Source organism: Glycine max, chromosome 13 (genome assembly GCF_000004515.6).
Source record: "Glycine max cultivar Williams 82 chromosome 13, Glycine_max_v4.0, whole genome shotgun sequence".
Taxonomy (NCBI): domain Eukaryota; kingdom Viridiplantae; phylum Streptophyta; class Magnoliopsida; order Fabales; family Fabaceae; genus Glycine; species Glycine max.
The window spans coordinates 23,393,365-23,453,981 of record NC_038249.2 but is presented as its reverse complement, the minus strand read 5'-3'; the positions used below and the strand labels follow the sequence as shown (position 1 = coordinate 23,453,981).

The 60,617-nt window shown below is 31.4% G+C and overlaps 6 protein-coding genes across 11 annotated transcripts; 3 read left to right on the top strand and 3 right to left on the bottom strand.

Moving 5' to 3' along the window:
- Nucleotides 1-5,612: 5,612 nt before the first annotated feature.
- On the bottom strand, nt 5,613-8,286 carry LOC100804386 (uncharacterized). 2 transcript variants are annotated; one of them, XM_006594011.4, is made up of 2 exons: nt 7,917-8,286; nt 5,613-7,510 (listed from the first exon to the last, which is right to left on the bottom strand). In XM_006594011.4, the coding sequence occupies exon 2, from the start codon at nt 7,374-7,376 to the stop codon at nt 5,865-5,867; it is 1,512 nt and encodes a 503-aa protein (XP_006594074.1). In that variant the 5' UTR covers nt 7,377-7,510; nt 7,917-8,286; the 3' UTR covers nt 5,613-5,864. The 2 variants fall into 2 exon arrangements, with proteins under 2 accessions (XP_006594074.1, XP_006594075.1); XM_006594012.4 differs by having other exon boundaries at nt 5,613-7,406; nt 7,917-8,163.
- A 22,430-nt stretch (nt 8,287-30,716) lies between these two features.
- LOC111605748 (uncharacterized) lies at nt 30,717-31,409 on the top strand. The gene has a single exon (NM_001359051.1). It carries the CDS (start codon nt 30,804-30,806, stop codon nt 31,077-31,079), a length of 276 nt encoding a protein of 91 aa, NP_001345980.1. The 5' UTR covers nt 30,717-30,803; the 3' UTR covers nt 31,080-31,409.
- Nucleotides 31,410-38,029: 6,620 nt separating this feature from the next.
- Nucleotides 38,030-42,315, top strand: LOC100802442 (26S proteasome regulatory subunit 4 homolog A). The gene is made up of 6 exons (XM_003542405.5): nt 38,030-38,622; nt 39,371-39,616; nt 39,756-39,925; nt 40,059-40,275; nt 40,835-40,975; nt 42,072-42,315. The coding sequence occupies exons 1-6, from the start codon at nt 38,149-38,151 to the stop codon at nt 42,153-42,155; spliced, it is 1,332 nt and encodes a 443-aa protein (XP_003542453.1). The 5' UTR covers nt 38,030-38,148; the 3' UTR covers nt 42,156-42,315.
- Nucleotides 42,316-43,067: 752 nt separating this feature from the next.
- LOC100789021 (ankyrin repeat-containing protein BDA1) lies at nt 43,068-45,832 on the bottom strand. The gene is made up of 2 exons (XM_003541339.5): nt 44,974-45,832; nt 43,068-44,178 (listed from the first exon to the last, which is right to left on the bottom strand). Exons 1-2 carry the CDS (start codon nt 45,580-45,582, stop codon nt 43,378-43,380), a joined length of 1,410 nt encoding a protein of 469 aa, XP_003541387.1. The 5' UTR covers nt 45,583-45,832; the 3' UTR covers nt 43,068-43,377.
- Nucleotides 45,833-46,578: 746 nt separating this feature from the next.
- LOC100801915 (zinc finger HIT domain-containing protein 3) lies at nt 46,579-49,470 on the top strand. Of its 2 annotated transcripts, none has more exons than XM_003542404.5 (8): nt 46,579-46,797; nt 46,935-47,027; nt 47,127-47,158; nt 47,481-47,522; nt 48,602-48,688; nt 48,803-48,891; nt 49,063-49,113; nt 49,250-49,470. In XM_003542404.5, the coding sequence occupies exons 2-8, from the start codon at nt 46,954-46,956 to the stop codon at nt 49,271-49,273; spliced, it is 399 nt and encodes a 132-aa protein (XP_003542452.1). In that variant the 5' UTR covers nt 46,579-46,797; nt 46,935-46,953; the 3' UTR covers nt 49,274-49,470. The 2 variants fall into 2 exon arrangements, with proteins under 2 accessions (XP_003542452.1, XP_006594072.2); XM_006594009.4 differs by having other exon boundaries at nt 46,599-46,797; nt 46,891-47,027.
- Nucleotides 49,471-52,463: 2,993 nt separating this feature from the next.
- LOC100788491 (transcription factor PIF1) lies at nt 52,464-58,085 on the bottom strand. 4 transcript variants are annotated; one of them, XR_417564.3, is made up of 10 exons: nt 57,815-58,085; nt 57,562-57,651; nt 56,759-57,494; nt 54,907-55,005; nt 54,754-54,819; nt 54,557-54,622; nt 53,735-54,130; nt 53,041-53,113; nt 52,800-52,912; nt 52,464-52,723 (listed from the first exon to the last, which is right to left on the bottom strand). XR_417564.3 is itself a non-coding variant. In XM_006594007.3 (9 exons), the coding sequence occupies exons 2-9, from the start codon at nt 57,642-57,644 to the stop codon at nt 52,902-52,904; spliced, it is 1,530 nt and encodes a 509-aa protein (XP_006594070.1). In that variant the 5' UTR covers nt 57,645-57,651; nt 57,815-58,082; the 3' UTR covers nt 52,464-52,901. The 4 variants fall into 4 exon arrangements, 2 of the variants coding, with proteins under 2 accessions (XP_006594070.1, XP_014620980.1); XR_417565.4 differs by having other exon boundaries at nt 52,836-52,912; nt 57,815-58,082; XM_006594007.3 differs by having other exon boundaries at nt 52,464-52,912; nt 57,815-58,082.
- Between the last annotated feature and the right edge of the window lie 2,532 nt (nt 58,086-60,617).

The following is a 60,617-nucleotide window of genomic DNA, read 5'->3' as shown; positions in this document are numbered from 1 at the left end:
GATATGAATTTTTTTCTCTCTTACCATACATATAGTTTATGATAGAAAGATATAAAAAAAATTACACTATTAGTATGTATCTTTTTCCTCTTATTGTATTAAGTTTAATGAATATTTAGTGTAAAAAAAAACAATCAATTAATTAAAAATAAGTTTTATATAATTTTTAAGATAATTATTATTAAAGTAAATAAATTTATCATATTTAACAATTTATTATTTAATAACAATAAAAAAAGCCTTCCAAAATCATTATATTCTTTTATTTTTATTGTAAAAGTCAATAAATTTATTATATTACTTGATAATTCATTATTAAATGATATTATTTTTTTTTATCACCATAATATTGATGTGAAATATTTATCAATTTGATTGATAATTAATTTTTGTCAAAAAATCTGACTGTACCTTTAATAGAATTTTTTTTCTAAATCATATTTTTATTTTCATTCATGAGACTTTGTTTAAGGAAAAATCTAGCACCACTCAAATTAATAACTTGTTTTTTTTTTGTAATATTAGTACATTAATTATTTTTTCATTCAAAATTAGTATTTAAACTGTAAGTTAAAAATGGTATTATAATCGCCCACATAATAAATATATAATAGTTGATCAAGTTTTAAAATACATGATCATTTAAATAATTATTAGATAATCTGAATACATAATAAAGTTTGTTTTGATTTGGAATGAATTAGTTTTAAACCTAATAATCTAATCTAATGATAAAAAAAGTGATTTTCAAATTTTCCGATGATTAATAACATGTTTGAGTGACCATTCCAACTCCAAGGCATCTAAACGTGCATTTGAGACAAAAAGTAACAAAACAGGTGTCTTATTTGAATGTGTGTTCATGCTCTGCCAAAGTTCACCCAAATGAGCACTAGTTTGTTTTGTTAAGTTAAAAATAGTTTGTATTCAATCGGATAAGCTGATTGGCACTCTTATATTAACTTATCTATCCATTAGGATCGATTTGAATTTGGTTTACTATGTATGAAGTTATGTATATCTTTTAGTTTTAATTAAGTTTTTTTTTTTTATATTTGGAATGTAAGTTGTTTTTAGATTATTATTTAATATTTTTTTTCAATCAAGTATTTGAAAAAAAAATAATTTTATTTTATTATTTTTCGTTAATCGTTTTCTGTTAAATGATGACGTGATATATAAATTGTCATATCATTGTGTCATTGTTATGTCAGCACCTTCAATAAATGATGTGATAATGATGTGTCAGTGCTGAAAAGTTTTTTAAGCATGATGATGCGATAATTTGTCTGTCTCGTCATCATTTAACGGTAGGGAAGTAACAATATGTAGTAGAATCATACTGAAAAGTTTTTCAGTAAATATTTCACAAAAAATGAATTTTTAGGTAGTAATATGAAAACGACTTATTTTTTCAAATATGAAAAACTTATTTAATCCAATTTAAAAAATATTTTTTTAGTCAAAAATGATAAGGAGGAGTTTTATTAAAGTAAGTAATTTAATTTCAGATAAAATGATAATTGATAAAATTTATTATTTTATTTAAAATAAAAATGAAAATGGTAATTATAAATTTCAGTTATGTTTAAAAGTAAATCTTATAAGTCAATAAGAAAAAATCGTTTCTCAAACACTTTTATTTGATCAAATATTTATAAGCTTGTCAAAAAATTAAAATTGAATTAAAATAACTTGATAAACATATATATAATTTACTTTTATATAGACTTAAAAAATTTTATCTTATTTATTTTTTAAGATAATTCCTCGTTCAAAATAAGAAATACATTAAATTAATAAGATATTTTTTATTGATAGGAATAAAAAAATATATTATTTAAAATTTATAATAACTCACCTATCAATTTATCATATTTGCATATGTACATTAATTATAGACCGTAAAACACCAATTATATATGGTTTAAATAAATTTTTCATGTCATATATTAAATAAATTTTTTCATACCTGAAAAATAGATCATTCTTAAATTACTACCTAAAAATTCATTTTTTGTCAAATACCTACTTGAAAAAAAAATTTAATCCTCCGGTTAAGTGATGACGTGACAGATTACCACATCATTACGTCCAATCACTGACACTAGTTGAAGGTGAAGGTGATGATGTATTAAAGAGATGTTTGTAATAAGACGTGATGACGTAACACTATAAATGTGACGTTATAATTTAACGGAAGGTGACTACGATAAATAATAAAATAAAATTGATTTTTTTTAAGTAATTAATTAAAAAAATAAATATTAAATAATAGTTAAAAACAGCTATCAAAAACTTAATTAAACCTATGTTTTAATATGAGTGCAATTAAGTGGTCAACGAGCATACTGCATATCAATTATTCGTAATCGTGGCTCGCTCACGCTGTGTAGGTGGTGCAGTGACGCTGCACACGGCACAGCCACAGACCCATTTTAATCCCACGCGTGATTTCTGTATGTTAAGCTACCCTTCTTATTCGACATTTCTACTTTGTCCTCCTCACTCTTGGAACTATGTCACATTCATTCATAGGTTGAATTTCATATCACAGCCACGCACAACTATGGTATACTCCGAAATATAAGACTGATTTAATGATAAAATAAAAAAAAGAAAGAGAAATTACAAATTTGAATTTTTTTACTAATAAAAAATTATTGATATTATTAGTTAACATTTGCCGAAAAAAATAACTATGGTATAATCATCTTTGATGTATATTTTTATCATGCTTTTCACTCTTCTTTTATTATTCATTCTTAGAAACCCTTAATGTATAGCCATCTCTGATGTATATTTTTATGGTGCTTATAATAATAATAATAATAATAATAATAATAATAATAATCACTTAATGGATCTTAATTGATACATACTAAAATTAAATATAAAAATATTTTAGGTAATAAATAAAAGAAGTGAAATTTAGATAATAGAATAAAAACAGACTATATTATAAATATGAAAAATATATTTAAATCTATATTAAAATATTCTTAATTAAAAGAGAGGTTGTAATAATAAAATAATTAGAAGAAAGAGAAATGAGTATCAATAACAATGATAATTTAGGAACAAAATTATAAATTTAAGATATATTTATTATTATCAACTAAATTAATGACTCTTTCAAAAATTAATTACACTTCATTCACCAAAAAGAAATCATTCGTTTTAATCTTCTTGAATTAAGTAATTAATTGAGTCTTATAAATTAAATGAGAGAGAGTATTTGAATTAAATCAATTAGCTAGATTTAAATAATTTAAACTATAAATTAGTTAAGTAACTTAATATCTTAATTGATTTAAAATAACATAAACTAAATTCAAATAAGAGAAAATTGTATTTTAGTTTTTTTAGTTCAAGGATATTTATGTCCTTTCAAAAATTAAATACACTTCTTTCTCTTCTATTTCCAAAATCTTAGACTCAAACCCTTTTAAGTTTTTTTTTTATTAATTTTGTTTTCAGTTTTAGTATTATTAGTTTACTACCTATATTTTGGAAATAGTTTTCTCCATTTACTTTTAAACTTTCTTTTTTACTTCATAATTTAAAGACACTTATTATTTACACCCTCATTTTTTTTCTAAGTACACCCCTATATTGTATTTAGTTTTGCTTTGTAATTAAGATGCATAATATATGAAGTTAGTGATAAACTACCTAAAATGCATAGTCACATGAAGAAAAATATAATATTGTATAATAATGATGAAAATGCAATACTATATCATGAATGTACGGTGAAAATAATTTAAAATTAAAGTTTAAAGAATAATAAAGAAAAGATAAAAATAAGACTAACAAACATGTATATGAGATAAATATTTATTATTATTTTTTAATTTCTCATCAATCATTATAATTCTTAAGTGATATTTTATTAAAAAATATATATCTATTCTAAAAGTATATCTCCGGAACCATGATTAGCATTTGTGAAATGTAATTCTTTTTTGATTGAGATGAAATCAAACCAAATATTTGACAATAAACTATATAATTAAAATAGTGATAACCCTATTTTACTTGTTTGTTTCGCTTCCGGCCGCTCACTTCGGTAGATTTGATTTATAAATAGTTAAATACGATTTGACATTTAGTGAATTATTCTTTCGACCTCAATTTTTCTTAATACAGTAAGCCCTACCAAGCAGGGTAAGTGGGTAGCTGAAAGGTTTGCTGGTCCCTTGGTGTTCCTTCATGTGGACATTGTGGTTCACAAGGAAAAAAAGAGAGAGAAAAGAAAGGGACCCTAAGAAACAAACAAAAATAGAAAGTAAATGAAAATCTTTAAAAAATAAAAATAAAAGAAAGTTTAGTACCTGAACTTTTTAGAAACTTTTAATTTGGTCTCTTAATTTTTTTTTAAATTATAATTGAGTTCTTGATCTTTAAAGTTTTCAAGATTGAATCCTTAGATTTAAGTTTGTTGTGGTTTGAAATTGTCACATATTAAAATTATATTTAGTGATAGATATAAAAAAAAAAAGATGGTTAAGCAGATCAAATATACAAATCAAAATAAAATGAGAATAGTTATAAATTCGTCACAAAGTCATTAACTATATAAAGTAATAGTAAAAGGACTATTTAATATGAAATTTACAGCCACGGCCACCCCCTTTCCAAAAATAAATTAACTCTTAACTGGACCACTTGTTATGTATCTGTTCATCAAAGGATGATAGCCTTCCCTTCCTAACGCGTAAATGAGAAAAGTATTCAATGACCAAATAAAGGGAAAAAAAAATAAATAAAAGAAAAGTTCATAGAAAAGGACATCCAGTGACCAAAAAGGAGAGGGAAAAAAAATCATCATTTCAATTAGATGCCATCTTGGCCAACAAACATGAACGAAACACTTCCCAACTTCCACTCTATCTATTTCATCCTTGTTGCAATCTAAACACTCACCATACAAAGAGACCAATCTATTATTTAGTCAAAAATTGCTTGCTCCTACTTCTGTTAACTCACAAAATATCACTTGAAATGGGCCTAGTCCATTACATCTTTATAGGAATGATTCCTGAATCATGTAATGGGATGGTTAAAATATCTTCTGTTATTTAGTCAACATATCATTTTGGAATTCTTAGAAAACAAAAAAGAAAAAATCTATTCCACAGGTAACAAGTTCTTCAGGATTATTAATATGATAGTGGGTGTTGACTTTGTTCTTTTAACCAATATTCCAACATAGTCTAAAAAGGTAGGGTCCATTGAATTGAAATTTCTGTTATAAAAGGTGCGGAGATTATCGGACAATGGTTTCTGACTTTCCGTAAGAATCCCACCCATTAATCTTGTATAACATAATCAAAGACGTTAATATGGTACACATATAGTGATGCAGCTGAATAGGAGTAGTTTAACTTGTTCTTCACATTCATTATTTTACTGCTCTAGTGAAAGTTAACTCTATCATCGAGTCTTGTTATATTGTTAACTGCAGGATGTATTCACATGAACAAATACTCATTCGGAGGCAAAACTACCTTATACTCTTGTATAACATTCTATCCAAAATAAGAGATAGCTTAGAACGAGAGGATAATAAATCAGAATCCATGTAAAGGTCGAAATCAAATAACAAATTATTCCAAAGGTATGATTTGGTAATTTCTTATAAATTATGAGAACTAGCTGTTCAATACTGCTTACAATCAAAAGCATAATACAGATGCACCGGAACAAAAAGAACCAGGGCAGTCAGTGAGCTAAAATTGCTAGAGACAAACATAAGAGACACAATTCTATTGCAAATAACACTGTATGGTACAAAGTTAGAAAAACAATGACATACGAACCATACCGGAATCCCTAACAAATTTTTTTAAGTGCCTATCTCAAGTTAACTTGAGATCATTCCCTCCCAGATGAGGGCGGAGGCAAACCCGGACTTCATGCTCTTCTGGTCCCACGCGATGTTTTGGCACCAGGATCTCAAGCACTGATCCTGGCCCATCGTAGTATGCTTCTATGTTGGCATCTTCAGGAATTCGAGTTGAAAGAGGGATTTCTCGGACGAACTCTCCAGGGGGGCAGTGCTCTGACGATGGATCTGTAAGCTTGAATGTCCTATCATGTCTCTTGATGAGAGGCTTCCGAGATGTGCTCATACAAGAAACCTTTATGATACCGTGAGTCAGAGTGTTCCTCCATGAAACTTTCACACTTGGAAGATCTACAAAGGGCAGACTGATAATAATCAAGTAACCTTGTTCATCCTCATAAATAGTTTTTGCAGCTGTAACAGGTCCATAAACACTCTTTATCACCCCGCTGAAGTCATTCAACCAGTGTGGCTCGGTTGGGTGCATTTCTATATCTGGTATACGATCAGATGGAGGATTAACAGCCAAGTAACATTCTTCTTCATTTCCATGAGGGAAAAAGTCCTTCCTTTTTTTGCTGCTGACAGGAGAGAGGTCCAACCCATCACCATTACTGTGGTTAGATAGATGAAGTCCAGATCCATTAAGTCCGGATCCATTAAGCAGCTTCTTCGGGTGTGCATTAGGACCACTCTTGATTGGGGGAGGTGGTCTCTCAAGCTCAAAGTCCGTGTTGGGAAGATTTCTCCATGAACTGAAATCACTTGCTTCAGGTGGGATTGTGAAATTCAAATCCCGGCCAGTGAGTTCTATCCACCTTTTTCGATCATCCTCATCCAGGGTCATCAGACTGGGTGCGGAAACAACCTCAACACCATGCACGCACTGAGGGTTTGATAGTCCTCTATAATGCTTTCGCTGCATCCTGTGGGACCGAGCAAAACCCTTGTCAACACTGAACGGAAACGGGCGCTCCCCTTGGCGAGAATGCCCATTCATGTAACTCCTCAGCTGCATCTTACCAAGTGCGTTCTCCGGCCTCTCCTTGAAAACCCACATGTACATGTTTTCCATGTCGTGCTGAACCATGAAAACATCCAGCTTCAGATCAGACTTATCGAACCCTGAGACACCATTGCTGTCCCTGACAATCTTGGCCTTGGACTTATCGTTCAAAGCAGGTTTAAAGTAAAAACTGAAGAAAAACCAAGCACCCCATATGCTATCAACACGCTTCGCGCACTTCCTACCAGCTTTGGGCAGATTAAGAAAACTCTCAGTCTCGTAGCCTTGAGTACCAAGACCAACATCCAGAATATCACAGGGCTCAGAATTCCACGGCTGTGGCGGCGGGCTGCGCTCGGCGGAGAGGGGCAGGTTAATATCGGGCGGACGAGTGAGTATGATTTGGCGATTCATCTCCAAATCCAGTTCCTCGTGAGAAGATGCACTTGAGTCCATTGACAAGAGCGTGGAGGGGTGGTGATTCTCCATTGACATAGAAGTAAGACAAGAATCGCCCATGCTAGCTCATCTGGTGGATGAGTTTTATTGCTGGTTCGTACAATATTGCCATCCCAAAAACACAATTCAACAAAACAACCTTATAAACACCTTCATCATATCAATCCCCACTATATCTCCCCTCCATCAAACCCCTAGATTTATCAAATTGAGTTGAAAACAGGAGAAAAAAATCAACAAATCCAACCTATTTAAAATAATAATAATAACAGTTCTTCTAATTTTCTTTATAAATTAATAAATAAATAAGAACAGAACTAACTAATTAACTATCTATCTATATTATATAACAGAGAGAGTGACACAGTGATATATCTCTTCAATCTCTGTAAGAGAGGAAGAGATTTCGAAAACGCTAGAGGTGAATTATGTTTAACCCTATTCGAGGTAACTCCAAAAACCCTCCAAAATCAGGGGAAAAGCATTGAACCATAACCATCAAATCCATAAGAGAGAGAGAGAGAGAGAGAGAGAGAGAGGAAAAAAAACAGTTTTTTTTTTAAAGAAGAGAGACAAAGATCTTCAAGGATTATTTATTACCTTTTGGGATAAGCATCGGAGAAACGAGAAGAAGAGGAACCTCCATAGCCGACGATGATGCACAGCGTCATATCATCGACAACCATATTTTCTACACACTCTCTCCAGAATATTTCCCCCTATTTTTATTTCCCCAAATTGAAAACCCTAATTTTTTTTCGGGCGTTGTTAAATAGAGGAGAAGAGTGTGGGGTGTGGAATGGGAGTGGAGAGAGAAAGAAGAAGCGTAGGAGAGCGAGTGATTATAAGGACAAGTTCGTAGGTTGAAGCCTCCACTGGATACAACCACCCTCCTGGACCACCGTTTGTTTACGGTGACGTGCGTTTTTGTGTGTCTTCGCTTTTTCCTAATATTTACACTTCAATTTTATCTTCATCCATCCATGATAAATGGAAGGGTTAAGTTGAGATAAAAAAAATATTTTCATCCCATTCTCATAATCTCATCGATTGGTTACTTCCCGAAGAGAAAGAGAAATGCTCAGAAACATAATCTTGATGTATTTTTTTTACATATTTTTTTATTAATTGAAATTTATGAAAAATAAATTTTTTTTATGACATGTGCATCATATTAATTATTCTCTTTCCTTATTTTTAGTTTTCGATGAATTTTAACTCATTAGAAAAAGTATATTTAAAGAAATATGTTTGAGAGTCTAACACTTTTCTCTCCATAAATATAAATATAGTATTATTATCTTCCCATTCTCCTCATTGGAAAAAAAAGTACTTTTTCTTCATGAAATTTTATTTTTCTTTTGTAAAAAAAATAATTTTACTGAATTTGAAGCTATAATCATGGTATACTACCATTTTAGTGTCTAAAAATATAAAGTATTGTGACATTATTTTTGAAAAAAATAAAATAAAATAAGTTTTATATTATTATTGTAGTCTTTAAATTTATCTTTATTGTTATTTTAGTTTCTAAAAATATATTAATGTTATGACTTAAGTCACATGATTTTTGAATTTTGAATTAATAAGTGATAAATTTCACTTTTAGGCACTTTTTTAATTTTATTGTTTTTTTGAACTAAAGTAACAATGTCTCACACTTTTGAAAACCGATAAAAATAACTAATAAATTCCAAATTTTTTTATTTCTCTGATTTCTCACTTTTCCTCTGCAAAACACTAAATAATAACTGCTAGGTTTCACATTCATCTTTCTATTTGCTACTTGTTTATTTCCTTCCCACCTTAACATAATGCCGTTAATAGTGAATCAGACATCATCCGAGAGTAAACTTGCCCTTGTCAATGTTGTCATAGACCAAATTAGAGTATTATTATACACAAAGGTCTTTGGTCTCCTGCCTTGGTATCCAATCCACCTTATATCCCTAAATACTACCAACATAAAGGAGGTTAAAATTTAATACATGTTGCCAATTTGGTGGAATTCATATTGAATTGAGCGTCAAAATGTCTCTCCAAGGTTCCTGCCAATTTTCCCAATGTCTCAACTTGTCGGAATGCAACCAAACTCAAAATTTCTCATTCATCACAACACCATTCCTCCACCATAATTCCTCTCTTCAACAAGTTCTCTTTTCTAAGGAGTCTATCTCTTATAACCCTCCATATTAGGAACGCAACTTTGCTAGGAATTTTAAACCTCCAAGTCTCTGCAAGTGTGTTGCAAAGAGGTTCGGACTCAACCTCCTGGAATTGATGTACATATGCAGAATTTCTAGAGTAAGCACCCGAGTGGCTATCCAACCAAATCCACAAATCAAGATCAACATTATGTACCCGCACATTTTCCAAAAGATTTGTTAGTTGTAAAAGCATCTCCCTCTCCCACTCAAATGACTTTTTTCTCCACCTAAATTTCCAACACCACCAATCATTTCTTTAGATCCTCATCTTCTACACCTTTGCTTGCTTTTGTTCAGAAATTAGATAAAGTCTTGGAAATAAATTTGCCAAACAATTTTCGTCCACCCAAGAATCAACCCAAAATCTAGCCTTATCCCCAATCCCGATTTTCCACCGGCTCCCTTTATCAAACAGTTTTTCTTCATTACTCCCTCCACACACCCTCTTCAAATCCCACCACCACAAACTCTCCAATGGCTTAATAAACAACTGACCCATAAAACCCCATATCCCAAAGGTAAGACTAATCTTGAAAATAAGAAGAGTAACTAGGCACCTATCTCAAACTCGGTGAAAACGTCTTAGTCACTGATAAGTGAAGCTATTAATAACTCACTCCTTGAAAAATATCCTCATCACAACTTTAATGGTGACCTTTATTCTATCACATCCTTCTAATGGTTGTATACTAAAGGGGGGACCTCTAATCCACCTGAACCAAGTAGCCATCTGCTCCAACCTTTACAAATACAAGGGAAAACTTCACCCCAATTAACACTCATCTCACTCTGAAAACTTTGACTAACATTTACTAACTTGTGCACCAAAGTTTATACAAGTGAGACTCCATCGCTAATGGCAAAAGTAAAATTGAGGTTTTATTTATGTAGGCCTAGACCCAAAGACTCCATGATTCCAATTAACTACGTGACTTTGAAGCATCAAACACATCGCAAATTACATTGGGCTGTTGTTGAATGGTTGAGCCATCTTATTGGATCTCATGTGATAGATTTCAAAACGACTACGATCATTCCCAAAATCATTTTTTATATAACGCATGTCATTGACATGTTTTGGGTTGGAGTCTTATCTCACAAATGAGATTTTTAAAATTACATTATATATAGTTTATTTGTTCACTTGTAATTAAATTGATAATATAAAATAAAATTTTAAATTTTAAATAAGTATAAAAATCATATTATATATTTTATAATAGATAATTAAATAATTTGAATTTATAGATAAATTACATATATAAGTCTTTGTTCATTTAAAAACTGTTCCAAAAAATATTTTTTTAAAAACAAATTAGTTGTGTTTCAAGAATACCGGCACCAATAATTCTTAACCATTTTTTTTTCTTTGCTTGTTTCTTGAATTGTTAGAACCAATAACCTAGTGAATTCTTGATCTAATTGGTCGAATTAGCTAATTTAGTTATGATTTATAAAATTATGACCATAAATATTTAAAGAATAGGCATGTGTAAAGTTGCACGACTACCAATTGAAGTTGACCATTGAAAAGCTGCAACTTTCATGAAACATGGGTTTGACATAGAAACGGAAGCGGCTTGATTGGATTCTTGAAGAACCTCGGCTGAACGAAGGAGCTCTAATCCAATATTGTGGATGTGGTGCATCTTTCCATTGATGATATTCTTAATTGAATTTAATGGAAAATAAAATCTTGTCCGTCTAACTCCTATTTAGTCTCGAAATATTTTTAGTAGGGTAAACCTTCTTTTTGTTTTAATGGCAGATTAGTAGTGGTTAGCAGAAGAATTCATGATTTCTCTCTTTTCTTTTTCTTTTTAACTACCAAGTTAATTTTATAACTTAAATTTATTTTCTTGTACTCTATAAATAAATTGGATATGGTTTATTCTTATTGTAAACGACTATAATTTAAATACGTCTTTCACTAAAATATTATTCTGATAATTTTTTTAACTAGTATTGTTTATTAAAGAAAAAGTAAAAAGATAAAATTAAACTAAATACATTCGTGAGTTAAAATTAACTTATATATATAGAAGTTAATTTTAAAAAATTCTTATTAAGTAAAAATATATTCATGTCTTAAGATGAATTAAGATTCTTATTTATTTTGATTAGATGTACATAAATATAAAAATTAGAAGCTACGCTTTATGCACTATTAGAACATGTTTTGTAAAGTTTGTGCCTGATGTTTCAAACAATAACAAGATAGATTCATGGTCTGATACGATATTAAAGATAATATTTATGACTTTAATACTCTGTATTTGAGATATACTTTGAAGAGACATTTTTCTAGGATTTGTGGAATCCTATTAAGAACAAATGAAACTAAATTTTGAAATTTCTCAATTGCTATCAAAAGAAGAGTTTTGATGCACCCAACTGCTCTGACGTAAAAAGAAGTTGTTTCTTATAGTAGCGTTCAACACATCAACAACAAAGAGTGGTTTCTCAACATGAAGAAATACGTGCATTTAATACCCCAACAACTATTTTCTTCCATCACATGCTTAAAAGAGAAAATATGCTCGTTTAGAGACAACGAATACTTGATTAAAGAAGGCCTATATATGCCAGAAACTATGAAGATATGAAATATGATTTGAAGTGTTCATTATTTCATTCTTTGTATAAATTCTTATAAAGTTTAGAAAAGCTCTCGAAACACTTTGTTCATCTTGAGAGAAAAAACTAAGTGCTAAAATGATAGAGTGTTAGTCACTATGCAATTAAACCAACAAATCTTTTTTATTTGTATTAGAGCCACAATGGCTTGGTACAAACCATCAAATTAATCTCATCCCCAACGGTCCAAAGATGAAAATCTTGGTAATATTCCAAATCATTCATAAACATCACAACAAATATGATTAAAATATTTATAACGCTCATATATATATAAGTAGTTGTGATGCAACTACAAAATGAGAGTTTGATAAAATATAGAATACAACAAAGAATATTGATTGTAACAAGTTTGGAGTAAAACTTTAATTAAGGAGTCACAAGTAATAACGATGAATACTTGTAATTTATTGAAGTTGATGAAACTTGATAATTTGTCGACGTAATCTTGGTGATTGACATAAATTAATATAATTTTTTGTGTCTTATTTTTTTTATTTTCTCTTATGTTATTTGAACAGAACTAAGATATGAATTTAATGTTTGTTTTTAAAAAACTTTATTTTTACAAAAAATTATAATTATTATTTGATTTACTTTACAAAAGTCTAATATCTTTTTTTCTTAAATCTTACTTCTTCATACGGTAACTTTATTATTTTATAAAAATCACAATTCAATCTTTTTCTTTATGATATTTACCTTTACAACTCTTTTCCCAAATGTATTAGGCAAGACTTCTTTCGCAATCATTTTGGTTTGTCGTATTTTTGTTTTTGTTAATATCTTTTCATGGATTTTTGCCTAGCCTCCGATGCTTTTTGTTTTCTTTTTCATTCATTTTGAATAAAATTGGCGTGTTGCAGGTGGTTGGTAGGCTTTGGTGTGCCAATGTTATTGAAATGCCTTACTCATGCTTTGATGCTTTGCGTACCATTACCTTAAATTGTTTTCTTATAAAAACTCTTTCATTTAACTTATAAAAGGAGTTTAATTTAATTTATTTTATCTTTTTATTTTATTTTTCTACAAGTGTTTATTGAAAAAAATATCAAAACAAGATCCAGCTAAATGACAAAAAAAAGATATATTTAAATTGATTCATCTTTATCAAACTACAACAAAAGAATTATTAGAAACGCAATTTTTACGTAGTGCATATTTATAAATACAGATTCAATGACACCTATATATGATTTAGGTACGAGGTACTTTAATTCACCTAAACGGCGTTATATTTTTCCCCGTACTTTTATTGCAAGGAAAACAAAGTTATTAATTTATTATAGTTTAATAAGCATGACAAAAAAGAAAGAAAAAAAAAAACTCAAAAAGAAAGCACTGTCCACCAGTTAGTGACATTCTTCTTTTATTGGTGTGATATGTGGCTATCAGTTGCATCACGATGGAAAGTGGAATTACTTTATTAGTGGCCCTGTGTTGCATGTTGGTTCCTTTAATATTTCTGTGTTCATTTCAGATATAAGATCTGAATTTCCCAATTTGTATAAAGGGCAACAGAAGTTTAGGTACAATTATCATCTTATAAAATTCTATAATTGTCACTTTTTTTCACTTTTTCTCCCCTCAAACTAAACTAAGTTATAGCAAATTCGTCATCCCATAATGCGGAGTGCGACAATATAACTATAATTAAGTTATTCTCCAACAACAAAGCTTGCCTCGCATCAATGATAATGCTTCCATGGCCCATTAAATATGTCACAATACATTATCCCTATGGACAAGAGAAACCATGTGCTTACGTTATTCTTGTTTCTGAAGTAGTAAGTTTTCTGCCTTAATTCATCTTCTTTACCATTTCACTAACAAAAGCATTTTACACCCTTTTGGGTCCTTCGCCACATCCCACATGGATATATACACAAGTACATTAAAAATTAGCATTTTAGATTTATTTACTTTTTTAAGATTACAAAAAAAATATCACAAAAGTGTTAATATCACATGTGTACGTGTGTGAGTGTACTAGGTGAAGATTTACTTTGTTCTAAGATTAAATTTTAGATACTTATATATATTATTTAATAACTCTTTTTGTGAAATATAAATTTTATTTGATATTATTTTTAACCATTATGTATATTAAAATCTAAATAAATTTAAATTTTATTTGTTACAAATTTCAGATACCTGAATATGTAGTATAAAATAAAAAGTAGATTTTTTGTAACAAAATACTAATAAATTTGTTTATGTTGGTTTTTCATTATCAAACACACAAAAAAAAATTGTAAGTACACTAATAAGTATCTCATATACTGTATGATTATTATAAATACAATTAATACTGAAAATATAAAATAAAAATTAACAAATAATTTAATTTAATCTAATTCATATATTTTTATAAACCAGTAATTACAATTATAAATAAATTGTATAAAAAACATTTTGAACTTTGAAGCTTTCAGTTTTAAAAGTATAACAATTAATTTAATTAATAAAATATTGTTGAAATGATTATTTAATAATATCTCATTATAACCCTAAAGTTAATTAAGAAATTAATATTAGTTACAAATTGAAGAAAAACATAATTTATTTTGATTACCTAGCACAACAAAAGAAGAAGAAAAAACATGGATTTGATTAAATGTAAAAGTTAAAAAAACATGTGCTATAATATAAAATAAAAAAGATGTGCAATTATGTGAGAAAAAAAGTATAAATAGAGATTATCTTTCTAAAGAACAAGAATTTTAATTTCTTATCTAAGAATGAATTCACACAATTAATTTGATACTAGCAAGTATCTCATATATTTTGCAAGTATTTATAAATACAAGTAAAATATAAAGTAAATAAAAATGTTTAAGAAAATGTCAATTTAGTTGAATCTTTCAGTTTTTTAAAAATCAATTTTTTTATTAAATTATTAGAGAAGTATTTTAACGGTAATTTTCTAATATCCTATTTCTGACTAATGTTAATTGAAGAAAAAAAAAGAGCATGGATTAAAAAACAATAATTTCCTTAGACTAAAATAACTAATTAAAATATATATTAATTTGATTCAGAAAGAAAACTCAATTAGCATATAATTTTATCACATCAAAGAATCATTTTACGCCCGTCCAAATTTGATTTCGTTATCAAATTATCTGAGCTTCCAAGTCGTTAGTAGAGATGAACAAAAAAATGTTAATTGTTATTTCGTTACAATGGTTACTTAATATTTGCATATAGATTGTAAAATATGGTGTAACCAGTTTTTCACCTTCCTTGGACTCTTTGTTGTTTGTTGGGGTATCTCTTATACCCGATAATATTAATATATGTTTTTTCGCCGATAAAAAAAGAGAGAGAGAGAGGACAGAGAAATATAAAATAAAATAAATAATGTGATGAAAAAATAAACATAAAAACATTATTATATAAAATATTATGAGTTTTTTTAAAGGTAAAAATATTATGAGTTATTGGATAAACAACATTAACTTTTTTTTAATCTCGTCGTCGTAAATTCCATGGCATAGAACCGAACCTTTTCCTCGTCTAAACTTTCTTCTAGTTTAAAAAGAAAAAAAAAAGTCATTAGTTGCTTATGCAAAATGCAACCGGCTTAACTTGATGTCGGCAGAAAGTCTTTATTTGATTTTTGCACGTGGAGTGGACATTCATTGATAAGTGATATTTTCATATACTGTAAGTTACTCGAATTATGTCCTTTCCCTAAAATGCTATAACTTATCATCCAATTGAAGTATTTATTTATTATTAAAAAAAAAAACAAGCCACTAACCATCTCTGTCTTTGAAAGTCTTTTTTTAAGTAATTTGATTTTTTTTAGTTTATTTTCATAAAATAACACATATTATTACATATTAACACATCTTTGATATATTTATTTTCTTACATTGCTTATTATTTTAAAATATGAGAAAATAGGTTATGCACTTAGTCACTAACATTAAAAAAATATTTACACTCTGATCCAATTACAACCCATAAAATTTGTTAACTTATATAATAAATTCTTTAAATGATAATTTATAATTATTTTAAGTGTGTAATTATTAAATTTAAAAATATTTCTGCAACACATCCTTAATAGTTAATAGTTGTATATAAATGGAAAAACGTATAAGACCATTTCTTTAAGGATGGGAGAGAGAACAAGTGGCGTCTCATTAGGAGCTACACTTTTCACTATCTGGCATTGTTGATGAGACGAAAGAAGAAACAAAGCATGATGATGATATAAGACCATTTCTTTAATGCAATTATTGAGAAAAGGGGGATGCAACTAGATCTTGGAAAACATATTCTACTCCCCCACTTAAGTAGAATATGGAAATGTGCATTATTACTCGACAAAAGCTTGTATATTAAACTCAATTTTAAAGGTGGGTAGTGCACACGTGGTGCATCATAACAGATATCAACGTATCAGTTATCACCTATAATAAGAGTGCATCCATATATTCGATAATATTATAAAGGAGAGGGTGTGTCTTGTAGTTTATCCGTACGATGTACTACCCAAACCAGAAATGAGATGCTATTATCACATTTCAAAGTTGATATAGACCATCGTGGAGGTATTTTTTTATGAGTTTCAAGATTACAGTGTTTTCTTTCAATCAATTGAATTGAGATTAATTTTATTTGTAATATGTATAATTATTAATTTATGTTTTTTTACACAAAATTAAATAAATTAATTTTAAATGTAAATATAACAAAATCTTATATCATTATATCAATTTTATAAGTTACATCATGTGATGTATGTGTTAGAAAAGTCAACAAAACATAAAACAAGAAGGATAAAAGAAAATAAGATATTTAGCAACAAATTCTTTTTTTTTTTTACATATTTAAAATTTTTAATAATCCTGGAAATTTAAAAATCTTTTGAAACTTCTATATATAAACAAAATTTTCAGGGAGGATAACCTTCCCTTCACATCAAGTATAAAAAAATTTCCTTCTCATCTCTCGCATCTACTCCATTCAAAGTGTATCTGTATGCCTTAGAAGTGCACAAAACTGATTCAAGTTTACAACTGTCTATTATTTAAAATAATAGCTATTATTAGTTATATATCTTCCTATAGTTACATTATACTATAGGTGTTTATAATGTAATTTAAGTTAAAAATTTAAAATAAGAACTCTAAAAATAATGTATTTTTTTAATTTTCATTTATCACATAATGTAATCATTAAAATCGACTTATTGGTAGTGTTTGAATAATACCTGTTACGAGAGTGTTTGAGAGAGAGAAAACAGGGAGACACTGAATAGTAAGGAGAGAAAATAAGAGAAAAATAATTTTTTTCTTCAAAAAAGATACTTATTTTTCTTTTCTTTTAGAAAAATAACCTGTCTAAATCTTTAAAAACCTTTCATAAAAAAGTTTGAGCCATCATTTTTCCTTTAGAAAAGAATAAAAACTAAAAATAAATAGAAGTAGGTCGAATACTACCTAAAAGTATACAATAATGATAATAAAGGTCAATGTAACGTGTTAACTATCACATTTAAATTATAAATATTAGTCAATATGCAATTTATATTTATTTAGAAAACATATAAATAAATGCACAATGTAATGAGATTTAATTAAAATAATGTAATTATGAAATAAATAAATTTGTGTAATAATTTTATAAATTTTATTTATATAAGTATGAATTAATGAGAATTTTATTAATGAGAATTTTATTAATGAGATTATGTATTTAGTTTTAATTAGATTAGACTGATTTTCAAATCTAGATGAAAAAAAATAATACACAGACATTTTATTGGTTTTCTATTTTTATTTTTTTTATTCAATTTTGATGATTTCCACTGAATTGAATCAGTTTATTAACACCTCTATCCATCTTAAATGCTTGCTAACCACATGGCACACAGACAATTTATATATTTAACTTTGTTTTGTCTATCTTTTGCTTTAAGGATGTTGCATATGCATACTATAAACATTATCAACTTTTCATAATATGTTTATTTTCATCCAAATCAAAACGCCAGAGTTCAGACAATCCTACGCCTAACATTATCAATAAATTCATAAATTTATATACATTTCTCTTACATTTTACTGTAATATATACAAGTTCAATTCCTTACAAGTGCGGTTTAAAAGTTTTAAATGACATCAAGCTATTCAAGATATTGCTTTATTTTGAAGATAGATTTCAATTGACTCGATTTACTTATAGTTTAAATTTTTTTTAGTTCTAATTCACAGTGATGGAATGGATATATCTGTTAATACTCCATCTGGAATTATATAAAGTATCCGTTTTAAATAGAAACCTTTTTTTTTTGCACTAGGCCATATATATCTCTTAAAATTAAAATTAAAAAATTTAATTATTATTATTATTATTTACAATGATTAAATGCCTGAAAAGAATGGGAATATATATGAGATTGAAATTGAGCTCTAATAATATATATATATATATAGACAGAAAATGCGTTGTGAATATTTATAGAAATGAATTGAAGTTGAAAGGCAGTTGGGTCCTGTTTAGATACTTCTAAATAAGTATATATATATTTTTATCCGTACTCAATAATTATATACAAATAAAGTTAGGTTAATTTATAAAAACTCTTTCATTTACCTTCTTTAAAAAATGATTATAGCTTTAACTTATAAAAGTTCAATTTGTTTTATCTTCTTATTTTCTTTTCTTATAAGTAGTCATTACTTCTTCTTCTTCTTCTTCTTTTTTTTTTTATCTAAACAGGACTTTAATTAATTTGATAATCATCTATACATTTGGAAATATAATTTCAAGAGCGAGAAAAATGAATATTTTAATTTTAAATTAAAATATTAATTAAAAAAAATGTAATTTTCTTCCTGATTTTTTACTTCAAAATCTAACTGCGAGATATTACGTAAAAGAAAACAAACTCACAGACAAAGTGGCTGTTTGGTTGCATGACTAATTCGTATGTTTCACGGTGTTTTCACGTCGAAAAGTTTACGGAGAAGTGGATGTACATTGTTCTGATGTTAAACCAAACCAAACATGGTAACCAGCGTTAGATGTCCATGAATGCGATGCTAGATCTCTACCTGGCATGCGTATATTATTTATGTTACGTGATAAGGTAGGAAATGTCTCAAATACAGTGGTGACTATCTAGTTTGATTTTATATTAGAAAATTAATTTTGACTTTAGAATTCATGTTTTAATATAATTTTATATGTTTTGTTTTATACATTACAGAAAAAATTTAGAATTAATTGTATCCAAAAATGATTTTGATTAAAATAATTTTGAGTAATTTTTGCATTAAATTCAAAATTTTATATTAAATTTTACTTTTAAATTATATTTTATATTAAAATATTCAAATATAAATTATATCACTTCAAAAGCATTTTTAACGAAAATCATTTTTACAAAATTAACATCCATCTAAATACACTGTGTGCGTATTTGGTTTGATATGAGAGAATTAATTCTGAATGCATAATTAATTTTAGATACATTTTTATATATTTGATTTTACATTAAAGAATTCAAAATTCAAGATTAATTTTAATTTACATTTTAAGTAATTTTTGCATTAAATCCAAAATTTTATCTGAAATTTTATTTTTAACTTAATTTTATAATAATACACTCAAACATAAACCACTCACTTCAAAATTAAATTTTCCAAGTGTTCATCCAAACAAAGGCTCACGTGATTGACTTGAGTACTTGGCCCTTTAACGTACACGACATTTTTGTAATTTTCTTTTGTTGACATCAAACATTTTTGTAAAATTAAATCTGGGCTTTTATGAAATTATATTAATGTTGAGTGCTATATTATTAATTTGGTCTTTCTATTTATTTGATTAATTTAATTTAATCATTTTACTATTAAAAAAAATTAATTTGTTAACTTTTAAAATTGATACAATATTATCATTTTTATATTGTTTAACTTTCTAATAGGAATATCCTATATTCCTATGTAGTGAATATGTGTCCTTTTTATTGTCGTATATAAAAAAAGTTAATGTCATTTCTTACAATTAAACAAAATTAACAACATTACAACATTTTTAAAAATTAAGAAGTTGAATTAAAATTTTTAATAATAGAATGATATGAAGGAATAAACTTATTTTAATGCTTACTTTTATACATAAAATTTAAATCTCAAATTTTGTTTAAGGGAAATTAAAAACTTAAATAAGTAGATATTAGTTACAAGAATGCCATACATATTTATGAAGATTTTTTTTATTTACCATAATATATACTTTTCTAGAGAAAAAAATTGACATGAGTACACGAGCTTTCCTAAAGATATTTTTGGTTATTTTCATATTTTGTTAAATTGATTTATGGTAACCTACAAAGTAGTTGAAGATTTTTTGGGGAACCCAGAAGAACAAGCCCCACAAATATCTTTTGTGTCTAACATGCTGCCCTTTTCGATTTCATATTTTTTCTTCAGCATGGTACAATAACTTATCACTCGTCACCTTTTATTTTTTTGCCCAGAGGAGTAGTGCCCAGTGTAAATAAATAAAAAGTTGTTTTTTTTATTATTTACACGGGTTTAAATTTTTAAAATTTGAAGGTGAAGTTATATACTTATATGAAATGTTTAGCTCAAGTGGGAACACAAATTAAATAAACTCACGCCTATTGATGAGATAATTTGATCAGTTTGCATGGGATTTTAGATCGAATTTTTATTTTATTTTACCTATTGTACTAAAAAAAAGTTATGCGAAATCAGAAATGTTTAATTTTCTACCAAAGAGTTATTTCCTCTCTTACTTCAATACCTACACTTAAAAAAAGAGTCAAAAGTCTCAAAAAACTTAACAATCAAATAAAAATTAGATTTACTTGGATTAGTTTAATAGTATACTTTTTGAATAATTATATATGAAATCTTCAATTTAAATCCCGTTACTTTCATTGTATAAAAAAAGTTAATAATGGATGAGGAAAAAATCTCAAATAATTGCTTTACCATAAATGAATATGTCACATACAAATAAATACAAAGTTATGTATTTGAGGTATAGTTAAATAAGTTAGTAATTTAATGGTATAACACTATATTTATTTTATTAATAATTATTTTTTATTGAAAAACTTGTTTGATTACCTTAATGGATCACTCTTTCTAATCATATATTTTTCATCTATAAATAAGGATGTTCATGTTAAAATTGAGTTTGATTTTACTAAATCCATTCCCTAACCGAATCAAAATGATTTGGGTTGAGTTGGTTGGATTTATCAATAATAATAATTAGTTTTCAATTCCTTTAATTATTTAGCCGTGCAAATCTGTTATTTCTAATTCTGATTTGTTGAGAATTATTAGGAGATTGGTAGTTTGATTCACTACATATTAGGGCTGTTCACTTGTATATATATCACTGTAAACTAATATCAAATTTATCAAATAAAAAGTTACAAACTTATTCCTCTATATGGTATCAGCCTAAACGATCCACCCATTCCCTATTTCTTCAATTAAGGACGTCGTTCCCCACCCTTGCCTCCCATGGCCGACAACAACTCCTTCATTCCCAACCCCCATGAGCCATCCAAACCCCTTCCTTGCATCACTTTCACCAATGTCACCAAACTTCTTCCCAACAATTATCCTAATTGGAAACAGCAAGTTGAAGCTCTCCTTGATGGCTATGATCTCCTCCAATATCCAGATGAATATTTTCCTGCGCCGTCAGAAACGATCCTCACCGCTCCAACATCTTCGACGCCGACTCCGTCGGAAACGACCCCCACCACTGCATCACTTCCGGTAACAACTCAGAATCCTGCTTACCAAACCTGGCGTCGACAGGACCGCCTTATATATGGTGCTCTCCTCACCACTCTCTCTAATGAAGTGGCCTCCCTGGTGTCTCAAACCAAGACCTCGCATGATCTCTGGATCCTTCTCAAAAACACCTATGCCAAAGCATCTCGCAGCCATCTCAAGCAGTTAAAGGAACGTCTCCGTACGGCTTCCAAAGGTACCCAATCCATCACTACCTATATGCATCACCTAAAGCAAACTGCAGATCTCCTTGCATCACTTGGCTCTCCTGTTTCTGTTGAAGACATGACTGATTATGTCTTACACGGTCTCGACGACGGCTATAGAGCAATCATTGATGCCGTGAATGCAAGGGACACCCCAATCAATTTTGATGACCTCCATGAACGGCTTCTGATTCAGGAACTTTCAATTGGTGCTGCCCAAAGACAAACTCCTGTCCCACTGACAGCCTTGAATGCTCAGGCTCGACCCAATTCCAATGACAAATCTCGGCATGGACAAAACCCTACACAATCAACTCAACGCACTGGCACTCGCAAACCTTTTCTCGGCCGCTGTCAGTGGTGCAACATCAAAGGTCATGTTCTCTCTCAGTGCAAAACCTTCAGTAGCAGCATCCTAGTGTCCCACCGCCACCTCGTAACTCTCCGGCTCACACTGGACAGGTTCAGGTCAATACTGCAACTGCCGGCCCGTCGCAACATGATTTTCTGTTTGACAGTGGAGCGACACATCACGTAACCAATGATCTCGATAATCTGGCGCTTCATCATCCGTACACTGGTCCTGACTCACTGTTTATGGGTAATGGTTCAGGTTTAAACATCACTCATTCTGGAACACTTTTACTTAATGATTTATCCTTGTCTAATGCTTTGTGTGTTCCTTCCATGAAACAAAAAATAATCTCTATCTCTAAACTTACCCAACAAACTAACTCTGCTGTTGTTTTCCTGCCAAACTCCTTTTATGTGAAGGACTTGCAGACGGGTCACACAACCCATAAAGGCTCATGTGTGGATGGACTCTATCTCTGGCCCGCCACCTCACCCTCCATCCACACGGTTCGAACAGAATCCTCTGCATCATGGCATCATAGGCTTGGGTACCCTTCATCTTCTATTTTCAAATTTGTTCAGAAACATTTTTCCTTAGGCTCAAATAAATTTCCGCAATCCGATTGTAACTCGTGTCAAATTAGCAAAAGTCATAAACTTTCATTTCATGAATCCACTCTTAAATCTTGTTATCCATTAGAAATAATTTTCTCTGATGTCTGGACTTCTCCTATTTTATCAATTGATGGTCTTCGCTATTATTGCATGTTTGTTGATCATTTTACTCGTTATATTTGGCTATATCCAATGAAACGAAAATCTGATGTGCAAACTATATTTCCCAAATTTAAATCGCTAGTTGAAAATTTCTATCATCACAAAATAAAAATTCTTTACACAGATAATGGTGGCGAATATATTGGTCTTCGCCCTTTTTTTACTAAATCATGGTATAAGTCATCATACAACGCCACCTTATACACCTGAACATAATGGAATTTCAGAACGCCGGAATCGTCACATTGCTGAAACCGGTCTCTCTCTTCTCCATCACTCGGGCTTGCCCCTCACCTATTGGCCTCACGCCATGACCACCGTCGCTTATCTCATAAATCGCCTCCCAACTCCAATTCTTGGGTACCAATCACCCTATTCTAAATTGCTCAACATTAGTCCGGATTATCATAAGTTGAAGTATTTTGGATGTTTGTGTTTTCCCTGGATTAAACCATATGCTAACCATAAACTTGCACCAAAGTCTGCTATGTGTGTTTTTGTAGGTTACTCGGCTGATCAACATGCATATTTGTGTCTCGATCCCACAACAGGAAGGATCTACACCTCTCGGCATGTGAAGTTCATTGAATCTGAATTCCTGTTCAACTCCCTAGTAACTCACGCTAGTCCAAGTTCGGAGCAACAAACAGGCCCACTTCAACTCTCCATCTTACAACCCATGAACCCACCGGAAGATTCATCTCCTGCCCCTTCCTCCCCATCCATCACCAACTCCCCATATATGGCCCAGTCCTCCACCGAACCCACAAACCCCACTCAATCTCCTCCTCCAACCTCACAATCATCCCCGCAACTCTCTGCTCCACCACCTCAAACCATTGTCAACCCAAATGGAGGTGGGATCATCACTCGGTCTAAAAACAACATTATCAAACCCATCCAAAAGTTTAATCTCCATGTCCAAGCCTCCTCTCCCATTGAACCCAACACCATCACCCAGGCCCTTCGTGACCCTGATTGGTGCTCAGCCATGCAAGCCGAATTTGATGCCTTACACCATAACAACACTTGGGATCTTGTCAGTCGGTCCTCTGATCAAAATTTGGTTGGCTGTAAATGGGTATTTCGAATCAAACGAAATCCAGACAGATCAATTGATCGTTACAAGGCTCGGTTAGTCGCCAAAGGGTTTCACCAACGCTCTGGTTGGGACTATACAGAAAATTTTAGCCCCGTTGTTAAACCGGTGACCATTCGCATTGTCCTAACTCTTGCAGTTCGTCAAGGGTGGCCCATACGTCAGCTTGATGTCAACAATGCATTTCTTCAAGGGACACTTAAGGAGGAAGTCTTCATGATACAACCACCTGGTTTTGTCAACAAAAACTTTCCTGATCATGTTTGTCGCCTCAAAAAGGCACTCTATGGGCTGAAGCAAGCACCCCGCGCCTGGTATACGGAGCTTCACGTATTCCTGCTCTCCCTTGGTTTTGTCAATTTCACTGCAGATGCATCTCTTTTCATCTACCAAAAACCAGAGGTTACACTTTACTTATTAGTATATGTTGATGATATAATTATGACTGGAAATTCATCTGCAGAGCTGTCCAAACTCATTGCCACACTTGCTGCTCGGTTTTCGTTAAAAGATCTTGGATGTCTCAGTTATTTCTTGGGTGTCGAAGTAATTCCTTCCGCTGCAGGAATGTTTCTTTCCCAAAGGAAATATATCATTGATCTGCTACATAAATCAGGCATGACAAATACAAAACCAACATCCACTCCTTTGTCAGCGAGTGTTCAATTACTTAAGGATTCTGGTGATCTCCCACCCTCTCCAAATGAGTACCGCACACTGGTTGGAAGCCTTCAATACTTGAGTCTTACACGTCCAGACATTGCCTTCAGCACTAACAAACTCGCACAGTTCATGCAAAATCCAAGAACGGCGCATTGGTCTGCACTCAAACGAGTGCTCCGATATTTGGCGGGCTCTTGTGACAAAGGCGTCTTCATCTCAGCGACTGCTCCTTTGACCTTTCATGCCTACTCGGATGCTGATTGGGCTGGTGACAAGGATGATTATGTTTCAACCACTGGTTACTTGTTGTATCTCGGTAACACTCCCATCTCCTGGAGCTCCCGCAAACAACGTTCTGTTGCTCGATCAACAACTGAAGCAGAATACAAAGCCTTGGCTGACATGGCTAGTGAACTATTATGGGTTCTTTCCTTGTTCACAGAACTTGGTCACATGCCCATTGCCGATCCAGTCATATACTGTGACAATCTTGGTGCCACAAATCTCAGTGCTAATCCTGTCTTCCACTCTCAGATGAAACATATAGCCTTAGCCTACCACTTTGTCCGAGAACATGTTCAACATGGCAAGTTTCAAGTGTCTTTTGTGTCTACCGATGATCAACTTGCTGATATTCTAACAAAGCCTCTGCTTCACCCTCGGTTCGAATCACTACTGTCCAAGTTGCATCTCTCATCCAGATTATACAACTTGCGGGAGGATATCAATAATAATAATTAGTTTTCAATTCCTTTAATTATTTAGCCGTGCAAATCTGTGCAAATCTGTTATTTCCAATTCTGATTTGTTGAGAATTATTAGAAGATTGGTAGCTTGATTCACTACATATTAGGGTTGTTCACTTGTATATATATCATTGTAAACTAATATCAAATTTATCAAATAAAAAGTTACAAACTTATTCCTCTATAGGATTTGTGGGAATTTTCTAATAAATTCAAACCAAATCAATCCAATCAAGAATTTTATAATTTTTAAAATTTGTTTTTTCTTACAATTTTCGAATGAATTTTTGATGTATTGTTCAAATAGTTGTATTGTGTATGCATTTTGACTTTTTTTCCTTTTCAAATAGTTATGCTATAAACTCAAAAATTCATATGCACCTCTGAGGAGGCTACAATTTTTTTTAAAAAAAAATGCACATTTGATTTGTTATAACACTATATTCACACTCATGAACACTCCTTTATTTCTTAGACTCAAACATAAAATTATGTTTGATGTGAGTCCAATTTTAGTAGACCAATAATTTATTAGTTAATGAACTTATTACAACTACAAATAGAAAAAATAAAATTAAAAAACATAAACTTATAATTACTGGACTAAAATGAAGAAGAAATTTTTTCTTATAGTAACCAAAATTTAACATCACTTAGAGAACTATTAAATCATAATTGCACTAAAGATTAAAAAAAGTCAAATCAATGTACAAGTTCATTACTTTTGTTATCACTTTATCAGAAAGTTAATAGTTGACCCATATTTATAAAATTAATTACAAAAAATTAAAGAAAAAAAAATGAGGACGAAATTTGTAAAATTGACAAAGTAGGTGTAACAAAAGTGAAATTAATACCTTATAATTAATGCCATTCTCCAATACTTTGATGGCTATTGTATTTGACTCCTAATTTTTTTTTGGGTGAATTATTTGGCTCCTATATACTAATTGAATAAGGCTATCAATTAAAAGTAACCTCCCACCATGTGTTTAGCCTGTGCACATACACAACACCTCAGAAGTCAGAAGTCAGTAGTATCGCGATGGAGTTGGAGTTCTGAAGATAAATAAGTGGAACAAATGAGATGGTAACAAAGGAAGGTGTTATATGCATAGCTACATCTAATAGCAATTAGTATTATTCTAAATCACTGTGGTCAAGTTGAAGAAATACCATCACACACTCACCCGCGGTCAATTGGTTTGGGAGTCCTTTCTATTTGAAAAAGACTGAGTTTTTCTTTGGACCAAACTTATAAAGAGTACTGTTTTTATTGTTGACCAATAAAATTATAATTTTTGTTTTACTTTTTTCATATCAACAAAACTTTAACTTGGGCATTCTCCAAATGAGGATTTTCTTAGAGAGTTTTCTTTCAACTAAGTTTTGAGAAATTTTATGATCCCTCTTATATCATATTATTCTTAAAAAATTTATACATAATTTTACTCTAATAATAATTTTTTTTAAGAAACTCATCCTTTTTTTTTTCACCGTCTCTTCGTCTTTGCCGCACTTGGGTGATCACCCGCAAGTGATAAGAACATCGCTGCCCCGTATGACCTCGGTCATAGTTAAGAAATTAAAAATAAAAAATATTAAAAAGTTTAATATTTAATATTTTAAATATATTTCATTGTGATTCTCAATAAAAATATTAATAATTCCTTAGTAATTGTTTTTACGTTTAAAAAAAATTAAAATCATTATTTTTTAGTATGTTATTGATATGGTATATCTATTGATTTTGTTGATGATTAAATTAATATCATTGATCACCTTTAATAAGATTCTATCCTTCTCCTAATTATATGTATTTTTTTATTCATAAAATTTAAATATAAAATATTGATTAAGAAGATCAAGTTTAACACTAATATATTGTTTATCAAAATCATTCTAATTATTATGTATTATGCTTGAAATTAATATTTTTGGTAACAATCTGAAACTGATATGAAGTTATGTGTTTAAATTAGTGAAAATGAAAACATGAATTAAAGCAATCTGAATTAAAACAATCAAAGTTATGACAAATATATAACAATTTTATATTTAATTTTGGATATAATAATATATATTTGATTTGTTATTAAATCGTAAGAGGGGTTTCATTACTAAAACAGTGGCTAAAATATTTCTACTAAAGGATCCGATGGGGGGAAAAGAATGTTTTAACAGAAAATATTACTTTTATTATAAAATGTTAAAACACAAAAAAACACTTACAAGTAAATATACTAATCCTTTGTTTGAAGGAAAAATATACCATATATCCTTAAAAATAATTTAATCTGACAACTGCTTAATAAATATGTCAGAGATGATTTGAGGGAAGATATGATGCATTAACTGTGTGGCAGGTGAAGCTTAGGGACCAACTTTGCTGGTAATTGAAGATGAATAGATGATTGGTTGTGTTTGGTGTTGTATCCTTTACTCAATTTAAAATTTTCGCGTTTCATATCTTTTCATTTTAGGAAAGTCCATTTATCCTTGTTTTTTTATTTCTTCCGAAAGCAAAGTATGTAGCTGGTAGCCTATCCAGTACTCTGAGTTAGTAAGGACAAATCTACTTATAATTTTCTTTAAAAAATGCACCGTGCACTTGCATACCCTCATTACAATGTAGATCCACTTATGAGTATTCTTATAGGCAGACTAGTTATCAAATTTAAATATCATTCAAGTGAGATTTTGTCTCTCTTGATAAAGTATTTTCCACACTCAGAACATCGAATCCTATTTGCATACTTAAGATATACAATCATTTATTATCTGTGCTGAACCTTAACCAATATAAATAAAATTAAATCTTGGAAAACATATTTGTTTTTCATCTCTCTAGAATTTGGAATCACTATTCTTGGTCCATATAAAATGAGTGGATTTTGCTTTTTGGTCCATGTAAAATTTTTTATTTTTCATCTTTCCAAAATCTAGAATAGCACTATTTTTTTTTGTTCATTAACATTCATTTTAAGGTAGATAAATATCATCTTTAAAAAAGTAGATAAATAATATTTATTTTAAGGATTTAGAATTTTTTAAAGTATTACATGTTGATGTGGTACGACGACATACACCATTAAGTCACTCTGGAACTTTTATTAAACAGAGAAATAGTTAACACGTATTACATAAAAATAAGATCAAAAGATAATGATTTTATAACCTTTTTAAAGATGAAAACTGAAAAAAAAATCTTTGATAAGAATTAAAATCAAAATTCACTTATTTTATAGAAATAAAAAATATTTAAGTCTATATTTTATATTAAATAAGAATAAATATATTATTATTAATTTTTCGAAAACAATTTAACTTAATAAAACAATATAATTTTTTTAGATATTATATATACCGAGAATATTCGAAATACATGCAAATGGAGGTCCTGAATACTCAGATAGTCAAGAAACCAAACACTCTAGCCTAATAACAAAGTGCAATAATAAATGATAATTACATGATTATTGTCTTAAAAATAATTAATCCATGATTAACCAAGATGGTAATCGCCAACAAAGACCCATCAAATTATGTATAAATACGAGTTAAATTCCCAACATAAATCAGTTATTCTTCCTCATTTATTATACTCACTTTTTTTTTTATTAACTCCAAAATTTAACTTAATCGTTCAAGTGTTTTTGCACGTACTTCTTCTTTCGGACTACTGAGATGCCGAACACTCCCTCTCGAAAGTACCAATTCCCGAAGACAAAGAAGCATTTGAGCAGAGAAAAGTAGGGCATAGGAAGAAAATTACCTGATTAATTACTTAAAAAATGAAGTAGGGGTGTGTGAATAAATATATAAGCGTGTGTGCTCTTCTGCATCCAAATTGCAAATTATTGAAGAGTTTATTTTCTTCATTGGTTTTTCAATTGAAAGTGTGTGAACCTTATAACTGACAAGAGGCGTGGGCAAATTTACTCTTAACAGTACTCTTGATAAGCAGGATTTACCTAAAGAAGTATTCTTTTCAGTTACTGGGATTTTCCGGTTGACCAGTATTTTGTTGCCTCATAAATATATTTAAAGTTCTCAAACTCCATTAATAGAAATGATCCGAAAACTTATAAGAATTTACATAATAGAAAAAATAATATTAAAAAATCTATTAATGACATATACACTTAACAAAATATTCTTATCACAACAATAATTTAACATTTGAATTATATAATAAAACTAAATAATAAATCACAGTACTAAAATGTAACAGTACATTAGTACTAAATAATATCAAAATACAATGACCAAATTCTATATAAATTCATAAAAACATAAAATATTAAAGTAAAAATATTTTAAAAAGGGGTTAATTTTGTAAAATTGTTCAAGTCAAGAAAAATATTGTTGTTCTGGGATCTATAAATAATTAAACATTGTTTTTAAAACCCGTTTGGGGTAAAACAAAAAACAAAAAAATGCTCCAAAGCGCTAAAAAAAAATTGAAAACTTGTGCAATTGTGTTATTAAATTATTATTTGTGGACTTGTGTTATCAACTTTAACATTTTAATTATTATTTTAGATTTTGGAGCATAAATGAATGTTTTTTATACAATAATATTAGTTATATACTTATATATAAAAAATATATATATAATTTTAAATTTTTTAATACATATCATATCAAACCAGATTAATTATTGACTCACTAATTAAACTATTAACTCACTATCTCAACCGGATTGGTTTGGTTACCGAACCGGTTTCATAACTTTAATATTGATAGTACCGAAATAGTAATAATAATTGTTGTAACGTGCTTGGTGACAGACGGCAAGGCTTTGCAATGGCATTAAAGTTTCATTTACTACACGCTCAACTGCCCCATATATCGTTTTTGTTAGTTTTTCCCTATAAAAAGGAGAGTCCCTAGCACTGTTTTACCACGATTACTACCAAGTGAAAAAGCAATTAACTAAGCATATATAGCGTGTAAGACAGTGAGAAAAAAAGTGTTGTGTAGAGAGAAATGGCTAGGTGGTGCATCTTGGTGGTTCTTGCCCTTGTCGTGGTTGCAAGTGCCAGAAACATGCCCAATGACGCAGGTTTGGAGGACCAGAAGAACTTCCTCGGGTATGGGTTCTCTGGAGTTGGCAACAATGGGCTTCCCTTTGGAGGAGTGGGTTCTGGGTTTGATGGTAATATGGGTGGGCCTTCTGGGCTCGGTGGATTTGGAGGATTCGGTGGGCCTAGCGGGCTCGGAGGTCTTGGTAACGGTGAAGGGCCCAACCTTCCTCTCCCTTGAGAGTTGAGACCACACACCTTCGTGTTTCTTATTTTCGGTCGCTATTATCATAGCCTATATAGTGTTTCTTTTAGTGTTTAGTTCAAGAAAATAATTATGGCGTGAGGTGTTATTGTCTTCTAAGAAATCTAGGCTTTGTCGCCTGAAAAGAATAGTAGTGGTACGTAGTAGTACTAGTGTGGGGTTATAAAAAAAAAGAAAGAGTAGTAGTAGTAGTGTGGTTTCATGGTTTGTAACGAGTGTGTTTTTCCTACATGTTATCATGTATGGTTCTGTTAGTTTTATGGGATGCATATTTTCACTTGGAATCAAAACTCAAGTATTTTGCAATATGTATGTGCATGCTTCTTCTCTAAGTCTCATTCCAGCTTTATCAAACGTACTTAATTAGTATGTTTACGTAGTTCAATCAACGAAAAGATAAAAGGAAATAACGAAAGAATAGCAGCTTGGATAACGTCAAGCTTTCTCTAACGACAAAACTAGCTAATAACAATTTGAGACGATTTCCTATGTGAAATTTTGGTCAAGTGAGGGCAATGTACAAAAGAAAAGAGGAGAGGAGTACGTGTTAGAGCTAACATTTCTCATGTACAGAAATAACACAGACAATTTGAAATGGATATATATGAAACAAATGCAGTACAGTTTTATAAGTTGAAAAATATGAAATTTTAATTAAAAAAATAACTTCAAAGATCAAACGCTTGAATCTTTTGTTTTGGGTGTGTATGTGTGTTTAAGTGCCATTATTTACACGTAATTTCTCTTATCTGAAACATCCAACTTAACAAAATTATCGTTAGGACATCATCTTATATATATTAAAAATGAAGTTCATGTAATAATTACAAAAAATTTAAGGGAAAAAGGAGAAAATTATTCCTCAACTTGTTATTTTGCTGAATGGTACCAGCCTCTTTATTACCAAAACTTCATTTCCTAAAAATTAGTACGTAGGAGGGAATGAGGAAGAGAAATTGATATATGTTCAATTATACTGGTCCTGGCCTAAATAAAATCAGTGTTGATTGCTATGAATTCATGAAATTCTCGTGCTGTGAGAGAATATTTTTTCTTTTACGTAAAAATAAAAAAATAAATATCAATTATTAGATTTTATATTATGAACGACCAAGGTTAAAATACATACTAAAAGTTACGTGACCCAAATAAAATCTATTATTATTATTATAAATTTCTAAGGTTAAAACACATGAGTAATGTCAGTTTTTTTAAGCGGTTTTATATAACTTTAAATTTTAATTATTCATATATAATTATATTATTCAGATTTATTTTCTTGCATGAGGGCAAAAAGTACTAACAGTCCCTGCTTTGTTAATTTACTGGTATTTGATCATGCTTAATATGATCCACTACCAACTACTTCAATTTAAAAGAGGAAAACAAAACACAATTACTATGTATACACTTTAATAGGTTAGAAGTTAATTTGTGACCACGAGTATTTGTTCAACTGATTGTCAATAGACCAATTGAACATATATAAAGAAAGAAACAATGAAAGATACTAAAAGTAGCTACCAAGGTTGTTGTCATGCTTTAATTGTTTTGCAGCAGCAACTTAGTTACTCTGTGTTGGTGTTGTCACAAGCATAAAGGATTTATAACATCAGTAGTATTTGAAATACAAGGAGGGACATCATCGGTTCCCTTTCTCTATGCAGTTTCTAGTCTTGCCTTGGTACGTAGAGGGAGAGTTATGACCGTAGTTAATGCCTTTGATGAAGTTTTTGCTGTTAAAATAGTAAATACAAAGATTCAAGTTAAAGTTTGAAAATATAGCACTAATAAGTGTTCTAAGAACACTGATTCATAAAAATATATAATTCATTTCATAGAAAAGTATTACCAACTAACTCCTGCCACCCTAATTTCTAAATGCAACTTCATTATGTTACCAAATAAAAAAAATTATCTACTAATTCTTTAGGTATATATCTTTCATTAAGTTAATCCTATTTGAATCAGATAAAATTATTATAGATAACAAATTTTTTCTTTTATGTAATTACATAAACAATTTGAATTCAAGATGAATAATTAAGTTAAAATAATCATATATTAGTTTATCTACTCAATCCATTCAGTGGATTCTTTTATAACCTCCTTAGCAATATCCTTAAAATTTCACAAACTTCTGCCAGCTGTCATGTTCCTAGCTTAGCAGCTGCTTAATAGTTAATATGAGGATAAGTATGGTCACTGTTAATTAATACGTTAGGTAAAAGGATTGAATGAAAAATTTGGGGGCCCATGTCACCTATCCGAGGATGGCAATAGACTCCATGTTACCCTTGCCAAATATATCATCACTGGTAACTGGCAAATGCTAATAGTAGTCACACGTATTCCATTTGAATGAAACAATTCAATAAGAACCAGAGGGCCGGTCAACTAAATAGTAATTGAACCATTAACCACCATTACCTACTCTCTGTTATATTCCATATTTAGCTAGCTACTGTTAAATTTGTCTCTCTAATTGTACTCTAAACCTAGTCAAGGAATCTCAAGGCCATCAGAAAGACTAAAAACTATACAACATATATTGAATTAGCAAAACATGTATGTTATGCAATTAATGTTAGCTTAAAGCGTTCAGCTACATGTGCATATATACATATTGACACTAAATATTGTCTTTAATTTTGATAAGAAACGACGTGTGTTCGGGGAATATAGAGCACAACGTAAAATTCATATGTATATCCGTATGTATGTATACCTCAAAATGATTGTCTTATTACAAATTTACAATATTAGAAGGCCTTTATGGCTGCTGGTACAAAAATGGCCTAACCAAGAGTGTCAGAAATAAATTTATTTCAAGCTTTTCAAGATTATTCATGCAAAACCTGCAATCACCCTTGCTATTTTTAAGGTATATATATATGCACTGATCTTATTTAAATATGAACAATTTAAATTTTAAAAAGTTCTGTTCTGTCTTTCCTTGTTCTTTTTCTAACTATCCCACTGTAAGTAACAGATTCAAAAAAAGTTAAGCACTGATTTAAATAATTAATATATAGAACCATATTACTATTTCTGTATTTCAAGTTGGTAAGCAAACTCACCTGTTTCATTATGGCTCCATGAATGCTACTAACGTACGCATGACACTTCTGCTCTGTATCTTTCAATGCTCATTTAATCGACCTAACCTCGTCAAATTGTTATTTAAGATGACAATATCTCATCCAAATTAAGATACACATTGATAATATTGTGTGTAAAAAAGGGCAATTAACCAACGTTGGCGCAAACCCTGATGCTTTCCAAAGAGCACGACATATCGCCCAAGCCAAACCAACGTGGAATAAGAAATCAAGCATTCAGCACATTATAGAAAAGCAATCATTCTCCAAAGCGTATTGATTTATCATTTAACTAGTAGTTTATGAACCACCCTTCAACAGCTTTATTTAGTACGTACACGGTACATCCCCACATGTTTTAAAGAAAGAAATATATAACATTTTTTTTAAAGAAAGAAATATATAACATGACTCATTAGCATAATTTATTTTCCTAAATTAGTAAGTTTTCTGTGCATAATATGTTAAAAGAAATACGATTATTTATTACGAGAGAATATCTATATTATTTATTACCAATGTTTTATTTAATTAGATACAAATAAAATGAAGAGATGAAATTTTAATTAAATTTACGAAATATGTTGCAAGACTAAAATTTTGAATAAAAAAATATTAGTTATAGCCAGGTCCACTAATTTAACTCGATATGTAAAATTTTAAATTAGATAAAAGTATAATAATATTAAAATCTAGCTTATTTTAAGAATGAATCAAATTACACTGGTTTAACCTTGATGAATTATTACATTGTATAATATCTTTCAATTGGATAATATTTTCTTAAGATTTAATGTTGAATTGAAAGTTCTTTTTATATAGATTATATATACAAAATTTCATATTAATCAAAAATCATTTGGTATCTTATTCATATAGATTAAAATTGACGTAATATATATATATATATATATATATATATATATATATATATATATATATATATATATATATATATATATATATATATATATATATATATATATATATTTTAATATACTAAAGTATGAATAATTTAATTATTTTCTTATTGTTATTTAATTTTAATAAAATTTAATACAGACAATCTTAATAATTTAACTATTGATCAATAAAAATAATATTTTATATTAAAATATAAAATAGTATAACAATTATTTAAGTTATATTGATTGATTTAATATATATATGTATATTTATATTTATCATCATCAAATACATAAATCAACTATGACATAATTGTTCTAACTTAACTAAACGGACCTCCAACTTAATTGTCTCCGCTAAAAATATTATCTATTTTCTTGACCTGCACCAATTTGTTTTTTGTTCTTGGCCAGTACTTTTGTCTTTTTGTCATTTATTGAGATTTTGAACTTGTCAATTGTGAGGGACAATTCAATCAGGCCCGTAATACGTAAGGGCCTTTTCTCATGGGGGCATGTTATTCTCACCCACCTTTTCTCTGTTCCCACGCCTCTTTCTTTTTAATTAAAATTTTTATTTTATATCTTTCCCTTGCGAGTAACGTCCTTTCACTTCTTCTTTCTTCTCTCACCCCTTACTTGGGATGTTTCTTATCTCTGTTAGTCGAAAGCTTGAGTTGGTTTAGGGCTGAAAAATTATAGGCATTTGAATACCACCTTCATGATGAAGATAGGGTGGTCATTATGTTCAAGAATGTATGCTTTATGTGTCCAGTTGCTGAGGGCTAAATACAAGTGTGGTAATGATCTAATTCCTCAAGATGTGTGTAATCTCATTCGTGCTACTCCTCCTCCAAACTGGGCTAGAGGCGGTGATTCTTTGGCTTGGAGTGCATCAACATATGGTAGTTTTTCAGTTGCAGGGGCTTATGCTACTTTAATAAGCCAATCAAATTCTTCTCTTGAATTTTTGTTTCAGGTTATTTGGGTCTGAGAGACTTAAGGCGTTGATATGGAAGATTGCTAAAGAGGCTCTAGTAACAAATGAGCTGCGTGTTAAGAGGAACTTAACTATCGATGACCAGTGTATGAGATACAATGATGTTGTTGAGTGTGTGAAACATGTTTTTCTAATGTGTCCTTATGCTAAAGAGGTGTGAAATGTTTTGACCAGGAATAGTTGGACGTTCAGAGCCTAGTTTCGTTGATACTCTGCCAAGTGGAAGCCATAGCTCATAAGGGATAGTAATGAGCACAATATGCCTCTTAATTCTTCTGGTGCTACAGAGATGCCAATTCCTCAAATTTGTTGGTCTTTTCCTCCTAGCGATAAGTATAAACGGAATCGTGATGGGTCCTGTATGCTTCACTCGAAGAAATCTGCTACTAGAGGCATGTTGCGTGATTTGAGTAGGAATGTGCCATTTTGCCTTTGCTATAGATATTGGGTTTTGCTCTAGTATGCATGCAGGGTTATGGCCAATTTTTCTAGGCATTTCTATAGCATGACAGAGAGGGTTTAAGGATCTTATTGTAGAATCTGATTCCAAAGTGGTGATCAATTTCTTTTGGATTGCTGTGTCAATACTCATCCCTGCTATCCTTTGGTGCAAAGTATTGATCATTTCAAGAGTATGTGTAGGAGGAACTTTTGTTTGGAAGCATGTTTTCTCAGAAGGAAATCAAGTCACAAACTAAAGGTGTGTTTTATTTGTATTTTTCATTTTCAAAATATTAGAATTCTGAAAACATGTTTGATTTCACTTCTTGTTTTCTGCTTTCAAGAAATAAAAACACTAAAAATGCGTTTTCAGGAGAAAATGTATTTTTAGATTTGCTTAAAATTACATTCCTTGTTATCGCGGTTTTCATTTGACTCAAAATGAGGTTCCTGATTTCAACTAAAAATGAGATTTTATTGTTTCCAGTTTTTAGTTCGTTTGAAAAAATATTTTCAATGGAATAAAAATAGAAATCCAATGAAACACATTTCTATCACCATTTTTTATTTCCAGTGAAAATGAAAACAGAAAACAAACAAACCAAACATTCCCTAAATTTGGCAATTCTTTAGATAGTTTTATTAAGGTTTTCGAATTTCTACCATCCTTTTTGTATAACTCCTTTTTGGCGGATGTTTCATCAATCATGTTTTTATGCGAATTTTAGTGTTGGTATGGAGGGTTTTCCATCTTTCATCAAAAAGAGAAATGAAAATTAGGATGTTTTAAAGCTTTCACAAACTTGAAAGAGAATTAATTTGTCAGAATTAACTTAATATGCAAAGGTCATTAATATAATTTGCACATGTCATGTAAAAATGACCTAAGTATCACAAGCATGAATATTCTCACGCACCGGCTTGATAACTCAATAATCTGGACAACTAATATTTGTCTACCTCGTGCTTGTTGCTTGAGCCAATAACACAATATAGATTTACATCGAGTTGCATCACGAGCTTTTTCATCCAATGTTGACCATCATCATGGAGGGTCTTGACGACTCATCAATAATATACACTAAAATATGTATTAAACATGTAACCTCTAAAATACCATATACATACTAGCACATTTTATTTTTCCTCATACAATTCTTTGAATAGAATCTTGGTATCAATTTTTTTTTTACAAGTGATCACCATCCTTACACTGCCAATAAAACTCACCTATCTTGCTTGCAATTTTCTTTGTTGATCTCGAAATTTATGCACATGTGAACCAACTTCAACAATATTTAGTATTTAATACAAGCAAAATCAAAATTTTAACAAATTAAAACCACATTATAATAATAATAAAATTAAAGGACTTATACTTACCACTTTTAATTATTAAAAACACATTTTTATAATTTAAAAAAACTTAAATTTTATGAATTAATAATTTGACGTATTAGCGAAGACTACTACTAAACACTAGTAGTCTAGTACATTACATCACAAAAATATCATCCCTCTTTGTTCCTAAACACGGGGCACTGGTTTCGAACCCTCGTTGTGGTTAGGTCTTCTTCACCTTTCGAATTTTGGAATCCATGGGTCAGGGAACTCCGGGCGGCATGAACCGGCAGGGCGACCGGAAGCCGGACGGCGGCGACAAGAAGGAGAAGAAGTTCGAGCCGTCGGCTCCGCCGGCGCGCGTGGGGCGGAAACAGCGGAAGCAGAAAGGTCCGGAGGCGGCGGCGCGGTTGCCGACAGTGACTCCGGTGACGAAGTGCAAACTGCGGCTTCTGAAGCTGGAGCGGATCAAGGACTACCTTCTGATGGAGGAGGAGTTCGTGGCGAATCAGGAGCGACTCAAGCCGCAGGAGGAGAAGGCCGAGGAAGACAGATCCAAGGTCGATGATCTCCGAGGCTCTCCCATGAGCGTCGGAAACCTCGAAGAGCTCATCGACGAGAATCACGCTATTGTCTCCTCCTCCGTTGGGCCTGAGTACTATGTCGGAATCCTGTCTTTCGTTGATAAGGATCAGTTGGAGCCTGGTTGTGCTATTTTGATGCATAATAAGGTTTTACTTACTCGCTTTACTCTTTTATTGGTGGTGATTATTGAAATGAAAAGTATCCAGTTATTAGAAATACCTAATTGCCTAGGGTTTGACTTTGAGGTCGATAATAATTATTAGTTCGATTGAAGTGCGTGAAGCTTATAGTAATCTTGTGGCAGAAAATGATTCAGAGTATGAAGTTTTATATCTAATCAAGGTTTTGTTGCGTTTTTTGGTATTTTGGGAAATTGTGGACAAAAGCAGCAGCTAATGTGGCCACAATTGTGGTTGTGGAGTTCCCCAAAACTTGGATGTTATGGCTGAAATTGCGGTCGCTGACCTTTTTTAAAATTGTTGTATATCTATGATATATCATTGGATTTTAAGCCTTTTGAAGGGGGTCATAGAATTTGTATCTTTAGGTTGTTTTAAGTTTAAGTGCGTGCTTGTACTTGTGCCTGTGGCCGTTGACAGCATGTTAGAATAGATATTATATGCTCTTGTTGTTTATTGTAGTTTGGGAATGGAGTGATGGTAAATTGTCTAATAATCTACACAACGCATAAACAAAGAAGTGTTATTATCCTTCTTGAAGAAGTAATGAGCTTAATGTGGGTGATTTGGGAGCATCTGAACCTGATAAGAGAGAAGGAAAAGTTGTGGTTGAAATATTCTTCAGAACCATAATATGATCTCGAATTTGACATAATTGTTGTTCATGTGGATAGAAGCTGACGATGCAATGATTTATGTATTTTTTTTTTATCAGGTTCTTTCTGTTGTTGGGCTTCTTCAAGATGAAGTTGATCCAATGGTCTCTGTCATGAAGGTTGAGAAGGCTCCTCTGGAATCTTATGCTGACATTGGTGGTTTAGATGCCCAAATACAGGAAATTAAAGAAGCAGTTGAGCTACCCCTGACGCATCCTGAACTATATGAAGACATTGGTATCAAGCCTCCTAAGGGGGTCATTTTATATGGAGAACCTGGAACTGGGAAGACATTGCTTGCGAAGGTTTGTGTTTATCTTTTGCTTCTTCTAGAGCTGTTTTAATAGAGTTTCAACATCTCCTTTTTACTATCTTTATCTTTTGGCAGTGTTTCAATTTAAGGAGTGTTTCAGCATCTTAAGACTATGCCTTTTGTGTATTCAGGCTGTGGCAAACTCAACATCAGCAACATTCTTGCGTGTTGTTGGTAGTGAACTGATACAAAAGTACTTGGGAGATGGCCCAAAACTTGTAAGAGAACTTTTCAGAGTTGCTGATGATCTTTCTCCTTCTATTGTATTCATTGATGAAATTGATGCAGTTGGTACAAAAAGGTAATTTTAACCTCCAACTTTAGTATTCATGAAGGTAGGGTGGGGTTGGAAGAGTGATGTCTTGTATCACTCTATGAGCTCTTAGGATTCTTTTCCTACATTCATGAGCTTACTAATAAATATGTATTTACAGGTATGATGCTCACTCAGGAGGAGAACGTGAAATTCAAAGGACCATGCTAGAGTTGCTGAACCAGTTAGATGGTTTTGATTCAAGAGGAGATGTGAAAGTGATTCTGGCAACCAACAGAATTGAAAGTCTTGATCCAGCTTTGCTACGACCTGGTCGAATTGACAGGAAGATAGAATTTCCTCTTCCTGATATCAAAACAAGGAGACGCATCTTCCAGGTAGGCATGACTAATTTTGTGAAAGCAATACACCCATGTGTTTGGGAAAGCTTGATGGCCTGGTCCATTTGTGTTCTTTCTTTAGTTTTGTTTTTGTTTTTTCAAAAGGTTTTTTTTTTCAACATATGTTTACAAATTTATAATAATTGTGTAATTTTTTGAAAAAGATTTTTTTTAAGGAAATGCTGTTTTATTCCTTTCTTCATGAGTTTATATATTATGACAAACAACTACTTTTCTTTTTTAGTAAAAAACTGAGTAGTTGCAAAAAAAGTTATCATTTCTTCAAAAAAAAAAAAGCTAAACCAAACACAAATTCCGAAAAAATGATTAAAAAAAAGCTATATGGCATAAAAACTTTTTTTAAGCCTAAAAAAACAATTATGCGAAATAATCTCGTTATCTAACATGTGCCCTTAGGAAGCTATTTATAAAACAATTATTTTCCCAAAATAAACTAACCCAAGATACGATGTTGTTTCTGCTGATTCTATGTGATATCTTAACATGATACTTTGTTCAATCATATGCTTAAATGTTCTCATACTTTGGAATTAAGATACACACGTCAAGGATGACATTAGCTGATGATGTCAACTTGGAAGAATTTGTTATGACTAAAGACGAATTCTCCGGAGCTGATATAAAGGCAATATGTACTGAAGCTGGTTTACTTGCTCTACGAGAACGTCGAATGAAGGTAAGAAATCTCTTTGTGGCTCAATTGTTTATATAATATAATAATAGTACTCCATTGTTGTATGGAAGTTGCTACTTTTTTACAAGCTCTTATTGATAAAGCAAAAATATAATAAGCCAAGTAAAACTATAGCCTAGGTGGATTTCTCCAAAGGTTAAACATTCTAAAGTTTGAAAACACACACCATTAAAGGATGAGTGGCAGAGAAAAAGTGGATGGGGGTTGCAATGCTAGAAATCTTTTGAAGGAAATAGAAAATTTCTATGAATGTAGACAGAAAGTACAGAATTGAGAAGAATGCTGTTCCAGTAGAGTTGATTTTGTGTGTGTATTTGGTGTAAGTGTATTAAACAATAATTTGTTATATTAAGAAATGTATGAGATGTGCATGGCATCCTTAATGCTGTTGTACAAAAAAAAAAAGCAACTAGAAATAAGAAAGAAAAAGAGAGAGAAAAGAACATCTAACTATCCTGAGCTTTGTTTTTTTTCTTTTTTGCAAATATAGACTCCTTGAACTTACTTTTTGTTCTAATTTGTCCTCAAACTTTTACTATTGTTATAATAGACCCTTCTATTAACTTGGGGTTAAGTTACTAACGATAAAGTGATAAACAAAACTAAACCTTTTAGTTTTATTTTATTAGGGAAAATAATATACATTCACCCTAAAATTTATTCCGTGCAACATCTTGAGCTTTTGCAGTTCATCCCTCAATTAGTTCTTAACTTCCTGCTAATGGTGAATGGAAGGGTCTATTATAAATTAATAATAGTAGGAGTTTAAGGATTAATTGGGATGAAATGAAAGTTGAGTGTGCCTATTTGTAGAAGGTACAAAGATTTTTCCACCTCCTATTTTTTTAAACAAGCTAAGAATTATTGGAGTTCCTTGCATACTTTTTTCCACCTCTCCTTGCATTGCAAACAAGTAGATATTTGAAGCAAATCCTATCTTTATCAATCAAAGTTTTCTATTGTTTGTCTTCATTTGTTTAATGTTTATCTTCTCTTTGGCTTGTATTGTTTATAATATAATTTGAAGTTTTTTTCTCCCCAATTTATGATATCTTCTTACTATTACTATTTTGGTCAGGTGACTCATGCCGACTTTAAGAAGGCCAAGGATAAAGTGATGTTTAAGAAGAAAGAAGGGGTGCCTGAAGGGCTGTATATGTGAAAAACTATCCTCTATTATCTCTGGCCCTCTTGTCTTTCTTTTAACGTTCTAGTTATGCGAACAAATGCCAATTCATTTGTATTCTGCGAACAAATGTCAGTTGTATTTTAGGGGCTTTGAATCTCAACAACGATTTTAATTCAATATAGTTTTCTTTCAATTTCCTTGATTTTAGAAATTGTTCCATATTCTATTATAAAGCAGCTCATTATCCGTGGCCTTTATTCATGTTAAAAGGCATGCATGCTTATAGAGAAACTACTTAATGCAGTTTAATTATTTATAGCACAATTGATGATGAGAACCGGGTGTTTAAACTCTTGGAGGGACGATGAACATAATTTTCAGATACTTGTAGCTTTTGAGAGTTCAGTTTAATTTGCATTTTAGTTATACAACAGAGTCGAGATGGATTATTCTTGACTTTAGGGTAGAGACCTTGGGGTCTGCTTAAGTAAAACTGCAGTGTGTGTTATTAGCAATGCAATTTAGATAATTAATTTCTATATTCTTGTACCCAACTCCACCAGGGGCTTATTGATGATTATATGATAGTCACGGTAGCAAATTAAACTACCATCATAATAGCTACCACTATTAACGTCTACTCCTCAATATTCTTCACGTGGGATTGCTAATAACCTGCCCAGAATCCGGATACTGTTCTAGTTGTTTCTCGTTTAATGAGCTCCTTCTTCACTGTGATGATGGTGTGCTTTTGAGATAGACTCGTCTTTTTCAAATTTGATAGGGTGTGTTTGGTTTGGACACTTAAACTTAGGTTCACCCCTCGCGGAAAATTAAACATGCTTGTGTGGCAAATTATTTTTTCAGTTGAGTTAAATGTGACTTTCACTCAAACTGAGATTTACTCCATAGCTATTTCTCTCGTTTTTCTGCTGACAGTAGTGGTTGAATAATAAGCATGCTTAATTACATACAAACTGCTCGCTGCAGTTGAAATTATTTTAACACATAATTTTTTTAGATTCCATGTGATGATTATATCCAATCACAATAATTTTATCTTAGTTGTTGTCACAATCCTATTTCTCTAACTAACAACTGGATATGCAAGAATTATTATTTTATATTGCAAACTTCAAAGGGGTAACTGTAATTCTCATTCACTGGACTAACTCGCGAGCAATGACTTTTAGCCATGCAGCAGCTTCTGCTTCCACTTCTTTACAAACTTCTTTACCCACAAGAGCAATGACTTTTAGCCATGCAGCAGCTTCTGCTTCCACTTCTTTACAAACTTCTTTACCCACAAGAACAAGTTAACCCCATGAACCAAACCAACCACTAGAAGCATGATCACCCACACTATGGACAAAGGAATTCCCATCCTATTAACTTTATCAACAATGTGATCAGGGGTGACCAAGCTCTGTGCCCAAAAGTATGTGAGTCCCATGAATGTGATCGCCGAAGTCATAGCCATGGTCAAGATCCACATCATGAGCTTGTTCTCAAGGCGAAAACCGCTTATGAGAAGCAGCACCACAGCAAGAGAGGAGAAGAAAGAGGTGGTGTTGAAGGTCATGAATTTCAGAAACCCATGTGGCAAATCATATGCTAAAACTGCAGTGCCTGCTTTACAAATGCCATAAGTAGTGCAGTTGAGTCCACCAGTTATTGTGTCTTCTTGCCAAACCCCACCTGGTGGATTTATTGCTGACTGAAAAGTCATGGTGGCAATTACAGTGGCTACTACCATCAATGTTCCTCTTTTCTCTTCTATCCAATTACTTTGGTATTTTAAGTATCTTAACCATAATGTTTCCCATATATTGCTTCTCTTGGATTGATGTGATGGTTGAGTAGCTATTCTTGGTGATGGTGACCCTTGTTGTGCAGTGCCAGTTTGAACTCCAGCTTCAAGTAACATCTTTTCAATTTTTAGGCTTATAAAATCTCTTGGACAGCGCACCAACATCTCCAAAGCTGTTAAACCTGCCTTGTTTAAAGCACTAACCGCTGTTCTCATTTCAGGTAGCATAAGTAGGTGTTTTATGGTCTGCAAAATAATAGAAAAACGAATTACTACTGATTCCCACAACACTAACACTATTCAAGCAATTAGTGTGTTTGGAATAACTTCATGCGGAGAAAAAATCAATTAACTTTTCACAGTGAAGGTAAAGTAACAAATAGTTACTTCTTCCAGACACACTATAGAAATATTGCATTTGGAGCATCACCAATGGTACAAGGTAGAAATGTAGAATGGCTTAACTCACTTTTTGTAAGCCTAAAAATGCCACATAGGATTTAAGAATTTTAGCAAAATTTCTCTCAAATGGTGCAATCCTTAAGAGCTAAAAATGAATGGTACAGGGTAGAAATGTAGAATTGCTTAGCTCATTTTTTGTAGGCCTTAAAATGCCACATAGGATTTAAGAATTTTAACAAAATTTCTCTCTAATGGTGCAATCCTTAAGAACGAAAAATGGATCCCGTAGTTGTCTCACAATTAAGAACGATTAAGGACCATTATTCATATAAGCAACTGTTCTAAGAACTGCCACATGCTTCGATTACAAAACTGCATAAGAACTAGTTCTTAAGTTTAAGTATATCCCATAAGCAATTTCCATCAGAGATACTCTTATAGTCTCAAATCATGTTTCACTTGAATTACTACTTAAAGCCAGAAGTCTACAATCTTGGAAAGTTAGAAAACAGTAGTGAGACACTTGGAAGCTCTTATTTGAAGTTATGAAAGTAGTTTAAACTCTTATATTATATGATAAGAATTTATTGAATTTAATTAAACTATTTATCTAAACACTCCATAAATACTAAATATTACCTTAATTTGTTTGAGCCTCACTGCTAAATGCAGAACTGTGTCACCCTCTTTGTCTCTGGCAAGCAGGAACTGTTGTTGGTTCCTTGTTGCTGATTGCACAAGGAATATCAAGGCCTCCAAATGATTATACCTAACACACAAGTGCAAAACAGAACCATCATCAATAGTGTTCTGTTGAATTGAGCCTGGTCTGGCTCTGGTCAACTCCTTAATAACTCCAATGTGTCCTCTCATCACAGCCAAGTGGAGAGGAAGCATTTCATCTTTGTCCATAGCCAAGCAAACATCAGGGTTTGTATGCAAAAGAGCTTTCACAACCTCAGTGTGCCCTTCAGCACAAGCCAAATGAAGAGGGGAACGTCTTTCAGAGTCAACTTCACTTGCTAAACTTGGTTTTCTTTTAAGAAGTGCCTCACAGAATTCCAAATGTCCTAGCAAAGAGGCTATGTGTAATGGGGTTTCACTGAATGGAGAGAGTGAAACTCTATGCAGAATCAGAGGGTTCCTTTGGATCAGGGTGTTTAAGGTACTTACAGAGCCATTTAGTGATGCTTCATAGAGTGTTGTTATTGTGTCATTCTCTAGAGTTGGAGTTACCTCAACCTCCATTGTTGGAACTGCCACTAATCAAATCAATTGATATTGATACTTGGATCCTTTTATCATCCAATCAAATAGCTTAGAAGAAAAAGAGAATAGCAAGACAACCAAACAAAAATTTGGCTGATAGCAGCATCGTGGTTTTCTTGGAGCATCATGGATCCGGTAAAAAATGGCATGTATGACTTTTTGGGGGAAAATACAAAAATATTAGGTTCGGGATTCGTTGACTTAAACATGTTCATGCCATGCCATTTTTTACCATCGCGTGTCAGACAATTGTGTTAATATCTATCATATAGAATTTGCTAATCTACATTGGTTTTTTTAGTTGGAATACGTCAGTAGAGACAATATAATCTCTACTCTTTAGTTATAATTTGTTAACATATTTTAACTAAATGTGTGTACATTAGCAAACTTGATAAGTATTTATTAAAATATACATGCTTGTTTTTAGTTTGTAGTATCTTAGAAAACGGTGTATTTTTTAAGATAATAGTTAATTATAATTTAGTAATGTATTTATCCTTTATTTTCTTGTAATTTTATGATTCTAATAAGTCATCTTTAACTGTTAGATCACAAGAGAATGAAAGATGAAAGTAAAGAATAATTTTATCTTTCTATATAATTTTTTCAGTGATGATTTTAATCAATAAACTTTTACTTGACCTACTTTATTTCCTAAAATATTTGGTCCAAGCTTGATGTTGGTTAAATCATAGATTCTTATTTGACTTGATCTCACCCATATGCACATAAAAAGGAAATAAGAGAAAAAAATATATTAAAATAATTGTTCAATTTAGTTGATGAATCTGTATTTTAGTTTTATTTTAGTCCTTAAAATTAAAAAATTTAAATAAGTCTATAAATTTTCTTTATGATTTTATTTAAGTCTATGAAATTAACCTATTTTTTTCTCATTTTAAAACGCAAACAAATGGATCAAATATTTATTGTACGAGAAAAATATTAAACATACAAAAATACTGATCTAATATATAGAATGTATCATTATCTTTGGTAAGACAGTTAGCATGCAAAAGAGGGATCCAGATAAACAAATTATACCCTAAAGAGTTGCTAAACCCAAGCTGTGGGTTTTGCAGTTTCTTTGGGTTGAAGCACTTCCGTCTTCGAGTTGAGGCATTGAGCAGAGCAACGAAGCTCCTCCCAAACCAATGACTTTGGTCGACGGCGCTTCCTTCTGAATTTCCTGTAATTATTATTTATATACACTGCACCCGCCGATTGATAACATAACTTCTTTGTTTTCTTTTTTCCATTCAAATTCTGTTCTATGCGTTTCAGTTTTTATATAAAAGAAGATTAAAGCGTAAGTGCTTCTGTTTCAGAGACCCTTTTGGCTTCACGATGGGTCCTCGACAGTGCCAAGTCTGCAACCAAACTCAGTCCAAATACAAGTGCCCTTCATGTTACTTACCTTAGTAAGCAATAAATATCTTTTTTTTTTTTCCTTTATTATTGTTGTTGTTGTTATTATTTTTATTTTTTGAAAATTGTTATGTTGTTCCTTTTGCTTTCAGTTGTTCTCTGGTCTGTTTCAAGAAACACAAAGGTATGACGCTGGTCGGTGCCATTTAATTTTTGTGCTCCTCGTGTTTTTGGTTTGCATGTTTTGTGTTTGATGTAATGCTGCTAAAGGTTTCCAAGTGAAAGGAATGGAAAATATTTTATCTTCTTATGCTGCTTGAGCAATGAAACTTGCATGGTTCTTTTACCCTTGAATTTTACCCATCAGAATTGGGAGCTATTTCATATTAGCTTGTTCGTGGGGAAATTGAAATTTTCACCATGGAGCCATGATACCTATGGCCATTGACCTTTGTTGGAATTTCCTAATTGATTCTTGAATGATCGGACATTCTTCAATTTTGCAGAATCTCCATGCGTCAAGCCACAGCCTTCAGAGACCAAAGCAAGTAAGAGTTTCATTCACCTCCATAATTACTTTGGTGTGGTAATGTTATCGGTACTGATAATAGAAACTCACCACACAACACACACGCACAGCGGAAACGGAATATAGAGAGAGAAACAAAACTAAAATTGTTTTTCGCACTCTCACATTCATAATAGAGAAAGAGATTAATTCACAAACTAATAAACTCTATTTTTCACTACTCACATGATATCAACTACGTACAACCTGTGGCCTTTTATAAGCATGTGACATGCAAAATATAATATAATAAAACACTATGCTAAGTGTCCCTTTAGAGATAATGTAGTTACACTTATAGTAACTACCTAAGCACCCACCTAGTAATCTGAAACCGTGGAATTACTCTCTTTACACCACGTAATAACCAAGTAACAATCTTAACACCTAGCAAGTAACGGAACGGTGTATTTCTAAGTCACAACCACCTAATTGCAAATCAAAGATTGTGCTGTCAATACATGGTGCAGTAAGAAAACATCTTGCTTGTTTAAAATTAGCTGACAGGTAGTCTGCACAATTTTTTATTTTCCTCGTTGCCCCCTCCAATGGCAGATATTGGATTTTGTAGTTTTATATTGATAGGCTCATTTCATTTCATTACATCATTTCAGATGAGGGTTCTCTTTTCCTTTATCTCCTTATCTGCCTCATCGATTGTACATACTGAACTGAAGGGCATCCTTGTGCTGTAACGCTCATGAGAAGCATGGGGTTTAGGGAAAGTTTTAAAACCCACCATAACGGTCCATGCTAGGCAGCCTTTTCTTGTATTAGCAAGAGGCTGATTCCACGATAACCTTCCCTTTTATCTGCAGAACTATTATGCAAAAGTTTCAGTTTTACATTTGTCCGAACTCTGAAACTTAACTAGCTTGTACTCATCAAGTACATATATGCAGTTTTACACATCTTGTACTTTTATGTCGAACTAAAGCAATCAACAATGTTTAAGTATGAAACAAACTTGTGGCTTTTGGAAACTAGTGTCCATGTAATAATACGTTGCTCTTAAGCACTTTGGGGATCTAATTTTAATGTTTCCCTATTGTTCATCAGCTGCTGTTTCAGAATCATTTGTAGAAAAGCCATTAGTTGCTGATGAATCAAGTGAGGTGTTGCAAAAATTCCAACTGGAGGCCATAGGTATCTTTTGTATGTATATAAGAATGCCCTACATGCAGGATCACAGTGTAGAGATTCCAGTGGTGGAACCATGATATTGGTTAATTCTTTAGAATGATTGTATTTTTGCTGCAGCCTCTTCCAGTGAGATTCGTGATGCTTTGAATGATGAAGCCCTTCAAGAACTAATTTGCCGTATTGATGGTTCCTCAAATGCAGAGAATGTAATAGTTTTTTCTCTTTTCTTTTTTTCCCATCACTCACTATCTTTTCTAAATTTTTTCATCTCGCTTGTATGTTTTGGTTTTTTAGCTGCTTGCCTAGCAACCGGACACTGTCATTTATTTATTATTACTAGTTTTAATACTCACCGAGCAAATGTGTTTCTCTGTCAGGAGCTTGATAAAGCTATGGCAGAGGAGGCTTTTCGCTTGTTCACTGACAAGGTAATGCTATATGTTGCTTCTGATGTGCATTCTCCCCCACTGCATGTGATACCTTTATAGGGTTGAATCACATTGGATAAATTCAAGTTGTCAAGTACCTTAAGCCTTGTTTTTCCATTGTTCCATTGGTTTCCAGATTTTATCAACCATCAACCCCTAATTGCAAGCAATGGTTACTGAAACAAGAGTTTGTCGAATATGAAAGGAACAGCAGATAAGCCTCCAAATTTTTGTAGGATTTGGTTATTATTTCTTTTTCATCTGTACAGCTTTGCCCTGTGATTCAGCTTTTGATGTATGATAAATTTTGTATCTTCATTGAGGCATTGTATTGGTAACAATTGATTTTGATGCTCAGATAGTAAACCTCAAATCTGTGAAGTGTTTCCTTTGGCTCTCTTGATGAGAACTGAGAAGAAGTCTCGTTACATTTTTCATTTAACTGGATGAGAAGTCATACAGTGTGCGGATAACAGTTACGTAACTATTTTTCATTGTCTTGAAAAGTGAGAAAATCCCATTGAACGAGGGTTCATTGGGGAACCAAACACACTGGTGCATTGGTGTTTGTATTGATAATGACATATGATACGTGAACCAACTTGGTTATTCAATTATTGGACATAGAGAAAAAAGATAAAGTAATGCTAAATGCAATTGTTACAAGTTTACAACACATCAATCAAATTTAATTGCACTTTTAAATTATAAAGCTTTAAAATCATCTATATTTTAATAGTTTTCAACAAAACTTTCTATATTAATTTTAAACTATTTTTAAAGTTATTTATTAATTTACTAATTATTAATAATTTTAAGTCATTGAATGAACATAAGCTTCAGTTATTTTCTTTATTATTATTATTATAGACAATTTACGCAAATTTTTTTTTTGATAATATTAGTACTTATGGCTAATTCTAAATATTAATAATGCTTTTAATACAAGATCTATTCCATTAGATAATTGTATTTTTATAACATATTTTCTCATTTTGTATAGAAAAATTTTATACAATATAACTTAAAATTGAAAATTTTTCTTGCTTGTGGATTTTTCTTGAAAGCTTTTTATGCAAATTCTTTTTTATAAATTTTATAATTTTCTTACCAACTTTTCTTCAAATTATGCTATGGTTTTGGCAAAAATATGAATAAATTTGTTGAAAAATCCATTTAGTTTTAAAGTATTTTCTCTGTATTTTCCTACAAATTGTTTTGAATAGAATATCTTAATTTGTCTTGCAGTTTATTTTTTAAAAAATAATTTAAACATAAGTTCTCTACTCTTTCTTTTTTTAATTCAGTAGCATACATGATTAAAAAAGTCCTATAAAAACTGAAGAGTGTTATTAGCAGAGTAAAAAATACAAATATCATAAAAGTAACTAATTAAAAAATAATTAATATTTACAAAAAATAATTAAAAATTTAAAAATACTTATAAGAGATAATATTATAAAAAATAATACATTTAATTTATATATTAAAAAATTAATTATTTGGATCCTTCCAAATTGATTGGTAAGCTCCGCCACTAATATATAAAAATAATGATGTTGTGTTACTTGTGAGTATTTGGGGACAAGATAGTATAGTATGCATGCACAAAATTAAAAGACATTGAACGCAGAGACCTCTAGCTAAAAGCATGTAACGTTAACACTTCTTCCCAGTTCTTTTCTCCAATTGAAAGCTCTGCGTGCATGCATTGATTAATTTAATTTCAGTGACACAACACAACAAAACAATTCATGCAAGACAAATGATTAATGATTAATGATTAGGTACCTTTGTACCCCGGTCGGAGAGAGTGAAAAAGAGAGCCTTCTTAGAATGGGAGGCGATAAAACGATCCCACACAATGTCGTTTTCTGCGGCAGAAACAAAGGCCTTTGAAACGAGGGAAAGCCCGCATACATCCATGGGAGTGGTAGTGGCGTGCAACACTATTTTTGCAACTATGAATTGAAGCTCTCCTTTTAGGGTTTATTAGGGTGTTTTATCGCCATCATATTGGTGCAGACTATAAGATGTTGTTTAAAGGAATTGAGTTTATGGTTATTGGGACGAACGATTTGTTGACGTTTATAAAGAATAATTATATTGTTATATCAAATACCAAACATATATAGAAAAGGTAAAGTAATTTAAATATAATATGAATCAGAAAAAGATTCTTAGTTTAGAATCAATTGTTTTAGTTCAAAAATGGCAAAAAGTAAAAACAATCAATCGTGGAACATGATAATTGATTCTAAATTTTGAACAATCGATTGTTGAAAAATAGTTGATTATCTTGCACTTTATTTATTCTTTTCTTCTTCTATTTTTTCCATATTTTTCTTAGATGTTTGGTTGGGAAGAAATTTAGTTTCTTAAGAATCTTATTTTTTTTTTTATCTTTGGTATCCATTTTAAAAAATTAATATTCTTAGAAAATGTTTTTTAAATAATTTCTACAAAAAATTTCCTATGAAAAAGTGAGAACCTTACTTTTTTAAATTTGATTTTTTTTATTATAGTAAAAATATCATATTACTTTTTTGAAGAAAACATAATTGTAGGATTCATGATTTCAGAATATGAATTTTTTTTCCCCTACCAAACACCTCCCTTAAACTAAACACTCCTACATCTGCTCTATTTTTTACTCATTTACATTCCCTATATTTCTCTCTTTCATCTTTCCTAACAAAGACACCTAATTGACTCAAGTCAAGATATAAGAAATATTCACAAAACCCTGGTACTTTAAACTGATTGTTGAATGGGTTGTCCATTGCGTATGCCTCAAGAAAAATGTTCAGTACATACTTATTTTCTTTTCTCTCTTTCTCACAATATCACTTATCACCTTTTTTTTTCATCTTTCTCTTCCTTCTACCCCATATTCTTCAAAATGAAATTAACGTTCGTCATAATTAATGCTTGGTGTACCTCTTAGATATTTTTAAATTTTAATTATTTTTGTACCAACATATTATAACATTACAATAAGTCAATAATTAAACATGTTGTTTAATTATATTTAAAATCAAATTCAATTTATAACAGTTTTAATTTTAATTTTGTTATATATTAGTCACAGCGCATAATATAAATTTTAGAATTTATTGTGTTCACCAAGTATTCATCATTGTGTTGTATTCTTGTTTAGTTAGCATACGTGCTTCGCCGGGAAGAATAGTGCCAAGATTCATGTAAATGAGGGACTGTTTCACCTTTTTTTTTTTCTTTATAAATAATCACCATCCATATTTTACTGTTATAATATCTAGCAGTAAAAAAATGATAGTACAACTGCAAATAATAGGGAGCAGAACATGAATCTGAATCCAGTCCAAGACTAAACAGAAAGGATCTTCTACGTTTATTGTAGACTGTATAAAGAACTGCACTTGCCACATAACAAATAATCTCTAAAATAGTATGAACTTTTTAAAGTGGGGTAAAAAGTGCTGGGCAAAAGAAAGGGGACAGAAATACTGCGAGGGTGGAAATAATTTACATGTTAGCTTGTTTGTTTACTGAGAACTGCTAAAAAGCTAGTTCTCGCATATTACACCACTTAGCAGCTTTTTTGTCTAGATGCCGGAAAAAAGCTAACCTGCAAATGTGCACAAGTGATCCATTGTCAATGATAGTTATCCTTGTTTTGTGCACTATCACTAAAAAAAACTTACAATCCCCTGATGATGTGAGAGTTACTGGTAGTGTACCAGCGATCCAATAGTGAGCCGCACCATTTGAATTGTCAGCGCTAGATTGTAAATATTATCAACCAATCATGTTTCGTCTGAATATCAAGAAAAAAATGGATATACCTTAGGTCATTATTACATTACTGGCTTATAAGCAAGAATAAATACAAATAGCTAACATATTAAGTACGAAAAAAACTAGTAGACTACAATGGCACTTTACCTGACTGATGCTTTTCTGGATTCTCTTGACCTCTACTGCTACTAGGCTTGCTGACATTTTGTTGGTTCATTGTCTGATACCACATATGCAAATGGACTTCATAAATGTTTGCATCTTTGTGCCATTTTTTAAAAATAAATTACAAATAAAAATAAAGAGAAACACTAACAATATGTTTGATTCCCTTCTCTGTTTATAAAAAAAAAATAAAACTGTTTTCTAAAACAACTCTAACAATAAATTTCTTATCTCAAATCTGTTAAGTTTTGAAAATTGTTTCCAAGACTAGTATTTTAAAAACAAAAACAACAGAAACAGCATGAAGATGTTTTCTCATCCTCTGGTTTTGCTTTCTTCAAGTTCCTTCGTTCAACTGCTCAGAAGACATTTTTTAGAAGAAAGAAATATGCTCAAGGGACACGCACTTTCAAATATGATGAGCAGACAAACAAAATTTGGAGAGCATAATACTGTTTTTAAAAGATAATAAACAAACAAGGCCGGGGTATCAATCCAAAACACGAGTTTTTTGTCAAAAAATCGGGATTCAAAACAGAAATAAAGTCATTTTTTTTCACAATTTACCCTGTTAGTGATGTGCCTTGGAAACTTGCCGGTGCATATCATCTCAAGAAGGGCATTACGATGATGCACCGAAGATATGTAATGGTGGACTGGAATACGATAAATTTACCTGCATTAATTGTAACTGTGCCTGTTGGAGACCGAGGTACTGTTGATAAGGATCAGTGAAGTTTGGGATACGTGATTGATCTGGATCTAGTGTACCAAGTGAGTTAAGCATATTATTATCTGGGTGATTTGCTCCTTGCATTCTGGATGAATCGGGTGCAGCAACATGGGGCATATGGAAAGGAGGCATAGGAAACCTTGGTCCCAAATGAACAGCCGCAGTTGCTGCTGGCAAAGTCGAACTAGCTAACATATTGGTAAATGGCATTACTGGTCTGTTCATTCCCATTCCCATTTCCATGCCCATCCCCATCCCAATCCCCATTCCCATTGGTGGCATATACTGCTGTATTCCAGGAAACATCATAGGTACCATGCCATATCCCATGGACATCATCTGCATACATAAATTGTATTATGTTCTTGTTACAAATGATAGTATATTACCATGATAGTATATGGGTCATAAATTGAGTCACAAACTCACAATTGTAGAATATACGAACACTTTAATAAATATTACTAAAAGCTTTCATCTAAATAACATTATGCCAAATACAACTTCTTTGGCTCCGTCACCCTGCCTCTTTCACTTGAAGGAATTGGAGTTTCCTCTAAAGAAAACTTTTCAATAAGAATATAACAGCAATTACTTGTTTTGCCATCATTATTTTTCTTGCCTTTCCTCCTTAAACCTTTTTAAGGCTCGAAGGCATTTTATAAATTATGGATGCAGATAAATCAAATCATATTCAAGTAGATTGCTCGATTAATGTACTCAATTGCTTGGTTACAAAACAATTTGTTTATATAAAAGGTTTACCTGCACTTGTAATTGCAGTGACTTCAAGTACTCAATTGCTTCATCCAGCATTGAAGCTTTGTCAGACTATCAAATTCAGAAAAGGAATCAAAATTAGAAAGAGCTACGAGGAAGGAAGTAAAATCTAGAATACTCTCAAGCATAATAAATTAAAACAAAAAAGGTACTGAAAAATTTAATAATTCTGTTGACCTGACCTTGTTGCACCTAGGTATAAGTTCTTGCAAAGCTTTCATCTTTTCATTAATTCTATCTCGACGGCGCTGCAGGAAAATACAATATGAAAATTTCTTTAAATGAGAAAAACAGCATAAAATTGATGGACCCATGAAAGTTATGTAAATACAGACCCTCTCAGAGAGATTATGGACTTCTGCAGCACGAGATCTCTTTGTAGATGTAGAACCATGAACTTGCTTTTTAGCTTCGGGAGATTCAAAATCAACATCCTTTTTGCAGTGAGACCAATGGAGATAAGAATACAGAATTAGCATAAAACATAAATGTATACAGATTGAAAAATATAGAAAAAAGACAACAAATATGTCATTATCTTATAAACTGTTGATCCTTCTCATCTGTTCCAAGTTCCAACGTATATGTCAAGTAGTCTGTTTCCATGGGAAGCCACCAACTTATAATCTTGTGTACAAAGTCTCATTCCCCCTTGCTTTTGGCAAATTAAAGCTATCACAACTTAAACCCAAGATTCTACCTATTTCCCTGCCCCATCAAACTTCACAACTAAGTCCAAGTCTTTCTTTTAGTCATTATATAGGCATTTTACCATAGAAAATAATTGGCCAAAATAATAATTGAGTTGGAAAATGTTTGATAGACACTCAATGTTCCAATATGTTATCCAACACCTAAAGAGAAAAAATATAGGTATGATAGAGCTTATGATATAAGTAATGATACACAAACACTTCATCATTTTAAACATATCTTCAACACCTCTCATTTCTTTCTCTCTCTCTTTTTATTACATCATAAATCTTATTTTACTTATATTTTTTTTCTCTTTTTTCACTCTCTCTCTAGGTGTTAAGTAACACAATGGGTGTCCATGTAACATTTTTCTTATGATATGTGAAGATAGAGAGAAATGAGAAATGTTAGTGGAGTATTTAAAATAAAGAATGATTTGTATATAATTACTATTTTTCAAAAATATAAGTCAGGAATGGAGAACTAGTAATCATCTTACACCATCAATAAAAGGTTCATGTTTAATTATCACCTGATACACACATAAGCATATCCAATAACAGCATCTGTATTACATTTGGAGATAACTTAAATATATATTAATCTATCACAAACTCGAACAAACAATACATAATAACTAAAGCACGAGCCTATTAAACAGTTTGTTGAAGGGAGTTGTTATAGGTTTTCATTTTAGAGTGTGGAAAATGTTTCACCTCCTCACTAGATCAATCTATATAGTATATAATATATATAACAACAACACGTTTTTCACACGTCTGGTTTTATTTTTTACCTAACTTTCCCGCGTAACTGTTATGCAATGCAAGCATAGAGATTTTGACCAAACCCACGCCCAGTCAACATCATGACAGCTTAAGTCCTTTGTATATATTTTGACATCCATAACTTCATAATTTCTTTGGGTCAGTTATCAAAATATCAAATAAGCCAATCAATTTATGATACACAAACATTATGTTATTTTAAACCCAACACAGACCCTTCTCATTTCTCATTATTTTTATTTTCTTAACACATCATGCATAAATTATAATTTTTTTTCTTTTTTTCTTCTCTGTGTTCATCCAACATTTTCCTAAACTTATATACAGGCTATACAGTAAAATTGCAAACATGTGCACATGAGTCACTCCCGTCCATCAAATCCAATCCAGCATGCTCCTTGGTTAGAAGGTCTTGAATCTTCCAATATAGACGTGGCATCACCGTATGCAACCGCGTCGCGTTTAAGGGTTTCGATAGAGAAACGACACCAAGGACATGTCCACTCACCGAAAGTTAGATGATTGAGAAATTAAGACATAGACGTTGAATTGAATGCAAGGGAGTGTGCTCATGTAAACACGTCACTCCCCCGGTGCACGATAGCCAACACCAACTAATATGGAACGTGTTGTGAGTGTGATACATAGCGTGAAACCAAAAATAAATAAAATATGAACTGAGTCGACTCAGTGACTCACTCACCTCGCTCTGAAACTCCGATTCCTCATGTTCCCTTCCCTTCCTCTTCCGGTCCGCCATCGGTTCTCTCTCGACCGGTTCGGCACTCCCGCTCGAATCGCCAGGCGATGACGTCACCGTCACGTCGCACGTCGCCGTCTCTCTCCCGCCGTCCGACACCGCGGTTTTGCCGGCGGCGGCTCTGGCGCGGCCGGTTTCCGCGTGCTCCGCCGTCGCGACCGGCGTTTCGCAAGAATCCACCACCGTCGGCTGCGCCGCCGCGGCCGCCTTCGAGCTCGACGACGCATTGCCGTGCTTCGTGAAGTGCGCGAAATTGTGTATCCTGCTCGGCGCATGCTCCGGCCGCCTCGGCGGCGGAATCGGAGGTCGAGGAGCCGGATGCCAGAGCTCTGTCGTGCGAAAGGAGGACTGCACGGCGGCGCTGCCGCGATTCTGGCTCGCGGTGGCGTTTGGCGGCGGGTAGAAGATGTCGGCGCCGAAATCGTGGTGATCGAAGGGTGGAGGATCTTCGTGGATTGGATAGTGCAGCCACGCCGCCATTTCGTCTTCTTGCATGAACAAGTGTTGGCTATTATTGTAGTTTTCTGCTTCAGATGATCGAATCTCCCTCGCCGAAATGGCGCCGTCGCCGCCGTTGGCCTCCGGCGGCTGCGGCGGCTTTCTGAAGGGTCGTTGGTTCTGGCTTTGCATCACGACCTGGCCGTTTTGCCATAACAGTTCCATGATCTCGTCGTTTTGCCTGTTTTAATTGTCGTCGCTTTCAGGAAAAACAAAAAAATTGAAAATAATAGTGAAGAGAGAGTTACGTGGAGGGTTTCTTTGAGACGGGAATTGAGAATTCTAAGTCGTCGTCCATTTGGGTTTCGAAATCTGGAACACAGTGATTCATTTTACCGCTGTTCATGATTTCAATGACAAAAAAAAATAAAAAAATCAGTAATAAAATTTATGAGAAAATTAAAATATAAAAAAAAAGAGAGAAGAAAATTGAATAATTCATGAGGAATATGAAGAGGGATTTGTTAATAGGAAGTGAAGATGCAAAGGTGGATGACTTACTACTATTGCAGCAGAGGAGCATAGTGAGTGAAGATTTCTTTCTTCAAAACTTGATTATTTTTTTTGTGGAGAATCCATCACTCTTTGAAATGAATTGGTATATTATTAGGAAGAAAAATATCTTCTTTGAATTTATTGAAGTTATAGTAAAAAATAGTAGTAATGTATAAGATGATAGGGCAGAGTAATTGGTGTGGTGTGTTGGTGTTATGGCTGAGGGATGAAGAAAGATAAGGTGTCTCTCCGACTCCGAATAATGGGAAGAAGCTAAAGGACGAAAGCGATTTTTGACGGTTTGCATTAATTCTACTTTCCTTCTTCTTCTTTTTTTTTTTTTTTTTTTTCCATTAAAAAACAGTCAATGATCCTGCTAAAGAAAATAAATAAATAAACAGTCCATAATTAGTCATTTTAGTTCCCTCGGCATCTATAATAGAAGTTAATTAATGACTTCTTTTAAAAAAATATTATTTTGATGTATCTTATGTGATTTTTAATTCTTTAAAATTAAAAAGAATTATTTATATAAACAATTATTATTTATATGTTGTTTAACTTTGCATTAAATATATATAAAAAAGAAATATAATATTTAAGTTAACAATTTATTAATAGTAATATTTATTGGAAAAAAAAACAGTCAATGATTCTGTTAAAGAAAAATATCAATTCCTAACCTACCTATTCATGTTGACCTTTTTAAGAGTTAGATTCCTTCTAAGGTTTAATTAATTACTATTTCATTTATCTTTGATAAAATATTATATTTTAATTTTTAGGTAAGTAACTCTTTTTAAGTTCAATAGTCATGCATACTGATAATGTAATAATTTTTAAAATAGTTATTATAAAAGTTAATAAAATTATTTTATTAGTTAAAATATAAAAACTAAAACATAAAGCTCTTGAAATATAAATACTAAGAAAATGATACTGTTATAGACATCAAATAATTAATCAAATCTAGAACAAAGTTGTTAATATATCTTGTTATCGTCTTCGAACATTTAGTTCTTTCTGTCCGAGTAGTCAACAAAGTGTTTTTTTTTTTTTTTATTGATTGGTTTGAATCTCTTAGATTGCTACTTAATATTCTTGATTGAGATAAAGTAACCCACTGACCCTTAAAACCTTCGACTAATTAACAAATGAACCATAACATCTGACAAATTATCCATTGTAATAATCAAATATAAACCCTTCATAATCACAAGCATTGTTTAAACATACTTTTGTGTTGAACTTGCTAATTTAATGCAATGTCTTGGATATGAGAATTGATTCTGGAGTGCGTCCTGTGGGGACTCGACGACTTGTTATATGTGGCCCGCCCATACTTATTCGTATATTACGTTCTTAGTTTCATCCCTCTAGTTTACATATTTCTTAATGAGCAATGTTTTCCTCCTAATATCATTTTTTATTGTAGTTATCATATCTATATCTATATATATAGGAAAAACGTTTAGCTAAATTAGTTAAATAGGATGTATGACTATTATAAATTTTTTTATATTATTTTTAATTCTTATGGATAATAAAATATTATATATAATAGTATTAGTGTATAACCAATATTTATTGGCATAAGTGGTAAAAATTGTGTGTTTTAATTAAATAGTTAAGGATTTTAAGTAAAAAAAATATATTATAGTGTTTGTTTCAGAAAAAAATTTCTCATAATAAAGGTAATTTAATTCGAAGCACTCAAATGATGATGTTTAACATGTTGTCTTAGACTCTTAGGTCAAGTTGAGAATTATTTATCCTTGTATGTTGCATTTATTCTCCTAATATTCATGGGTTAAGGCTTTATGACAGATGAGAATGTTTCATTGTATCTTGAGATATTTAATGGATCAAGATCATCCTTAGAAGTGATTGGATTAGACCTAACATAATAAGACAATAATCTCACTAAGATCTTATAAGGATGGTTGTTGATCATAATACATCTAATATGAGAAATACAAAACCTCCTAACCTAATTAAGCACAAGATGTATAAAGGTTAAGTATCTGAGAATCGGAAAATCATCTTAGTCAGAAGATACATAATTCTCTAACTTCAAATTCAAAATATGTAAGAATTAAGTGTATAAAAATTAAATTACAGTTCAATTTGGGGTACAATGTATACGTTTAAAATTGTCTAAGTTCCAATTTTGCCTTTTCAGTTATTGAGGTGATATTAAGATTAGTGACTGACATAAGTGAAACACATTTTTAATTTAGGTATATAAAAGATTAAAGGGGCATAGTGTAATATTGTCAACCCGTTTCAGATTAGTAGCAAACATTAATGGGAAACTTCCCCTATGATGCGTTAACCTATTTCAGATTAAAAAATTTATACAGGGATCTCCGAGAATTCTTTTTTGATATAAAGTATCGATAATTAATTTACACCAAATAATTTAGCTGATTATTTTATGAAGTATCCCTTAAAAAATAATTTTTTTTAGCTATATTTGTCAGGGCCAAAAGGCCCAACACTGAATAAATAAAATGTACATAATATATGCAAAAATATAATTAAATTTTCATTTTCATTATTTTATCTTTGTACTTCAAGTGTTCGTAACTTCCTTTTATTATTTCATTTTATGTTGGTTTAAGCGATAAGAAACTTGGTTCTTTTTAAATAATATTTCAATTTTAAATCTTATGAAGGAAAAAGAAATAGACTTAAGAATACTTTTATTCTTTAAATAAGTTCATTTAACTTGACATACATTTTTTTCGGATAACTTGACTTACATTAGTTAAAGTTTAATTAATCTTGGAAAAAAAAGAAAGTTTAA

Excerpts from the sequence above, each read along its gene's own strand:
- LOC100788491 (XM_006594007.3), bottom strand. The coding sequence starts at position 57,644 with ATGAATCACTGTGTTCCAGATTTCGAAACCCAAATGGACGACGACTTA. Across the intron at positions 55,006-56,758 it reads AATCGGAGTTTCAGAGCGAG|GATGTTGATTTTGAATCTCC; the intron begins GTGAGTGAGTCA and ends CACTGCAAAAAG. Across the intron at positions 54,820-54,906 it reads TCCATAATCTCTCTGAGAGG|CGCCGTCGAGATAGAATTAA; the intron begins GTCTGTATTTAC and ends ATTTTCCTGCAG.
- LOC100801915 (XM_003542404.5), top strand. The coding sequence starts at position 46,954 with ATGGGTCCTCGACAGTGCCAAGTCTGCAACCAAACTCAGTCCAAATAC. Across the intron at positions 47,028-47,126 it reads CCTTCATGTTACTTACCTTA|TTGTTCTCTGGTCTGTTTCA; the intron begins GTAAGCAATAAA and ends TTTTGCTTTCAG. Across the intron at positions 48,689-48,802 it reads ATTCCAACTGGAGGCCATAG|CCTCTTCCAGTGAGATTCGT; the intron begins GTATCTTTTGTA and ends TTTTTGCTGCAG.
- LOC111605748 (NM_001359051.1), top strand. The coding sequence starts at position 30,804 with ATGGCTAGGTGGTGCATCTTGGTGGTTCTTGCCCTTGTCGTGGTTGCA.
- LOC100802442 (XM_003542405.5), top strand. The coding sequence starts at position 38,149 with ATGGGTCAGGGAACTCCGGGCGGCATGAACCGGCAGGGCGACCGGAAG. Across the intron at positions 39,926-40,058 it reads GATGCAGTTGGTACAAAAAG|GTATGATGCTCACTCAGGAG; the intron begins GTAATTTTAACC and ends ATGTATTTACAG. Across the intron at positions 40,976-42,071 it reads TACGAGAACGTCGAATGAAG|GTGACTCATGCCGACTTTAA; the intron begins GTAAGAAATCTC and ends TATTTTGGTCAG.
- LOC100804386 (XM_006594011.4), bottom strand. The coding sequence starts at position 7,376 with ATGGGCGATTCTTGTCTTACTTCTATGTCAATGGAGAATCACCACCCC.
- LOC100789021 (XM_003541339.5), bottom strand. The coding sequence starts at position 45,582 with ATGGAGGTTGAGGTAACTCCAACTCTAGAGAATGACACAATAACAACA. Across the intron at positions 44,179-44,973 it reads TGAGGCTCAAACAAATTAAG|ACCATAAAACACCTACTTAT; the intron begins GTAATATTTAGT and ends ATTATTTTGCAG.